This window comes from Myodes glareolus, chromosome 8, assembly GCF_982192425.1.
Source record: "Myodes glareolus chromosome 8, mMyoGla1.1, whole genome shotgun sequence".
NCBI classification, from domain to species: Eukaryota; Metazoa; Chordata; class Mammalia; order Rodentia; family Cricetidae; genus Myodes; species Myodes glareolus.
In genome coordinates, this window is record NC_142033.1 from 21,461,775 (window position 1) to 21,533,863 (window position 72,089).

General features: G+C 37.9%; 1 protein-coding gene across 1 annotated transcript; it reads left to right on the plus strand.

The window, feature by feature from the left end:
- Positions 1 to 7,930: 7,930 nt before the first annotated feature.
- On the plus strand, positions 7,931 to 53,589 carry LOC125408209 (transmembrane protease serine 11E). Its single transcript, XM_085691701.2, has 10 exons — positions 7,931 to 8,014; positions 26,082 to 26,206; positions 32,252 to 32,373; positions 34,680 to 34,747; positions 36,147 to 36,310; positions 38,892 to 38,930; positions 40,484 to 40,664; positions 41,750 to 42,009; positions 45,382 to 45,524; positions 51,616 to 53,589. Exons 1-10 carry the CDS (start codon positions 8,007 to 8,009, stop codon positions 51,775 to 51,777), a joined length of 1,272 nt encoding a protein of 423 aa, XP_085547827.1. The 5' UTR covers positions 7,931 to 8,006; the 3' UTR covers positions 51,778 to 53,589.
- Positions 53,590 to 72,089: the final 18,500 nt, after the last annotated feature.

Genomic DNA, 72,089 nt, shown 5'->3' on the forward strand with positions numbered 1-72,089 from the left:
CCCACACACCTGTCCTGGCTTAGTCTTGGGCACGTGACCACTTGTTCTCAAGTTGATGGTGCTGTTTGGGAGCTTTAGGAGGTCTGGCTAGTTGGGTAAAGGATAGCACTGGGGATGGACTTTGAGAGTTTAAGGACTGGCACCATTTCAAATTCCTCTTTCTCCTTCCTGATTGCAGTAGAAGATGTGAGTTCTCAGCTGTTTCTGGTGTCACAGTTCCCTGTCGTGGTGGATCTTTGTCTTCCTGTTACCATAATCATAAATAAACTCTTCCTTCTTTAAGTTGTCTGGTCATAGTGTTTTATCACAGCAATAGAAAAGTAGCTAATACAGACCCAGAACCTCTAAGTGCCAATAATTCATTCATTTAAGAAATAATTGCTGGCTGCCAACTGTGGTCTTGAGATTTGGAAAAGTCTTGGGGTTACTGTGACTAGAAGGGACACAGTCTCTGAGTTGAAGCAGAGGCAGTATTAAGAAGGACAGATGTTAAATCTAAAAGGCATTACAAGGATGACTGACGAGTGCCACACTGTGTAAAGTCCTACTGCGTTTGATATGTAAAATGGGTTCCCTTTGCAGATTTAGAAAAGTCTTCCAGGAATATGGTGCTCTTACCAGAAGGGAAAAGGAAGGAGTGGCAATTCTCTCTTTGATGAAAACTTTCTCTTGTTCAGTCATGAAATCTGATTTCCCATAAGCAGAGTGATTGCTAAAGTGGCGTTTGAAGTGGGAACTTCTTGCACTTCAGGATTAGATAACTCTGATTTGTGGACTGGAAAATACATCTGTTCTTTTCACAAATCCGTGTTGTTCTGTCAGGCAGAATCAATCTCTTCTTCAAGTCTTAGCCCCTTGCTTATGCAAACAAGTGGAAAATCCCTACCTGTCTTCTTGCTAAATAAAAAAAATTACCTATTCTTTCTCATAGCCTCAGAACCCTGTACAGTAAACACATTGATCATTAAAATTTTTATGGATTAAATTGTTTGAATTTTAATCTATTTTCTTATTTAATTGATTGTTTTGATTACTTTATTATTAAAAGAACACTGTGGTATCAGTATTCAAAAGAAATTGGTTTATTTTTACTGTTCTGATTATCAATATAAAAATGAGGTGGTGATGGCATTTGTCTCGAAAGGCAAAATGTAAGGAGGGACTCATTGCATAATTCAGAAATAGACACACCTAACCACTGAGAAACTCCTCTGAGGTGCTGACAAAGGACACACAGTAAATCAGAGCTGACTAATGGAGAATAATGGGATGTCAGAAGAAGAAAGGCCTGTGCTCACATATGTTATCCCTGTTTATGGCATTCTGATGTGGGATTCCCCTCTGTTTGCTGTGATTAACATTAACGAGTAAAGAAACTGCTTTGGGTCTATAGCAGAACTATAGGGGAACAAAGCTAGGTGGGGAAAACCAAAGTGACTGCTGGGAGAAAAGAGGCAGAGATAGAGAGAAGCCATGGAGCCCCGCTGGAGCCAGACAGAACTTTAGCCGGTAATCCACAGTCACGTGGCGATACACAGATTACTAGAAATGGGTTAAATTGATATGTAAGAGTTAGCCAATAAGAAGCTAGAGCTAATGGGCCAAGTAGTGATTTAATTAATACAGTTTCTGTGTGATTATTTCAGGACTAAGCGACAAGGAACAAGCTAGCGGCCTCCTCCTATAGCATTCAGCTCTGTATTCCAAGTTATTTCATCAAAAGAACTCTGGACCCTAGTCTAGGTTCTTTCCTCTTCTAACTTTAAGTACATATTGGGCATTAGAAACGCTACAAAATACGATTCCTTATATAGGACATTAATCTTTAATAAATTGGCATGTGCCAGAATAAGAATGTAGATCAGTAGAAGAGTGCTTGCTTGGTAAGCTCAAGCTTATTCCCAGAACTGCGAGAAAAACATTTAATAAGACATCTTTTGATCACCCAAGGGGTGTTGGGTATGTGTTCCATTCATGGAGTAGGTCTTAAAGCAAATAAGATATTATTCCCTCATGTTTTATGCCACAAATGCACTAGCATATCTTGCAGGCATGGCCCCACTGTAATTCAAAGGGTTTGTAGCTGGGTTGGTGTTTATGTTTTTCCTTTGGTAGCTTGTAGAGTATCTTCTGGTGCCAAGAACACTAGTCAGCAGTTGTAGAGTTTCTAGGTAGTCAACAGCTTGACTTCCAAGCATTCAATGAGATGTGTAGGTGTTGCCTTCGGCAACAGGGCCTTGCTGTCAGTTTGTGAAGAACAACCTATAGTCTTGGCAAAGAGACTGGATTGTTTGGGGATTCTTGTGGAGTCCCTTTGGCCAAAAGCTTAATAAGATGTAACTCTATCTCCCTTTCTTATGTGATTTCATATTTGTACATATCATATTCATTCTCAGTCCTTCCCTCGAAGTAAATTCCTTCAAGATTTATCCCTATACCTCCCTATACTCCCTAAATTTGTTTTGCTTCCTACTCGTCTTCTTCCTTCTTCCTCCTTGCTTCTTCTCTATCTCCTCTTCCCATTTTTACTTTTCCTCCTCCTTCCTCCCCGTCTTTCTCCTCCCTCTTCCTTCTTCTCCTTCTTGTCTTCCTAGTCTTAATTTTTCTCCTCCCCTCCTTCATTATCATCATCATCTTCTTCTAATTTATGCTCCTATATACTCTAAGATGTGGCCCATTTTTTGGAGTGAGGTCAGCATACTAGGATCTATACCTTTACAGAAAAATCATTATCTTTCTCCCAAGTCATCAACTGTTTGTTGGTTGTTGACAAGGAATGGAGGATCATAATATTAGAAAAATAACTTTCAAACTATGTACTAAATCATTATTATTTTGAAATATATAATTCCTTTTATTCAGAACAAAATTTTATGCAAAAAGATTTTACACAAATAAATTTTAAAAAGAAAGCAAATAAGATTTTGTACCATTGAATCTTGAATAGCTAATGCATCAAATTTAGACAGTAATTTACACATATTTGCTTTCTGGTTAGCCTACATTCAACTCATTGTGGTCTCATATAGGTGAATTTCACTAAAGAAGGCAACTCTTACCCCTTGTGTTGGTTGCATACTAATGTTATTAAATATTAACCTCCTTCTTAATGCTTATGCTTAAACCTGACTGTGTATTTTGTCTTAATAAATCCTGTAATTTCCTTTGCTTAAGAAATCTGAATTTTTCCTCACAGCACTATGTTCTTATGGGTATTTTTAAAATTAAAAGTTCTTTAAAGCTGGAAGACAATTGATTTAGAAGTGATACATTCAGTATTACAATGCAATTGTTAATAGCCTATGCTACAAATAAGAGTTTGACTCTAACCACAGCTAATTCATATACTATTGTGTGACCTAGATTAACTCCTATCTTGATTCTTTTATTAGCAAAGAGATAACAAAGTAATAACACCTAATATGTAAGATTCTTGTAAAGATTAGGCTAACAAATACATGGGAAATGCTAGAAAGAAGACATGACAAGGTAAATGGTCCAAAGGGTTACTTATTCCCACTTTAATAGAATGTGAAGGCTTGTTATTCAATTATACAGGTTGTCTTATAGCACCCCAGGAATAGATTGCATGCAAAGAAACATGTGACAAATAATTGTGTGTGTGTGTGTGTGTGTGTGTGTGTGTGTGTGTGTGTGTGATGCTGAGAACTGAAGTCATTATATTGTATAGGTCAGGCAAGCATTCTATTATTGAGCTACATACTGATCCTCAAAACAAATATTTTCTTAGTGCATTTATGTCCAGTGCTGTCTAAATTCTGAATGTAGACTCAAGGAAAAGTAGATGCAGATTTTAGTTAGAAGGGACTGCATTCCAACGAAGTAAATTATATACATATGTGTGTACTAATAACCTTATAGAAAAGAAGCGGCTGTAGAAATGAAGACTAATTTTCCTCTATATAGAACAACATTAATGTCTCTAAAAGCTCATTGAAAGTTGAAAGCACTGAGAGATAAAGCACCTAAAACACCTGACCTACCAAGCATCACAGCTTAGAAATTCACCACGCTGTTTAGAAAAGGTAATCTGTCTTCATGATTGACTATCGGACTCAAGGGTGTGCCTCACTGTTGCTGCCCAGAATGTTAAGAGAATATGGTAAAAAACAGTGTTAGCTTAGGAAAAGCTAAATGTTTACATCTCAAAACATGGCTTTTACTTAATGCATACAGCCTTCCCATTTCATCATAAGATAAAAAATTAAGTTGCATCACTGTGTATTTTAGGGCAGGCTATTTTTGATGGAGTGTTCAGGACTCTCTGAAGTAGTTGCTATTTGAGCATAGATGTGAGTGAGGCGAGAGATGAATACTAAGGGAATCAGAATAGAAAGAATTCTAGGAAACAGGAACAGAATAAAGATAGGGAGGCAGAGCCAAATTCAGTAGGTCAGGAGCAAACACAGGCCATGTGGTAAAAGCATTTGGAGATGAGATAGGAGTAGGAAAATGATTTGGGGTTTATATAGATAATAGCCATATTCATTGACTCAGTGAGAATGGTGAGCAGGATGTTATATATGAGGGGGAGGATAAATTCACTAATGGCAACATCTTTGCTTACCCAGACAGCTAATTCCCTCACTAGTTTAACAATATTGTTCATGAGTAACACACACCCCAATAAACTTCCCAATAAAAAGCATTGCTTTATTATTAGAGTGATACAACCTTGGGATAATTTTAAGGGCTTCCAGAAATTAATCAGATTATTATAGGCATCTGTGTTTTATCCAGCATTAAAAAACTTGCTACAAGGTAGGGGGTATTTTAGCAGTGATAAAAATCATCCCTGACTAGTCACAGTGGCACTATACCTCTGAATCTTGTGGCACCAGACGGTCACTGTTGTAAAATTGCTAAGTGTATAGAGGACAATGTAGTAATTTGTTGGCTGATAAAAATACCTGTGGTCAAGTTGCTAACTTGTTATGCAATACAATATATCTAGTACAGCCTTACAAGAGACTCTCCTGCACAGATATTCTCTTGACTCTGCTTTCACTGTTCCATAAATTGTGACAACCATAACTGATTCATGCCCAGGGAGAAGGTTTTTTTCTCTCCATGGCTTGGGATGCAGAGACAGAATGATTCCCAAAAAATGACAAAGAAAAGGCATTTGAATAAAAGATGATTTTTTTCTCTAAAAAACTTTTTGTCTCTCTTAGAGATACTTTTGAAATGATTAATGTTGCTTTAATATCCTACAACTCTAAGAGTAACTATAAAAAAGGTCTAAATGTATGAATTCTCCCAGTGGAGACTTCCAGTCTCGTATTTTCATCTCTTTTCTTTTCCTTTCCTTTTTCAAGTTTCTACTAAACTGTTAAATTTGTTGTTATATACTGATACAGCTTTGTATCTGAATGAGATGTGTGCATGTGGAAGTCAGAAGGCAACATCAAATGTTCTCTTCCTCTGTCACTCTCCACCTTACTTTTTGAGGCAGGGTCTCTCAATAAACCTGGAACTTACCAACTTATTAGACTGACCAGCTACTAAACTCTGGGGATTTTCCTGTCTCTATAACCCTACGCCAATCCCCATGGTATTGGGGTTACATGCGCACAACATTATTCAGTTTTTATTGTGGGTATTAAGGTAGAATTCAGGACCCGCTGAAACACTGTCCCAGGCTGTCTAGTGGTTTTTGAGCGAGCTGAATAGAAAGCAGACATATTGTGATTTTCTTTCCAGATCTTTAAACAGGTAAGTCTATTTACATAGCCATTATCCCTGATTTTATAGAAGCCGATCCTCATAGTGTTTACAAAGCTGAAGACTCTTTTTTCATTTTCTGCATATTTATTTCTAGATAGAGATATAACCATGTATATAAAACTTTAGAGACATATAAAAAATTTATTTGTGTTTGAAACATAGTTTTTGTAAAGAACTAAAGGAGTCAGTCTATCTATCTATCTATATCTATTTATTTATATGATTTTTTTGGTTAGCCAAGTTTGGCAAGTCTTGACCCAGAATTAGTTGGGAGAGAAGTACATTTTCTCTTGAAGATAAATGCCTAATGAACATTTTCAAAAGAACTTATGTTCAGTAAGATACAGTGTTAGGTGATACCATTTCATTGTTAGAAGTGTCATTTTTTAAATAACTGTTTAAGAACAATTTAACCTCAAAATCCAGAGGATTTTATTTATTTATCTATCTATCTATCTATCTATTTATTTTTACTATCTTTTGTTGCTTTTTATTTTTGGGTAAATTTTTAAGTAGACAAAAATCTGACACATATATTGAATAACTTTTAGCTTGTAAATATGAATATTGTTCACCTGTATTAAGTGATGTATTTACTTGGGTATAAAGACACATCTCTTGGGCAGGGGATGTAGCTCGGTTGGTGGATTACTTGCCCAGGTATGTACCTGGGTTTGATTCTGAAAACCACATAAAACCAGATGTACTAACTGGTCATCCTAGCGGAGGGGAAGTAGACGCAGGAAGACCAGAAATTCAAATTCTGTTGGCCATCTACTGCTGGGCATACAGCCTATTCTTAAGAGTATTTCGTTTCTCCAGTAATACTCCCTTGAAGAAAACTAAATGTTCCCTTGCAAATGGTTATCAATAGGAGATAGCTTTAAGTTTAGGGATGAAGGCTTGTGTTCACTTTTCCTTCAGTTCTGACCCACATGTGGTGCAGACCCCTGCAGGCCCTGTGCATGCTGCCTCGGTCTCTGTGAGTTCACGTGTGTTTTGGTCTTACTGTACTTAAAAGGCTGTTTCCTTGGTGTCATCCACCCTGCCTCCTGGCTCTTACACTCATTCTACCTCCTTTTCGTCAGTGTTCCTTGGACCCAAATGGGAGAGATGCGAAAAAAAAAACAACAACAAAAACAAAACAAAACACATACACACACACACACACACACACAAAACAAAAAAAAAACAAAAAAAAACAAACCACACCTTGGAAGACACAAGGACAACTTGCCAGGATGGAGGTTCTTTGTAATACTGCCATAGTGGCTTTAATCTCATCCCTCATCAGGAATCCCGGCTTCTTGCCCCGCTCATCTGAGCTCTGGGGTCAAGTAGTACAATCAAGTAGTGTCCTTTCCTTCCCATATATAAATTTAAGAGTCTATGTGTGCAACAAGAGATTTCTTTCTGTTAAAATTTCGTAACTCGTAGAGTGAGATACAAATAAAGAATTCCTTTACATTAGGCAAGAGTTTGAACACCACGAGAGCACGGAGGGGAAAGGCTAACCCACTTCATGGGCATCAGAGAAAGCTATTTGAAGATGATGTCTCAAACAAACATAGAGATACTTACATTTTGTTTACAAGAGCACATCGACACCTAAATAAAATAGTGAGTTAGGCAGTGTGCCAGATTCGAATAAAATAGAAGTGGGGATTAACATTTGTAAATGACCTGACTTTTCTAGAGCAACAATGACACGTAGTTTTAACATGTGAATGTTTTTCTAATCTCTGTTGTGTTTCCAAAACCTGGCTTATAGTTAATTCCAAAGGGAAAATTTCATTTATATGCTTGACTGAGTAGAAAATGTGTCAGCTTAGTTTTTTAAAAGCACCGGTGTTAGTCCTTGTTGGGCAGTTCTCCCAACTTAATTGAACCTGGAAGCTTGAGGAGGCTGAGAAGGGTAACACCTAATCTTGCCTTTTTATACATTTAAATAACGGAACAGCCTAAAAACCCTGTTATGTTGCTATTTTAAAAGTAGCTCAAGATAGTAGCTTTGAAGTTCTTACTCCTCGAAAGTGCTTGTGGATTATTCTTGTTGTTGCTCTCTATAAACAGTCTTTGTCGCGCTAGTCACACAAAGTCTCCGCACTAACCAAGACTCGTCAGACTGGTTCTCTATGGATCATCAGTGACTTCTTTCTTCACCTCACTTTAGCCTACAAAGCCAGGGATGAGCCCAGCGGAGGCATAAGCTTAGTCGCGGACCAGCCACCCCAGGCCTCAGATCTTGCTAGTCAGCGATGTATCGGTGAGTTCCTGGCTCCTTTCTACCCAGCAACTTGTAGTCTGCAGTGGTCTGAGGCACGCAAGGACTTGTGAGTCTCCAGACGACGATATTTTGTATAGTTTTTACATGACATTATGCCAAATAGGTTCTTGTCTTTCCCTTAGGAGTGTTCCCTCTCTCTGTTTGTTCATGCTCAGAAGAGTTTTCCAAAATGTCAAGGAGACAATGATGTACTGCTATGTTTAGTTTGCTTGTTTGGGGGGAAGAATTTTTTTTAATTTAGGCTGTATTGGTATGAATTATGAGAGTATATACTTATTTCATAAAGTATGTACAAGAATGTAAAATTAGATCATGTTGGTTAAAGTTGTTTACTTCCCTAAGTTGTCTAAAATTGAAAAGTATAAAATATTTTGAAAGAATAAGAAGCAACTTAAGATGACTTCTTTGAATCGCTAAATTATCATAACTAGATCTAAAAATCAGCCTAATGAGAGATGTGGTAGTTCAGGGGTAGAGCATTTATCTGACTGATAAAAGACTCTGGGCTCAATACTCAGCACCATACACACATCCAACTGCAGTATACCTTACCACAGCAAACTTCTCTATTGTTTTATTTCAATGTTAGAACCTAAATAGTAACAAAATTTTAGTTTACTAATATGGATTTAAAACATTCTTAATTTAGTATTAAAATTTATTTTCTCAAACATATTTATAAATCTCTTTTGATTTATGCTTGATGAGTAAGTATCTTTAACACTTTGAGAAGAAGATATAAAAATTTCAGTGGAATCTGTGCCTTTGATGCATAAGGAAAAAGCCTGATTTTGTCACTGGTAGAAATTCTATGTGTATTTCATGAGAAGTTGAATATTCCTCTAGTATCTCAAAGAGGCAACTAAGAGCTGCAGATCTTGCAAATATAGTGATGTCTTCCTTTTACAAGCATTTTAGTAACCCATGATGCTTTTTGTACCTTTTCTTCTTTCTCTCAATCACTGTAAGAGCGTTATTATAGAATATAGTACTTCATTGACTATAAGAAAATTGCTATAGAATATAGGGCTGGAGAGATGGCTCAGAGGTTTAAAGCACTGGCTGCTCTTCCAGAGGTTCTGGGTTCAATTCCCAGCACCTACATAGTGGCTTACAGCCATCTGTAATGAGATCTGATGTCCTCTTCTGGTGTATGTATACATAATAGATAATCTTTTTTTAAAAAAAGAATATAGTAACTTCAAGAAAATCTCTATCCAGTTCACCATACTTCCAGATCTTGCTTGTGTTAGGTCTGACTGAATCTGAATTTGATTCTAAATGTGTAGAGATGCTGCAATGAAGCAACCATTATAGTGAATTCTGTTTCTATAATTTATCTCTAATTTAAAACCGAAGATGTGCTAATTTTCAAAAGTCCTATTTCAGGATTGATGAGTTTACCTCTCAAGTAAACAAACAAAAAATCCCAAACCAACTAACAATCAAAAAATCTCCCCAATTTGAAGGTTTAATGACAGATGAAGTAAACTATGTGAGAATGGGGGCTAATATTGGATGAGACAGCAAGGGAATGGGTTGAGATGGGAAGAGATTGGGCTTAGCACACAAACTTTCAGCAGGATTGCTATGAAGAAATAGGAATAAATATGTGTTCATAATTTCTGTTTGAGGACTTTGCCTCATTTCTAGAGCATAGAAGAAAGAGCTGGAGAGTTGTATTTACATTCACCTTTATTGTTAGCCAAATTCTGAGAACCTTCTTCCTATCCCACCTATATGAGAGTCGCCGTTTAAGAAATTTAAGGGGAAGAAAATAATTTAGACTGGGTGAAGATTTTTCCTCTTACCCTTCATTTTCTTCAAATAGTTATGCTATATTATTCTCTGAGAATGAAGAGGTCAACACTTAGATTTTATAAACACACGTGAAAGAAAGTCAAAGAAATCCTCATTGTAAGCTTATAGGAGGAGGCCTGGGAAGAGAGGATATTTCTTAAGTATTTTTATTTTGTTAAATCATTTACCAGTAACTGATGATAATGAAAACTAAAAGTAAGTGGATCAAACTTAAAGGAACTAAAACCTATGCTTTTTAAATAGCTGAAGGTGAAATGATTAATATTCAAATGAAACAAAATAGACAGCTCATTTTCAATTACAAACTACTTTTCAAAGAGTGGCCCATGTACTCCCTCCCATTAGAATCAATAAGCACTTAACAAAAGTAGAGTTATTTAGCTCCACATCACAAAGCCTAATAAATCTGTGGTTGAACTACATGTTAAACATTTTCCTCAATGAAATCTTAACTCTGTCATGTTTGAAAAAACAACAGTGTAGTGTAGACGTAAAGGAAGGAATATGTGAGGCTGATAAGAAAAACAAAGCATAAATGAAACAGTTGTTATTCAAAAGAAGTCACTCTGTGCTCTATTTAAATTAAAATAATTATATCTTAATGAGAGGTGCTGTCTCCCTGCTCACCTTCCCCTTCAAAGGAGATGAGCACTTATTTATGCAGCACAGTGGTGATTACGGAAGAGAGGATAATTTCAGAAGGTACAGAAACTAAGGGAAGGTGCTGCCATATTTGGATAGTTTATGTCAAACAGGGAAACAGGTCTTATTTTCATCTGCAAAATAGGTTTGTTTACAGGAAAAACTTCATGATACAACCACACCACACCCGGAAATTAGTCAGCAGTGATATTGAAAGGAATTTTCGATGACAGGTAGGTTCAGAGTTGCAACATGGCTGTGCTACAAGAGTTTAACATACGCTCATTTCTCTTTCAGCTAAGATCAGTCCAGTTCATGGAAAAAGTTTTGCTAAGTTTTCATTGAGATAAGTCCTGTGTGGATTCATATTGTGTATCTTGTAAAATGTATTCCACTGAGTAATGCTCTCCTAAGTGATTATTGTTACCACTCTTTTTAAAAGATAAGGTGGTGTGGTTCAAGTGGTCCAGGCTCCCTGTGGAATCTAGCACTTGCACTTGTAGTCTGAAGTGTAGGCCCTTTTACCTAGAATAGAGTGTCTGTCACAGGTGGTAAACAAAGGGCCCTTTAGGCATTGGGGAGCCTTACCAAAATGAAAAATAATCCCCCATATATCTACATGGATAAACTATGAATACACAGGTCAAGAGACAGATGGTATTGTAAAGCCAACATGAAATTGTCTATATGTGTGCTGACAATGAGAGACTGGAGGATAATTTTACTTTTATGTATGGATTTCCACACATCTTTTTAGGAATCAACTATCTTACTTGTGTCTAAATTTTATCTTCTATAAAATGAATATGTGACCTAATTTCCCTGCTGTCTTAACGGTGACCAGTGACTGTGAGCATAGCATTTATATTACATCAATGTCTCTACGAATGAGTTCATTGATCATAATTCACTGTATTTGTCTTTTCCTCTGAAATGGGATTAGTTGTTTTAAAGAGGGAACAATTTGAACAGTACTGAGTTTTATACCCAAGTCTGATAGTGTTATAGCATCACTTGTTGTGAAGTAGTTCTCCTAGACAATATGTAAAAAAAAATGGGTTCCATGACTGTTTAACGGCTCTATTAGTGTTAAGGTTCAGAAGAACTATATTAATAGTTACTCAGGTTGGATGAGGTGACATTCAGAAAGCTGAGGCTGTAGGATTGTTTGGGTTCAAAAGTTCACGGACATCCTGGGCAATATAGTGAAACCTCAGCTCAACAAACACAATACGATAGAATTCATTCAAGCATATATTTTTTGAGCTACTTGGTTGAAGATAATGAGCAGGAAATGAAGGGAATAATTTCTCAGGTCTGAGATCAGTAGACTAGGGATCAAGAAGAACTGAAGGCTGAGAATGAAGGTGGGCTGCAACATTAAGACATGGCGTCAGGACCTGCAAGCCCAACCTCTCTCCAACTACACACAAGGCTTGCATGGGAGGGTGAGTTCTCAGGGTTTTCAAATAGTAAGTCTAAGATGATAAACTAGTTTATGAGAAATCCAAAATACCACTGGAGCATCATTAAATTTTGCCTTGCAATGTTTCATCTGAAGATGTCAGATGGCATATGGTATTTTGAATCTGAGTAAGTAAACACAGAGGAATTTTGTGCTTTGTCTAAAGTTAAACCCTGAGTCAGAGCGCAACAAAATAATAATTGCTATCATTTGAGTATACTGTGTAGCAACTATCATTCTAAAACATTACTTGTATTTAATCGTTAAAACAACCTATGGTTATAGTGTACCCATTCTATACATGGGGAAATAGAGGCTTAGAGACATACCATTTTTATTCAATTGGCAATAATGAAAAAACTGAAAATGAACACACGTCTGTGAGTCTCCAAAACCTATGTTTTAATCATAATGCTGACCCATCCTTATTGGGCCTTTCTGTTCATCTATGTGAGCTCTCTATGACCAGTTTTACTGTTTTACCATATTAAGAAATAGGAAAGTTATACTTTGAAAGAATGAATCAGTTATTCAATAAATGTTCTTTGAAATTAGCTCCTGCAACAGGAAGCATGGAAATTCCATTCTGCAAAGGGCATGGAGCGCAGCAAGGTTAGATAATTTGCATATGGCTACAGGAACAGGTGAGTCAGTCAGTACTAGAGATAGAATCTGACCTCCCAGTGCACCTGTGCTGTGCACAGTTTAGGAGGAGAGACAGATTAGTGTGGGCTAACTACACAGCCCAGGCTATTGTTATGACTAATCCTATTAGAATGTGAATAAAAATAGATGACTCTCTTAAAAATTAACATTATTCATTTGTTGCATACATGTTGATTTGAAATACCTACACATTATAAGACAGTTAAATTGGGCAAATGAGCATGTATGGCACTTCATGTAGATTATTATTTTTTAGTGAGACCAGGTAAAATCTAGCCTCAGTATTTACATGTATATAATTAAATTGTTGTTAAGTTGTTATTAAATGTAGTTACCATGTGGTAGCTCTCTTGACCTTATTCCTTCTAGTTAACTGAAAATCTGTTTTAGTTAGACTGAATACTGAAAGTTTGTCAGGCCACATGTCACAAAATGCAGAAGATACATGCAGGAGGAATAAAAACACTCGCTTATAGATAAAGACTCCAACATATGTTTTGTCGTTTGTTGCCTTCTATCAACCCCATGAAGCAGCTGATTTCCATACTAGATGGCAGTACATACAGGGAAACTAGAGATTAGTGGGGCTGAACCTTTCCAGTCTCTGAGACAGTGAGGAGTGGAGCTGAAGGTTTAACATTGCAAGTTCTAACTTCAACTCTGTGTTTTATCACCCTCCCTGCTGTCTCTGTCATGCCATTAGGCTTGGAGTCATAAGGCCTCCCTTGGCTAATCAGAGTTAATTTTCCTTGTCTTTTAAAAGATTTATTCATTTTTGCATCTCAACATTTCTAATCAAGAAAATTCCAAAACAATAAATTTAATAAACATCCACGACTCTGTAAAACCGTCATTCAAAATATGCAGTACAGTCAAGCTGTTGTTAGGTGCTTCTTACCTTGTTGAACACTGGTTCTGGGAATTCAGAGTTCTAACCCTTGCACTAAACTATACACACCTTAGCTAACAGGAAGTAGCTGTATGACTACCGAGACTAGCGCTGTGTTTACCCGAAGATCAGTGCTTTTCTACGATTACTTTTTCAAATTTAATTGTTCTCTGCTTAAAGCTGATCTCCAGTGCAAGAAAAGAATTGCTGTGGATGGATTAGGACCAAGACTTGGAGGGTCCTCTCTTCTCCTTTCATAAACACTCATGCACATGTGAGGCCACTTGAAAAGAAAATTGATTTTGTATTATGGAAGAAATAGAGACATTAATTAATAATTATCGAGTATTTAATATTTGATTAGAAAGGTGCCAGGACATCTATAAAAATTTCCATTTGATGTTGGAAGATTCTTATGAATTGGGTTATGGCATTGGTTCAGTTTGTTGACGGGGAAATGTAGACTCAGGGAAGCCAGCATCTTCCCCAGGGTCACCTAGTTAATGAAGGGCACAGTAAGGGACACATCCAGGCTATTCAGAGCCAAAAAGTCTATGTCTTAATCTACCAGGTGAAGAATGGAAACCATTAGCTTGAAGTTACAGGGCTTATAACAGGAGATTATTTTTATTTTTAATATATAGAATAGATTATTTTTATTTTCTTATATATGTTGCTTGTGAACCTAGCGTTTAATGACTGAGCCCTATGTTTATTTTCTTAAGATCTTTAAAATATGTGTGAGTGTTTAAAGAAAAATTTACAAGAGTATAGGGATTTCAAAGTAAAACGAACTGAGTCTAATGCTTCAATCATCACATTGAATGTACATAGCCGAGATCAGTGGTTCTCAACCATCTTAGTGCCGTGACCCTTTAATAGAGTTCCTCAAGTTGTGGTGACCCCCAGCCATAAAATTAACTTTGTTGCCACTTCATAACTGTAATTTTACTACTGTTATGAATCATAATATAAATATCTGATATGCAGGATGATCTTAGGTGACCCTTGTAAAAGGGTTGTTTGACCTTTAAAGTGGCTGCAACCCACAGGCTGAGAACCACTGGTCTAAATACTGAAAGACTGGGCTGAAGGGGAACTCAGCCGGTAAAGGCATGGTGTCCTGAGTTTGATCCCCAGAGCACACATGATGGAAGGAGAGATTTGACTTCTGGGAGTTGTCCTCTGATTTTCATACACATAGCATGTATGCCCTTCCCTGCAAAAAAAAAAAGTGGATGTAATTTTAAAATGTAAACATGAATACACACTGAAAGAGAATTTTCAGGTGGGATTAAGTAAAAGAAGAGAAAGAAGACCTATTTTCCTTCTAGAAGGAACCCACTCTAAATATAATAATATAGAAAAGTTAAATATATGATAAAAACCCAAATATCAAGCAAACACTAATCAAAGATGTATGTAAATATATATTAAACTTAGAGAAAGTAGACTTTAGAATGAGGAAAATGACTGGGGACAAAAGGCTAAATTGGCCAAAAAGATAGCAGTCCAAAATGTGTTTACTCCATCACAGAACAGAGGTTCAAATAAATAAAACACACAGTGCCGAAGGGTGAAATAAGCAAGTCCAGAGTTCCTCCTGGATGTGTCAACTCTTCCCTATCACTATGTGACAGAGGAAAGGGACAGAAACTCAGGTAAGACACAGAGAACCTGAAAACATAAAACAGTTTGACCTTGCTGACCTGTAGCAAACCCTCTACTCACAACGGGCAGAGTGCAAATTCTTCTCAAATGCACAGGATAAATTTACCATGATAGCCTCTATTCTGGGCATGAAACAAAGGACAGTAAAATGCCCTAGAATCAGCAGTGGGCATGCTGGCTTAGAGAGAAATGTTGGGAAAGTTGGCCCATGGCTGCAGTTATAGGAAAGGGGTTATCAGATTGAAGCCCTGACAGCTGTTAGACCGTGACCAAGCAAGATAAGAGCAAGGGGGATTAATATTCAAAACCCTTACCTCTGACCATCTGCTGTAATGAGAAGACTCTAATTGGAACTTCAGTGTCTTGAAATGTTACTACTAAATTTATTATTTGTATTTCAGAAATTACAGAAACTTCCAGAAAGTTACTAACCATCTATCCTGAGGTTCTTTTCTCGTAAATGTGACATAAAATGATAAATATTGTAAGTGATCCACTCTGTGAATCACAGTCGTATCAGATTTAACTAGGAACAGCAGGGTGAGAATAACTATAGAGTATGTGAGAAATTTCATTATGTTTAGTGTAAGACAAGTCTGGAGGCCAGCAGCTGTGTGAGGGGAAGGAGGGAATTAGATATCTAGGCTCTTTTTACCATGCTGCTCTATCCAAATTAGCATATATTTTCTAAGGCATGAACTAATAAGGATACTTTATCTTCAATTAACTAATTAATATGTATTTTAGTTATGAAATATAAATCAAGATTCTAGCCACCACAGTAGATTCCATTGGTATCTACTTATTCATATGGTGAGTCTCTCTCTCTCTCTCTCTTTCTCTCTCTCTCTCCACCTCCCTCCCTCTCCTCTCTTTTTGTGGTTCTCAAGATTGAATCTAGGGCCTCAAACATTCTAAGCAAGAATTTGATCACTGAGATATCTCCCTGGCCTTCATTTTAGTTTTTAAGGTTTGAGAAATGGTATCATTAAGCTTTCCAAGCTAGCTTTTGAGTATTTGGAATTACAGGCACATGCAACCAGACTTGGCTTCAAATGGTGGCTCATATCAATAAAGAACACATTTATTCTTCAGGTTGCCACGTTCCCTACTTAATTATCCGGATTTACTTATTAAAGAAAAAGACAAATCCTTGAGATCGGTGTTTCGGAGTCTCTACCTATGACATAGAGGTGGAATCATTGTGGTAAAGAGGAAGCAGGGGGATACCTAGCTCTGAACTTGGGAAGTTGATTCACAGCTGTAAATTCGGTAGCTATGAGTTGTAGATAAAAATTAAAGTCATGGATGTGGTTAAATATAACTATTGAGTTCTTCTGATTAGAACACTTCTCTTGTAATCTCAGGGCACTGATGTACTTGGAAAAACTATCTTATTTTAATAAGAATTTGAGACTATTAATGTGTTATTACTAAAATGCTCATACTTTGAAGTATGACTGAGTGTGTAGTGATCTATTTCAGAAATCTTTCAATCTCTTTGGAATTTTAGTTCACATAATGTTACAGGTCACTGTTTGTGGCAAGACATTTATTTCTTAGGTAAACATACTTCATTTGAACAATCATATAAAGATAAATAGGGCCCAAAATTTTCCAATTACATGCTACTGCTAAGGTAGTTTAAATAAGGTTTCAGAATGCACCAGAGTTTGTACATCGTCTGGGGGATCTTTGGTGATGTGTTTTTCTGCTACCCTGGGAAATGGTGCCTAGAGCACAGAGTGTGGTTTGTGTTCCACCTGGCAATCCCAGGGTTAAGCTTTATTCAGAGCATAGAAAATTCTAAAACTAACTTGGAAAGCAAGTATTGAAAACTACAAGAATTTCTCAGATTTGATGCTTAATTGAAATTTATCCATGTAATATTTTTAGGGACCTTTTATTTCAAATTAATGTAAAATTCAATTTATGGTAGCTTAAAAATATTGACTAGTAGAGAATTGTTAAAAATGAAATGTAAAAGTTTCTTAACTTCCTTCTTATACCTGTTTCCTAGAAATAAAACTATTGATAAAATTAAGAAAAAATAACTTGTAGTCTCTTAACTTGCTGGAAATTATGTCAAATTATCTGATATCAGAGTCAACAGGAGAACAGTACATTTGAAACATATGAAGAAACATATGAAACATATAATTAATACACTGAATATGTGAGATATTGATCATTAATTTTTATGGATCATAAAAAGCAACTAAGGTAAATATTTATTTATTACTATCGATTCTTAAGACATTAAAGCATATGACATCATACTGCAAAAGGCTAGGATGCTTGAACTACTGTGATTTTGAATATTAACTCAGATTTTTGTTCCAAGTCAGACTAAAACCCAGGTCACTTGCCTTCATGTTCACGGCCAGTTCACCTTGTCAGTCAAGCTCCCACAGGGGAACTAAAATCAAAAGTCTAAATGCAGATTTTGCAGGAGTATAGAAACATCACAGAAAGTGTTTGAATGTTTGAAGCTTTGTGGTAGCGGTGATAGGGAGGTCTCCAGCTCAGATTCCTCAGCCTTCCCTCTATATACCCGTCCACATGCAGTGTCATAGGCAAGCTTGGTAATTCTTACATCGCCCCATTTTCTGGGGTTCAGTTTCCCAGCTCTGGCTGCCATGGCATGCTTTGTTTGTCCTGCTGTAGCAAACTGTGCCTTTTAAAATTCCTCCATGGCAGTTTATTATCCTGAACAGAAGTTTATGAGGAAAGTAAACATTAGTATTAAACCTTACAATAGATCAACATATGTGCAATCCTATACCTAACTACTTAATGATATATTTTTAAATATTTGCGCCCCTTTTATCCATAACTATAAATTTCTAGAGGTTAGGCAAAGTGTCAACCTGCATACCAATTTGTGTTAATCTAAGTTGTAGCCTATAGGGCTGGGAAGTTTATAATTACATTGATGGTAGGGTCATATCGATCAGATCAAGTCCCCATTGTGGAGCCACTTTTGGTATTTGCATAAAACATCTATCAAAGTCTGATGCTATGACATGCAGTCTTGCCAGCATTACCATAAAGAAATATCACCTGAGTTTTGGGATTGGTTAAATACAAAAATGATTATACTCTAGGGTTTGTCTAAGTTAATAGTTAATATATTGCAGGATTTTCTGTTAAAATATCTACTTAGAATTTATTTATCAAACAATATAATATTTTAAAGTCTACTGTTGTGTCTACTATTCCAATATCTTTAGCTATTTTATAATATAACATTTCTAAAGCCATTCCAATAATAACTATGAAAGCCTGGTCAGATTTTTTTAATTTAAATTTTTATTCTTTACATACATCTTGACTGCAGTTTCCCCTATGTTCACTTCTCCCAGTGCTCCCTACTCCCCCAAACCTCCCCTCTTCCTCAGATCTGCACCTACTCTAGTCCCTTTTAAAAAAATGAGCAGGCCTCCTAGGGATATCAGTCAAACACGGCACAACAAATCCCAAAAAGACTAGGCACAAAGCCTCATCAAGACTGGACAAGGCAACACAGTAGGAGGAAAAGGGTCCCGAGAGCAGGCAAAAGAGTAAGAGATAGTCCCCACTCCTGCTGTTAGGAGTCCCACAAGAGCACCAAGCTATGCAGTCATAACATATGCAGAGGACCTAGTTTAGACCCATGCAGGATTCCTGTTGTTGCTTCATTCTTTGTGAGTCCCTATGAGCCCTGTTAAGTTGGTTCTGTGGGTCATGTTCTTGTGGTGTCCTTGCTGGTTGGATATTTTTAAAACTTATTGTAATGCTTTGTATCTGATTGATTTCATAAAGCCAACTTCCTATCAAATTACTTTTAATGAACTATTACTGACACTGCCAGTACTAAGGAACATAATAAGAGTGTTATGTAGCTATTTTTGTTTAGATGTTAATAATAGAGAATGAAGATAATTATACTGCACAGCATGCTTTTTATGAAGGCCTAATAATGGTGTTGCTGAATAACTGGTGCTTTTTCCTTTTGAACGCCAAAAAGAAGATATCAGATCAGGATTTGATTTTTTTTCCCGCTGTTGTATGTTTTGTTTGGGGGGGATATATTCTAGAAACTTACCAGTGTTGTAGCATGACTCAAGGAAATGTCTATATGCAGATATTTTTAGACCTATTTCCATTTATATTTTACTTATATTTTCTTTCTTCTTCCATCCACACATTTAATTTAGTAGCAACAGCAACACCAGCACCACACATTCTCACATCTCAGACACACACACAAACACACACACACAGACACACAGACACACACATACACATACACATATACACTTTTATAAGTCATCTTAAATCAGTTTGGTACAACATGGGAGACAAAAGCATCTATGATCAGAACACTTATAGAACAAATTACCCAACATAGGTCCTAAATTAATTCCCAAAGCTGGAAATAAAAACAGTTTTCCTTTATTTGTATTGATACTGTAAATATAAAATAGAAATAGCTGTTTGTCAACAAGTGACATTCTTGCTTTTTAAATTTTTTAAATCTATTTTTTAAACAAAGTATCTTTTCTCACTTTACATACCAAACCCAGTTCCTCCACTTTCCCCCAACCCCACCCCTGACATTTTTGCTTTAATTGCAGCTTCTTTATGTGAATTATGAATAAGTATCATTGTAGGGATTAAACATATAAATCAGTCCACAGAATACGATGTTGATGTGTTCTGTACATCAATGAATAGAATAGAAATATGTTTTTTTGCAATTTTATAAGAGTAATTTGCTTGAATTTCTTCTTAAGATATTAGGAATCACAGCTAGAAAGACAACTCAACAGTTTAGAGCATTTGTTGCTCTTGTAGAGAACTCAGGATCAGTTTTACAGCTTACTCTATAGCTCAAAACTAGCTGAATCTCTAGGGATCTGATGCTCTGTCTGACCTCCATAGGCACCAGGCAAGCAAGTGGTACCCATGTATGCATGCAATACACTAATATATTAAAAGACAGCAATAAAAACATACTACCTGTCTTTGTTATGGTTACTATTGCTGTGATGACCAAAGGCAACTTGGGAAGGAGAAGGTTTATTTCACTCACATTCTCTGTAACAGTTCATCATCAAAACAGTGAGGAAGGGAACTCAAGCAGGGCAGGAACTCAAGCAGGGCAGGAACCTGGAGGCAGGAGCTGATGCAGAGCCCATGGAGGGGTCTGATTGCTGGCTTGCTCCCCATGGTTTGTTCTGACTCATTTCTTATAGATCCCAGGACCACCAGCCCAGGGATGGCACCACCCACAATATCTGGACCCTACCCCACCAATCACTAATTAAGAAAATGTATTAGAGACAGTACTTATTGGAGGCATTTTATCGGTCCAGGTTCCCTCCTTTCACATAATTCTAGTCTGTGTAAAGTTGATATAAAATTCATAAGCACACTATCTATGCCTACATATACTTTTTATTTTATTTCTTTCTTGGGTGCTTATGTAATTTTGCTTCATAAATATTAGAGAGAGTAAAAATCACAGTGTCCTGACAATACATGGTTTACTCAAAATAAAATGCAGCTGAAGTATTTACATGGGTGGGAAACGCAGGCACAAACCTGTAACCCAGTGACTCTCAACCTTCCTCAAGCTGAGACTCTTTAATACAATTTCTCATTTTGTGGTCAACCCCAACCATAAAATTATTTTGTTACTGTTTCATAACTATAATTTTGTTACTGTTATGAATCATAGTGGGAATATTCAATATGCAGGATATCTGATATGTGACATGCAAAGAGATCTCAACCTACATGTTGAGAATCACCATTGTAAGCTAAGCTAGTGCCAAACATGTAGTAAATACGCTGTAAATGTTAATTGATGTGCTGTGATTTTATTTTATTTTATTTTTGGTCTTTTGAGGTAGGGTTTCTCTGTATGTGCCCAGTTCTATTGTACAGGCAAGTCTAAAACTCAGAGATCTGCCTATCTTTGTTTCCTGTGTGCTGAAATTAAAGGCATGCACCACTATGACAAGCCTGCTTTTTATTTATTTTTTAATTAAAAATTTAATGTGTGCACTCATGGGTGTGCTCATTGCACTCATGTACACTCATGGCCATGAGTGTGCGCCTATGGGGGCCAGATGTCTACATCAATTGTCTTCCTGTTGCACAATATTAGTTAAAGATGCGTTACATTTGTTTATGCTGGAGAAAATTTGATTAATGGTGTAAATATATGTTACATTCTTTTTGTTGTATGTTTTGTTTTGGATTTTTTTGAGGAAATTTGTAATGCCTTAGATACATGATGTATTTTTTTCTTCTATTTTTTCTGATTTAACATGGATGCTGTACTATGTCTTATTTGTATTTCTCACTGTGTACTTTGGTAACAGTTTTATAGTAGAAAGAGTATATAGTTGGAAAATCATGTTTTAAATACAAGGAGCAACATTAGCCATAAATCTTGATCACCATATGAAGTATTTTATGAAAATGAGACTTTCTGGAATAGCAGTTTCTCTCAGCAAAGTCTGACTTGCCTTTCCTTGTCTTCAGTATCTCAAGTTGTTTCCTGGAACTAAGGCGGTCTATGAGTTCATTGAGAAAGATCAAACACCATAGTGTGGTACCAAAGAATGACTTTTTTTGCAAGTTCGTTTAGTCAACTTTTCTTTGGTTCCTGAAGGATGAACAACTCTTGAGCATGGGGTAGGAGTACATACAGAGAGGTGAGGTTCAGGCTTATCCCCATGAAGGTACAAAAACAAACAAACAAACAAACCAAAAAGCTGTAAATATGATGTTTAGGGTGAAAAGGTCAACCAGAGCAGATAGTTTTAAAATCATCTTCTAAACACACGAAAACATTTTGTGGGATGAGCAAAGAATAGACCTTGGATGCTTTACAGAGGAGGCAATAGGAAGAGCTTGCTAAGGGAAGCAGTATGGGGTGTATGCGGGCTAAGTCATTGTTCACGGCACTTGTAGAAAGAGAGTCTACTAGAACTGGGAGTGCTTCAGGGCCTAGGGAACTGGGAGAGAAAACTGTTACCAAGATGTGGGTCAGATACTAGGAATTTCTGGAACATCTTCATTGGCAGAAGAATGGGAGACAGATTTGGCAGGACTACAGCAGGAACAGATCATTAGTGTTGACTTGTAGGCTATCCATTGAACAGCCATTGCAAACTCTAATTTGGGGTCCCAACCTGATACATGACTTCCGTTTATGTGGTGTTTGAACTAAGAACAGTTTTCATACTTTTAAGTGATTGAAAAATCATCTCGTAAAATATTTTGGCAATTAGAACACATTTAAAGATCGGTCTCTAGATATGAAAATGTACAAGGATACAGCTGAGCTCTGCTTTGATTCTCTACTGTCTGTGGCTGCTTGACAGTACAGTGTCAGCACTGAGTAGCTGTAGCAGAGAACCCACAGCCTAGAAAACAGCAAAAGGAGCTATGCCTTTAACAAAAGCTGGCCAGACTCTGGCGGAAGAGGCTGATGATCACTCATTAGGACCATCCAGTTATGGGCATCATAATCATGCTTGTTAGAAGAGTGGGGCTGGACTGAGCTGCTGAGACGTGGGAACTGACAACATCAGCACTACTTACTGTCAGAGAGAAGGAACAAGAAATTGGAGAGCCACTGTTGTTCTGAACTCGGTGCTGACCGCGCTAAGTGGGGGCTTGTTCTGACAGGCTCTCCTCAGAAGCATTGCACTCCTGCCTTACGTAATCGCCCACAGCCTGCCAGCAGGCTTGCTTGCTGCTCTGCCTCTCTCTCTCCCTCACATTTCGCTGTCACTGCCTTTCCTTTTTTAGTTCTGTTCTGAACATGACAAGGTGTTGATAACACAATGTTGGGTCTATTACTTGACTCCTAACAATTTAAGGCTAGTCAAATACATCTGTCCCCTCACTCCTATACTTTTTCAATTCTCACTAATTATACATTTCCCCAAATGAAAAAGAAAAAACCAGGAAACAATTTGGCAATTTGAAATTAATGAAGGAATTAGAATTCAAAAAGTCTTCCCAAGAGTAAATTGAGGCGAATTAAGCTAACTTTTGGAGTGGCAAAGAAGTGTTTGGACATGGTACCTGATACAGGACATGCACATGGTACATGAGCATCCACTGATGTGAGAAATACATTTGTTCCTCCATTTTATTGACGCTTTTAGAATGCTTTCTAACCATGTCTACTTTGGAGCAGTTTAGTACTGAATGACTTTCTGAGAAAAAAAGGTAACTAAGAAATAATAAGTCGTACCAGCGAATGACTTATTAATAGAGGGAAAAAGAAGTCAAGTTAATTGGCATGAAAGCAATGCTATAGATTGGGAAAGGAAAATATAAGGTTTCAAAATATCTTGGTAATGTGGGCATCAATATTATTATCAATAGTTAAAATAAGTATGATAAATGCTACTGATATTTGTATACCTTTTTCACATGCACATTCAATATGATAAAATTACAACATTTTTCCCTCCCCAGAGCTCATCTGGTTAGGAGTGGATGTAATAATTCTTGTCTTTCATACAGAGAAAACTTGAGAGAGTAGTACATCTACCTGGATAAAGAAGCTGGTGGTAGCATGCAGAAATACACTCTTATAACTGTTTGTCTAAATTGTCTCAACTGGATTCTCTCCATCTTTGTCCCATGATATCCCTCTTGCCTCCTAACACCAAAGAAAGAATGCCACTCAGATATTGAAGGGATCAAGAAAGGAAGCCAGAGTGGTACCTTGGCACGGTAGTGAAATGAAGTACACACACACACACACACACACACACACACACACACACACACACCAGACCTGATCTTCTTCAGTCATTTTTAAATTCTCTATAAGTTCTCTTTATCATTTCTTCTTTCTCTCTCTTCTCCATTTAATTCAAAAGCATAATTTATTATTTAAGGCACCTATCATAAAACCAAAATATGCATGGATCCAAATGAAAGTTTTGTTCATTTCTTATTCTATTTCTGCTAATAATTCAGCACCTCTTGTGTTTTTATTATTCATACACCATATAATTACCTTAAAATTAGAATGCAAAATACCTCTTATTCATATTCATCTTCATTATTTTTATTAAGTGGATAATTGATACCTCTCTTGTTAATACAAGCAGATTTGCACTCATTAACTTAGTGATTGCTTTGCATGGATTTTTTTCTGGATTAAAGAAGTCACTGTCAAACAAATACAACTTATACTACACATCTCAGCATAGTAATCATGTAGTTTTTGCCATTCTATCCTGAGTTCTGTACATATAAGTTTATATTCTTCATCTGGCATGCACGACATTTTTTGAAAAACCTTCCTTCCCCGTATCAACCCCAAAGTCTTGCTTACGTCTGCTATATGCATCTCCTGTCTTCTGCAACAGATGAATAGCAAGCATTCAGAGATAGACGGGGCAGGAATAAAGCCGAAGAGCTTCTTGTACACAAGTACACATGAAAAAAAAATAAACACCTGATGAAGAAGTATTTTTATACTATAGTAATTACCTTCCTAGGAACAGGTGTTTGGAACTCTGCTCAAGGGAGAACTGACGATCAAAGAGGTCAGGGAGGGAACGCTGAAGTTTCCATGGTTACCATCCCATGGGAAAACCATAACAAGAAGGGCAGGAAACAACTAAGGTCCCTTGGGCCTAGACATTATACCTTATAACTGGCAGTTGGGACAGGCAGGATTCTGTGAAGATGGTAACACAAATATTCCCTGCTCTATGAACGAGGCACGAAGATGCAATCAATGATAGTGCTACAGGATCAATGTGACATTTCCTGGTAGTCCTACATCCCAAGCAATGAGTCCTCTTTACTGCTATAAATAAAAACTATTTTTTTTGCAAAGTACTTTTCACATTACGAGAAGCTTCCTGCTCGCACTGGGGTGCCTTATTGATAGGTGGAGAGTCTTAGCATTTGAATGGTTTGAGCCTGAGTCAGAGCTGGTAATGAAAAGACTGGAAGTACAATCCTCTTTAATGGGATTTGGTACCCAGAACTTCTCCACCAGGTCATGACATTCTCTCCATCTTTCATGTATTGGATGAGTAGAATTTTAGAAAGAAAGAAACCCATTCCACTCAATTTATACATACGAGAAATAGCTAATTAAAAAAAATAGCAGCATTATAGCCAAACACCTTATCAAGCAGTGACTATTTTTTTTTTTTTTTTTTTTAGTATTTGAATTCTCTTACCAACTGGAATATATAATCTGAAAGATTGGCAGTTGAATCAATCAAGCAAAAGTCTGGTTTACCTTCAGGTGTTAGGACTGAGCTTCAAGGGAAAGATGAAGTCACACAAAAAGGGCCCCCAAAACATCATGGAATGGTTTTTAGGAGGACTTCCATAATCCCTTCTGTGCCCCCTCAAGGTTAGGTTTGGAACTAGATCATGAAAATAAAAGGCAAGTCGAATTAGATCTGCAGCGTATTATGCAGTTTAAGCTTTACCACATTTCATAAGCCATTGAAATTCTACTGTCTAGAAACAAGCTTTAAATGTATAGCTCTACAGCACCTACCTACTCTGTAGCTTGTATGCTGCTTGTGGGACATAGGACAGCTAACTAGTCCAGAAGCCCCATGTACAAGCCAGGCACTCTTGTTATAATTTTACATATAGAACTATTGTTTAATCCTTACAAATAATCCTCTGATATAGGGACCATTTCTATCATCTTTGTGCTATAAATAAAGAAAAGAAACAAATTACTTGCCCGAGGTCAGGCAGTCAGAACCAGGGTTTGTCTCAGCAGCTGGGAACCAAGGCAGCACCTGGGCATCTGAAAGCCCAGTGTTGCTAATTTGCCTAGAGTGTAGAATGTACTGTCGTATAATCCATCTGTTTACTCCCTTCCTCAGGCCGCCTGTGGTGAGGGCCAGGAAGAGAACTTGTGTGGAGCCCTGGGTTATTGGCCTCATCTCTTTTTTATCCCTGATTGTCCTGGCTGTGTGCATTGGGCTCACCGTTCACTATGTCAGATACAGTAAGTATGAAATGCCATGGTATCATGTGACTTACTCCAGCTGTTTCCTCATGGGATTTCCTGTTTTGGCTTGCCTCGGGGTTGTTTCTTCATTACTATGATTTATTTGTATAAGAACTCTTTGACTGCCTTGTTTTTCATTTTAATCTCCACAAACCAAGGAGGCTCCATCCTTCCCTCTTTAAGGGAACGACGCTTCCTACCAAGAACAGAATGCTGCTTTCCTTAATAACTAGGAAGTGATGAAGGGGTCTCAAGCAGGGGAAGACCACAGCTTAGCTAGAATATGATGTCTTGAGTTAGCTGAGATCACAGAACAGTAACCTTGATTTAAAAATAAAAAAATCTAGTTCATCAAAATTTTAATATTACAATAAATGAATTAGACACTGAACTATGATGTAAAGCTAAACTCTGTTGTGCACTCAGTAAGGTGGAAAGATGTTCACAATGATGTGTTATTAAATAAGTGCCTATGTTACTTAAAATCTTATTTCGGAATGTAATGATGACAGAGAACAAGATATGGTGAGCTTAATTATGAGGGGGTTCACTTTGTGGTAATCAGGTCTCTCACTGCCAGATGAACTGCTAGTTGCTGTTATGAAGAAGGTACCTAGGGGACTACAGAGTTATTCTTCCAGGATGTAAGAACCCTTCTGAATTTTCCCTGTACTGTGCCTTGCGTTTTAATTAGTTGACTCAACTATGACCTCTTAGCTTAATATCTCCCTGAGTGACTAGATTATGTGTTGATATCGAAGGCTTTGAAACTATAGAAGCTAATCACTTGATTCTAATTTAATTGGGAATCTGAGGCAGGTGTTTTCGCCTACAGAGAAAGAGTGATCTGTGATCTGTTTATTTTTCTGCACTATCTACAAAGCACAATCTCAATTTCCAGACCACAGATACATCTCTTTTGGGTGGTTAAAAAAAATGCTTAAAACAGATTTTCTTTGAGGTGCTGTTTATACACATGTAGGTCTTTAAAGCTGGGGTATCTTTATTTTGGTAATAGAAATTTCTCTGGAACATTTTTAATACAAAAGAGTTGCTAAAATAACATTGCAACACAAATCTGTTATGATGAATATACTGAGCTTCATTATGTTGTAAGTATTAGTATTTCTCTATGCATGTGTAAGATTATGGCTTACTCAGTTTTATATTTCAGAAAGTTTGAATATTCCTGGCATATATTAGGTCCCTTATAAATATTTATTTAATACTGAGTGACAAAAAACAAATGATGTGGTTTTAGGATTATCTGGTTTCATAAGAAACCCCTTGCAACATTAGAGGCTTGATCACTTTTGTGAGAGAAAAGCACTTCTTCCTTCATCCCCTTTGCCTCTTCCTAAACCAAGTTGTGTAAGGTGATGGATCTTACTCACATGTGTACACTGAAAACCAGGTCATGTTTTCCAGTAACTTGTTCCTGTGTCATATTGTCTGGATGATCAGCCCAGAAACTGTAACACAGGACTTCCCACACACCACACCTGAATAAATAGTAATTCTTGTATGTTACTGTTCTGTATATGATGTGTGATTTACCATCTGGGGGTGGAAACCAACAATGGAGTAACTAAAACAATGAGCATTCTGGAACTCACATGCCAAACTAAATAGATGGGTTACAGAGTAAAGACATGTGACTAGATTTGGAAAAACATCATTTTGATCCTCACTTTATGAAACCAGGACAGCTTAGCATTGTTTGTACAATTTCTGTCCTGTGCCTTTGGGACTCTATTTACAGTTTTCTGTACTGTGGATGTGAGGTGGGTCTGTTAGTGTGCAACATCACTGTTAACTGTAGAATTATAAAACTGTTTGAAAATTATCAACAAACTCATGTTCATCCATACTTTTAATATATTCAATATTCACTTAAATTAAAAGAGATAGCATATGATGCTAGAAGTTGGAAGCATTACTAAAGTTTAGTAGCCTGTTTAAGTCTACAGAGCAAAGTACAGTATTGATTATATAAATTGTTCCTGTGGTCGATCTATATGGAAGTGCCGATAGGTGACCATGTTTGCCTCTTCAAATGATTTAATCTATAATTTTTAAAAAAGATATGCTTAAGCAAAAAAGGGGGCCTCTTATCCTTTTGTTGATAACATTACTATTTAATGTTTAATTGAGTACTGGCTACATCAGCATCGGCTTGGAACATTTAGAAATTCAAAATCTGCATTTGCAATTATTTTATTTTGACAGAATTCCCAGGTGGCCCGTTTATTTATACATTGTAGCTTCAGAAGACACATTGCAAGCTAAAGAATGCAGCTATATAGAATATATATATATATATATATATATATATATATATATATATATAGTTAACCATGAGACAGATGTTTCAAAAGCAAACCTGAGCTGGAGAGATGTTTTAGTGGGTAAGAGGGTTTGCTGTGCAATCATGAGTGCATGAGTTCCATTTCCTAGCAGGAGTGGTTACATGTCTGCAACTTTGGTGTTGGGAAATGGAGATGGACCGGTCCTAGGAGCTTGCTGATTGGTCAGTTCAACAGAAAGAGAGCTTCAGGTTCGGAGAGAGATCTTATTCTATTCTGTATTTAATTTTACTCTATTGGGTAGTGTGGTATGTTTATGGTGTATGTGTGTCTGTGTCTGTATGTGTCTGTGTTTTTTTGTCTCTGTGCGCGCGCGCGCACACACACACACACACACACACACACGTGTGTGGAAGCCAGGGAAGATGGGATGAATGTATCCCTCTAAATACACACACACACACACACACACACACACACACACACACCATAAACATACCATACTGCCTAATAAGGTAAAACAAAATGCAGAATAGGATAGCAGTAGTTTATAAAGATAATTATGTGACTTTTCAATATTTCAGTAGCTTGAAAACTTTTCTTTCAAACGTGTATATTTCAGGGACTTGCCTGTTATTTATGGCATCTTGGCCATCAAAGCAAGGTTTGTGTAGAAGGAGAAGTCACAAAACCACTCAGTCTCTCTTGTCCCTCACTTAAGTTGAGGTTACTCAGAAATTCCTGAACTTTTATTGTCTCCAGCCTTTGCTTTCTCTTCATACATCAATTGCTGCTTGGGCCTGTTAAAGTGATCATCAGTTTCTTTTTCCGTCCTGCCAAATCCTCTAGATTTGGCCAAGGTATTAAGTTTGCCAGGGTTTTTTTGAATTAATGTTATATTAAAACTTCATAATTTTAAGGACCTGCAAGAAGGTTCGTTACGCAAAAGTGCTGGCCATGTACGACTGACCATTTGATTTTGATCCTTGGAAGCCATGTAAAGGCGTAAGGAAATAGCTGACTCCACAAGTTGTCCTCTGACCCTCAGATGCTTCCCAAGGCACTTATGCCACACACACATGTACCATGCACATGTGTTTTTTGTTTTATTTTTAAAGATAGGGTTTCTTTGTGTATCAGTCCTGGGTGTCCTGGAACTTACTTTTAGACCAGGCTGGCCTTGAATTCACAGAGATCCACCTGCCTCTGCCTCCCTAGTGATGGGATTAAAGCTTAAAGTTGTGCACCATCACCACCTGGCACATATCTATATATCTCTATCTCTATCTATCTATCTATCTATCTATCTATCTATCTATCTATCTATCTATCTATCCCCATAGTTTTAATGAGTGGGTATTTGTTTTGTTTTGCTTTTTTCATTCTAGGAAGCTACTTATCAAAGGAGTCTGTGCTTTAGTTAGGCCTTGTCTTGAAAATCTGTCTTGAAATTCTGTCATGTATTTTCTGGCTTTGCCACATTATTTTTGTCAAGTTATTTACATTGCTGATACTGGAAACCCCTAAATAAAGATAGCATTGCCTTCTAAAGGGGTTATTGTAAGTTAAATGAGGTGTATGAATAGCCCGAGATGCTAGTGTTTGGTGTTAGTTCCCTTTTCTGCTGGGCTTTAAGGGAAGAATGAAAAGAAAGAAGGGAAGAAGAAAGAATCTTGCTGTGGGATAATGGTCTTGTACCCTGTAAAGATTTGCAACTTTTATTGGTTTAATAAAATGCTGACTGGCCAGTAGCCAAACAGGAATATAGCTGGGATGACCAGAATAGAATTCTTTGAAGAGGAAAGGCTCAGTCTGCAGTCATCACCCAGACCCAGAGGAAGCAAGATGAGAATGCCTCACTGATAAAAGGTACCAAGCCATGTGGCTAACACAGACAAGAATTATGGGCTAATTTAAGATGTAAGAATTAGTTAATAAGAAGCCCCACCTAATAGGCCAATCAATTTATAATTAATGTAGGCTTCTATATGTTTCTTTATAACTGAACAGCTATGGGACTGGGTGGGACAGAAACCTCTGTCAACAGAGCCTGAGTGAAGCACTGTACATTTTCTTACAATAACCATTTTCAATGATCTTAGGCTACTGGTATGGTTGTAATGTTTGGTACAACATTTCTCACAGAAATGTGGCAGGCATTAATATGCATGGAAGGTAGACACAAGTCTCCAACTTACTGTTGTGTGGAAGCTGAAATCTGACTACATTGACCCTGCATAGGTCAACAAACCAGGTTGTATGAATTGGCAGTAGAGATTGGACACAGTGGCTAAGGAACAGACAAAACATCCCCTAAACCTACAGGTAGAAAACAAGTTCTCTGGCAGAGGAGTCCAGTGCACCTATATAGTGTCTATGGAAGGTTACAGCAGGTGGGAATTCTAGCTCCCTAAATTTCTGTTTTCTGGAGCTGGGTACTGGTAGCACATACCTTTAATCCCAGCACTTGGAAGACAGAGGCAGGCCGATCTCTGCGAGTTCAAGGCCAGCCTGGTCTACAGGAGCTAGTTTCAAGGATAGTCTCCAAAGCTACAAAGATTCTCTGTCCTTACCCTCATTTCCATTTCCAGCAAAAATACATTTTCTCACACTATAGTCCAGAATTGATGAGTAGTTAATGTATGGAGGGGTCTACTTCTTTTTTTTTTAAATTAATTAATTAATTTGTTTGTTTGTTTATAAAAATTTCCACTTCCTTCCCTCCTCCCCATACCCTCCTATTCCCCCCACTTCCTCTCCCCCCCTCCTTCTCCTCTTCCCTCTCCAGTCCAAAGAGCAGTCAGGGTTTCCAGCCCTGTGGGAAGTTCAAGTTCCTCCCCCTCCCTCCAGGTCTAGGAAGGTGAGCATCCAAACAGACTAGGATCCCAAACAGCCAGTACATGCAGACGAAACAAGACCCAGTGCCATTGTAAATGGCTTCTCAGTCAGCCCCCATGTCAGCCACATTCAGGGAATCCGGTTTGATCACATGCTCGTTCAGTCCCAGTCCAGCTGGCCTTGGTGAGCTCTCATTTGATCAGTTCCCTTGTATCAGAGGGTGAATGCACCCCTCGCGGTCCTGATTTCCTTCTTCATGTTCTCCCTCCTTCTGCTCCTCATTTGGACCTTGGGGGGCTCAGTCCAGTGCTCCAATGTGGGTCTCCATCTCTATCGCCATCCATGGTCGGATGAAGGTTCCCTCTGGTCCTGCCTATCTTGCTCATGTTTTCCCTCCTTCTGCTTCTCATTTGGATCTAGGGAGTTAAGTCCAGTGTTCCAATTTGTGTCTCTGTCTCTATCTCCATCCATTGCCAGATGAAGGTTCTATGGTGATATGCAAAATATTCATCAGTATGGTCTACTTCTTTAATATAAAATAATTCAACCCTTCGAAGCTTCTAAACACAACCTGATGTGCTCATTCAAACAGCATGACTGCATATCCTTTGGGCTAGCTAGGGAGTGGATAACATATGAGTAATTAGTTTGCAGTTTCCATGTGGTGTTTGCATGGCACTCTGGGGCACCAGGCATTTCTCACAACTTTTACACTCTATATAATACAGTGTGATAAGTATCTTCCTTTATTCTGAGATCACTCAGGAGCCTGGAACAGGATGAATGACCATCAGCATTCCTTCTTGTCTTAGTGTTTCAAGTAAGCACCAAATGGAGTAATAATCACGCTTTATACATCTGATAAAGATTATGATGGGTTTTGCCTCTTCCCTTGTAGATCAAAGAAGGACCTACAATTACTACAGCACATTGCCATTCACAAGTGATAAGCTTTATGCTGAGTTTGGAAAAGAGGCTTCTAAAAATTTCACAGAAATGAGCCAGAGAATTGAAACTATGGTAAGTGACATCTTCTCCATGCTTACGACACTGAGTATATCCTTCTAAAATATCTAATCAACTGAGTCCCTGCATATCTTTGAAAACGGATAGGACATTATGCATAAGAGATCCGAAACAAAACTCACAATAGCTGATTTAGAAGACTCCATCAGCAAGGCCAAACAGAGCACCTAGTCATTCATGAACGCCCTTCCCACTCTACACTTTTACACTTATGTATTACTTTTGGTAAACACAGTGCAGAAATCCTGGAGATGTAGGGCTGACTCAGAATAAGGATCTTTCTTAAGACATCTATTCTAGGGAAGAGTCTCCGAGCAAAAGAATGAAGAGTCTAAAACCTCCCGACCCACATAGAATCACTATGCTTTACTTGCAGACATCAAATGCATCCATTTGGTGTATATAAGACATTAGTATTCTGGAGGAGGATTCAATAGTTAAGAAAACAGAAAACCGGTAGCATAGAACAAAAGAACAAAGGCTTGAGCGATGAATTCCCACCACTATATTACCTAGACAACAATCTGGAAGTTTCTTGGCTAGTGAGATAATTTATGTATGATGTGATGGAAAAAGGATTGAAGAGAAACTCCCACCAGCTGATGTTAGTCAGTGGCATGTCAATGTGTGGCAGATCACCTTTCGCTCCAGACAAAAATCCATGTATGTTAATTTAGGTATTAGGTTAATGTAATTTGCATACATGTCTTTTAGTTTTAATATTCTGAATAGGAACAGAATAGAAATAACTTGCATTGGCCTGTTTTTGTTGCTACCGTGAAATACTTCAATAGTCTATTTTCTAGTGAATGGAGGTTTATTTTGGTTCACGGGTTGAAAAGTGCTGGGTCAAGGGTTGCATTGATGATGACCTTCCCTTTTTGGCAGATTCATCAGGGGACTTTACCACACCACTAGACAAAAGACAGAGAGCGCTTGAGTAGTGAGTCTCCTCTGCTCTCTCTCTCTTCTTCAGAGCCACCAGGATTCAGTCATGGGCTCTGCCCTAATAACCTATCTAGTCTGACTCACCTCCCGAATGCCCCACCTTTAAGCACTATAGTTTTTCACTCTCTTACTACATTACAATAGGTATTAAATTTCAGTTGCGTGACGCCCTGGGAGGCATTCCAACCATGTCTAAACCTTAGAACAGCTGACACCCTTTCACAGAAACTGTGCAGTCTCTGAGATCCTGGTGACCTGTGTAAAACATGTGTTCCATAATGTTAACACACATGTAAAGAAAGAAAGGGTACGAAGCTCAGAAAGTCAACATGCTACTATATCTCTTGGGTTTGTTTGTTTGTTCGCCTGTTTTTGCCATTTGTCAGAATAAATTTTCTAAGATCCAAATGGATTTCAATTTAAAGTAATATGGATATTTAGTAGCCTCCAAATCAATAATTTTGAAATTACTTGATAAAAATAAACACTTAAGTAAAAAGTAGCATCAGTGGAGGAAAGATTCTGGAATCAAAAAATATAAGACTAGAAGAAAAAAGCTAACTTTTTCTGCAGCTCACCCTTCTGTGCTCACTGTGTCCCAAGACTCCTTACACACTGAAAAGAAGGAACTGAAAGCTTTACTTGCTCAAGTTCTGAATTTTAGACTTTAAATTTATTTGAACTACTTACAGCAAGAAATAGTTTCACAAAAATGCTGTCATCTTACTAGAGAAACTTTGTAGCTGTGTTTGTTCAGAGCTCCAATTCATGGGGCTTTCTCAGAGCATTTCCAGTGTCGAAATGGGCACTCAGTATGTGAGCGCACCTAGTTACCATCTCATACAACACGGACACACATTCATTCTTACGTGCGGCTCTCACTTAGGGATACTACTCCCTTCCTTCTCCAAAACCACCAGACCAGATGATTTTTTTTTCTCCTTTATAAGTTGTTTCACTCAGGCATTTTGTCACAGTGATAGACATCTGAAAAACTAAAATAAAGGTTCTATTGTCCTTGTCTATTTGCTGTAAAAGTTCTTAACTCAGGAAGTGGAGGGCCAACTGTTTCAAAGAAACAGCAGGCTCACTGTCTTTGATGTCTGTCTGAGCAGAAGGTGTAGGTCTGTGCTGGCCTCAATGTGGCTGTCATTCTGAATGCAGAGTTCAGCTCCCAACGGTGGGTAGGATGCCATAGAGGATTCTTGGAGTTCAGTACATTATGAATGGTCTGTGTTTTGTTTGCTTGCTTGCTTTGTCTTGTATTTTAATTTGCTCCAGAGCATTGGATTAACTAGAAGAATTTCAAAGGAACTGCTTTTGTTGACGAGTTTCAAATGTCTTTTAAACAGGTGAAAAATGCATTTTATAGATCTCCACTGAGGGGACAACTTGTCAAGGCTCACATTATCAAGTTCACGTATGTAGACCTAAGATGTTATTCTGGATTTAACTTAATGTGGAAACAATCTTTTAATGCTAAAAATTTTAACTTGGTCAGTAATAAATATATTTTAAAATACTAATGATGTTATGTGATTCAGCTTAACAAGCATTTATTTACCTGCTGTATGAAATCTGTGGACTAAAGGATATTTTATTTAGTTTGTAATTTAAAAATGAAGATGTGCAAGATGCCTGCTGAGGGCAGAGGTATAATTGGTGCCAATGATTGTGTGTGTGTGTAAACTAATCATCAGAATTGGGGAATAACTAAGTAGCTAGCAATACCCTGGCAAATGAGATCCTTGTCTTCATGTCCTGTATTACCCACCCACTATCCTAGTTAATTTAGCCTATTTTCTTCTATTCTACACTTTTATGCTCCAAACATTTAACTAAGGGGATTTTGCAACTCTTACCAATTATTACTGAATAGCAAGGATGGAACATAATTTCCTGCTGTTGTTCTTTTGTGTTGGAGACAAGGTCTTGTTTTGAAGGCCAATCTTTTTGCCTTAGTCTTCAGATTATAGGTGTGTAATTACCTGGCAAAACACAATATTTGAAGTAAAACGCTACTATGGATCTTAAATTCTAACACATATTATTCATATTCTTCAAAACGGGGTAAGAACTGTTTATTGTATTATTCAAATGATACCACTATAAATTAATTCCCAGTCTGTGGTTAGCTAATATATCTGAGGCATTACTTTAACGACTTTCTCCTGGAAAAGTGTACACCTGAGATAGTGTGCTTTTGGCTCACTACTTCATAAGTTTCCATTCTTGTAAGGGGCACATCATCCACGTGGCATCTTATGCTATTGGGATCTAAGTTTCTATGTCCATTCTAAGTGGTTTTCTTGATTTCTGTAACAATTTGCCTGTTCCTTCACACATGGCAAAAGGTTGCATGGTGAATTTCCTAACTCAAGTAGAATTTAATCACACCACCGAGAAACCGCCATACAAGTCTCTTTCACCTGGGCCCCTTAGCTCATAAAATAACTAAGTACCACCAGCTTAACTCTCTAGCCCTTTCCAGCTTGCCAACTTCATCTTAGTGATCCTCCTGTCGCATGTTCTTCCTTCCTTTGGGGCTCTAACATGAAGAAGCACAAGTTTAGGGGAAGTATGAACACTTAGAGAACCATAGAGTTAAGACACTAGAAGAACACAGGAGCAGAGAAGGCGAATCTGATTGATGGAAGGACAGGAAGCTGAGCTCAACATTTAAGTTTTAAGAAAACAAAAGTGTTATATAAAAAAAGAAAATCAAAGAACCCACTCACAAACTTGCTCCCTCCCTCAATTATTTCTTTTTTCCACCCCCTCTTTCCTTCTTTATCTTTTTTTTTCTTTTTGGACAATAGTAAAGAATATGATGGAGTGTTGGCTCACATGCTGCTGATTTTTCGAATTCGCTCTACTGAGGATCCTGAAATTGTGCACCAAATTGTTGAACATGTTCTACATGAAAAGCTGAAATATGCTACAGGACCCCCCAGTGTTGATCCTGAATCAGTTGAAATTAAAAGTAGGTTGGTGTGCTGTGCTTATTTCTCTTACATAATATAATTTTAAAATAGCTTTAAACATTCAGTTAAATTTCTTTTCTTTAATTGTTGAGGTTCTTAACAATTGTTGAGTTCTTACAATCCTGACACTTGTAAGTTGTTTTGGAACTAAACAGTATTAATGAACCATTTTTATTTATGAAAGTTTTCTAAACATAAACCTCCCATGCAGGCTTTTGTTATCTCCCAAGAAATGTCTTTATTGTGCCTTGTGTGTTGGATTCAGAATCTAATTGTACAAGGGAAAAACCGGCATTGGATATTCTGCTGTTGTTGCTTCCGTCGCGTCTTCTGAGAGTATGATGCAGGGAAAGCTTTAACATACTTTCTCATAACTACTTCTTAAGATCGTTACCAGTGAACAACTGTAATTCACATATATTAATTTTTGTGTTTTACAACTGTAATAGGAGAGAATAAAGTAAATATTTTTATTTGTTTATATTTTCTGAGACTACAAATGACTATGCAATAATATTTTATAGTTCATGTAAGTACAGTTGCCCTCTTGGTTCATGACTCCATATCCATGGAGTTAGAAAAGCACATTATTTTTGGAAAACCAAAAATATTAAAAATTATTGTCATTGAATATACACATTTTTCTTGTTGTCATTTATGTAAACAACAGTCATCTGCATAGAATTTGTATTATCAGGTACTCTAGGTAATCTAGATATTTAAAGTGTTGAGGAAGATGTATATGTGTTATATGCAAACACTGAATCATTTCCGAGCTTGGTTGGTGTTTTGATATCTTTGGGAATCCTTACACTAATTCTCTATAGATGCGGAAGGACAGTGCATTTCATTATTGTTGCAACACAATGCGAATAGTACACAAAGCTAAGCTGGCTAGTTCTAGTTCCCTTTTTAAACATATCACATCCTTTCAAAGCTTTCTGTCTTTGGCTCATTGATAAGAAAAGAAAGACTGGGTGGAAAAAGGTCAATAGATTTCCCTATCTTTCTTTCATTATGATTATTTTCAGCTACAACAATGAGTTAATAGACACAAAAAATTGATAGGGTGTCATGTACATTTGTGCTTATCAGAATGCCATTGCGTTCTTCCTGGCTTTTACAAATTTCTTGTTCAGACACAAACATGCCCTTCTTTGCCGTCATTGCTCCCTCCATTCTTGGCGCTGAGATGAACACACTCGTCTACTTGTCTTGCTGTGTTCCCATGTGTTGTGTGTTCACCAGGATTCTGATTTCACAGAACACCATGACTGATACTTGTAAGTGGCATGGTAAGACATCACAGGTACACAAATTCCATACTCTTTCTCTGTTCATACTGTACTTGAATAACACACTGAGCTTCCCTTTCAAAACACATGTCACAAGACAAAATAACTAAAGATTTCAGGGTAGTAACAGAATGACATGAAAGCAAGCACAAAGCTATTCTTAGGATGGGAACAGATAAAACCTGCACTTTTAGAAAGGAGTTGGGGTAGAGAATAGATGATATGAAACAGATTATTAAATTAGCTGAATTGCAACTGAGATTCAATAATCAGTCTTCCTTATGCCTCCCATTTCCCCATGATGGCATGATGGAGAAGGTGAAAAGGAAGAATACTGGGGCCGGAGAGATGGCTCAGAGGACCCGGGTTCAATTCCCAGAACCCACATGGCATCTCACAACTGCCTGTAACTTCAATTTCAGGGGCTCTGATACTACATACATGCAGGCAAAACAGAAGTGCAAATAAAATAAAAATAAATAAATTTTTAAAAAAAGAATGTAATACAAACCTCAGTATGTCAACAGATAAAAAGCTAATAGATTAATATGATTTTTCCTTTAAAACACTTGTCTATGTGTTTAAAGAGAATCGTTTAAGTCAGGAAATGTGAGCATTTAGGCTATTCTGTACCCTTTACTTAAGCAAGTGTTTATATGACTAGGTCCTGACTGCTGAGTTTGCTGAGGTAAGGATCTAGCTGAACTGAGTGGGAAGTTTTGGATTGTCTTGTATATCTAAAACCCTAGCAGAAAGGAAATTTAGAGAGGAGGGACATTATTTTTAATTGTACTCATGGAGCTGAGGATTTGCTACATGTGTATAACTATTTACTCTTTACTATGCTATTACATAGTAAAATGTTCTGAAATGATGTTTAGTAAAACTATCATTGCACTTAAGGAATCAATATTAAAGTTTAATTTAATATTTTTCAAAGAGGGGTCATGTTTTTCTGTTATAAAACTCACATTCTTCAGTTTCAACACAAAACTCATGAATCAGCATTATTGAGAAATGCAATAGTAATCTACATTATAAACAGTTTATCTGTATGCTTCATTTTCACACTAGAGTTCCAGGGTCATTGTTCATGCCTCCTCTCATTTTTGAAAGAGTTTTTTTTTTTAAAAAGGCAAGTCTGTGATAACCTAGCTATCTTTCCTTATAACCCAAGAATACTGTCTTAGAAATACCAGCTGTCTAGTGCTGAAAATCTCAGATAGTTATTATATAAATTCTGTTATGCTTACCCCATCCTGTTCTCTATTTGTGTGTATTTCAGAAATCAACAAGACAGAAACCGACAACTTTCTCAACCATTGTAAGTTTAATGTATTCATTAAGACTGCATTCTCTGATTGCAGAAAGGTAGCATCCTGGAACATTTACACAGGCTTTGTGCTGATACTGTAGACACAGGATGCATGGTTTGTACTTAGTTCATGGCTCTTTATTTTGGCTCTGAGATATAGTAAGGAATAACGAAACTGGGAGAACTTCAGATTGGATATACAGGTGCCTGTGTCCATGGGAACAGAAGAGAGTTGGACAACTGTTAAAGAAGAAGCAAAAATACTCTCCTTGCATGTGATTAAATTCATAGTTTTCAACATACAACGTTGAGCCACATGCTGTTATTTTTCATCTAGAGACAAACTTAATGTCAAACTACTTTAAATAAAATCATCTTGATTCTTGACATTGCTTGTTTACAATAGTAATCATGGACTTGTGGAATATTTGACAAAATAAAATATGATGAAATTTTAAAGGTCTTGATTCTAGACCTAATCCTTCATGCTCTTATAGTAGACTAGCCACTGTGGCTCAAAGAATATATTTAAAAGTTACCCAACTGGTAAGAGGATATTTACCATTCTTCTTTTTTTTTTTAATGGAAGGAGGGATGGTGAGATGGCCTGGCAGATAAAGGTACTTGCTGCTGAGCCTGACAACCTAAATTCAATCCCTGGGACTCACATGGCAGAAGTAGGAGACCAAATGCTTCAGGCTGCCCTCTGACCAACACACACGATAGTAGATACATGCATGCATAAACACGAATTAAATAAATGTAATTAAAAATTAAAATAAAATCTTGGAATGCTGATTAGTTTATAAAGTTTGCTCAGCCTAGAACCCAAATATAATCCCATTTATTGTCTAAATGACATATATTCTTGCCATCAGTAATGATTAGGAATCTAGGATGTGTTGGCTCTTGGTTAGCCAAAAGTGATGCAAAATGGGTGACATATGCCTGCCCAAAGCAGCTTACACTCTGATATTACCAGGTGCTTGATTCATGACCACATAATTCTACAGCAGTTTTCACCCAAGGGCTTTGATATTGCACAAGATATCATGCCCCACTCTGGCCTTTCCAACATTTAAGAGAATGTTACTGACCTCTAATTTGTCTCAATCAGGAGCCCTACCAGGGATAGTCACTCATAACTAAAACTTTTATGACCCTAAGCATCTGTGGAACCCAGGCTGAGAAAAAAAACTCCATTGTGAGCAATGCAGAGGAATAATAAGAACAAATAAAAAAATAACAACAACAACAAAGAGAGTAATAATAACAATAAAACCACTTGTATACACATATGGAATGATATCATTAGTCTTGTCATGAAGGAAGCATGAAAGAAGTCACAATTAATTGAGTTTGAAAGCAGAGAAATTGTCACTTTAAAACAAATAATGTAGGAAGGATTTAGATCTCACAAAACGGATAGGAGTTGACTAAATAAAATGTTATTTACCTATTGTTAAAAACTTGAGAAAATGTTTGATCTATGGGCTCACACAGTAAAAGAAAATTGGGATGCTTAAACAACTGCTAATTACTGTCTCCTGTCTACTCTGCAGGTTGTGGGACACGGCGGAATAAATCGACAGCACATACTAGCCTCAGGATCATTGGTGGGACACAAGCAGAAGAGGGAGAATGGCCATGGCAAAGTAGCCTGCAGTTGGATGGGTCCCATCGCTGTGGAGCAACTTTGATCAACAACACATGGCTCGTGAGTGCCGCTCACTGCTTTCGAACGTAAGTCCTGAGCTTAGAGGATGGAGCAGAAGGGGAGGACATGTGCCTTTACATTATATATTCACGAAATAAGTCATGAATCTTTGGAAAAGTTGGTTTGGCACAAATCAAAAATAACACTGTTTATCACAAAACAGTGGGAATCTCAGAATACTTAGTAGCAGATTTTACGGTCTCTGGAAATGAAAATGATGCCAGTTGTGGTTGTGGTGTAATTACTTATTGAGAAATTTATGATAGTTTGTCAAAGAGCATAGGACCTTGAAGTCACATTTGAATTTTGAGCTTGTTATCAAAGAAAAGAACTGATGGTCACTAAGTATCTTAATAAGTACCAGAGTTGGGCAGATGAGAGTTTTTATCTCTATGACGAAGTTCCAGGAAGAAAGATAAGGAAGTGTGACACAAGTTGGAAGTAGCAAATTTTAAAATTGAAGCCGGGCTTGTGGTGGGACGTGACTTTAATTCCAGTACTCAGGGAGGAAGAGGCAGGAGGATCTCTGGTCTACAGAGTAAGTTCCAGGACAAGCAAAGACACACAGAGAAATCCTGTCTCTAAAACAAAAAAATAAAAACAAAAAATAACCGAAAACAACAACAAAAAACAAAAACCCAAATTTTTGTAATTAAACAGTTAATTTATTTTAGAAGAATGTTGACTTTTCAAAATTACATCAAAATATTGACAATACCCACAGCAGTAATGCTTTTTAAAGTTATATGTGACTTCTGAGGACTTCAGGAAAACATATATCCTTGCAGGAAGAGGATGTAAGGCATGTAGAACGCATTTCCTTTCATGTGTTGCTTTTAACCACTTACGGCAAGGGCACATGGGTCTGCAGTGGGCACCGTGGATGCTTGGTGTGACCTGTAACCCAGGAGAAGCACTCTTGTGGCTTTTGTACCTGGCTTGAACACAGAGCTCAGTTTTATGATGGGACAGAATTTATTCCTTTTGATATAAACTGTAACTTAAAAAAATAAAATTTTATACTGATACCTGTAGATAAAAAATGCCTTACAAAGTATTGCACTGATATCAAGGTAAGCTAGAATTTATTATTGCTACTATTTTTCTGTAGGTACAAGGATCCGTCGAGTTGGACTGCTTCCTTTGGGGCAACAATACAACCTCCAAAACTGAGGACTGGCCTGCGGAGGATAATTGTCCACGAAAAATACAAATACCCATCTCATGACTACGACATTGCGGTCGCTGAGCTTTCTAGGCCGGTCCCCTGCACAAATGCAGTGCACAAGGTTTGTCTCCCCGATGCAAACCATGAGTTCCAGCCTGGACAGCAGATGTTTGTGACAGGATTTGGAGCAGTGCAAAACGATGGTGAGCATCTGGAGGAAAAAAAAAATCAAGTCACAGTGACCTAATTTGGAGTTGCAAGGCATTTAAAAAAATGAGAGTTATGACAAAGGGTGTCGGTTGTTCATTGGATTCAGGTGAAAGCAGGCTTTAAGTCACTTAGAAGATGCATGCATTCTTTCTGGCCTTCAGCTTCTATTTACTGCTCTTACTGTGAAGGTGTTGCAAGGTCTGAAAAGGAGCAAACGTGCCTGTTGGACACCAAATTTCTTTTTCTTTAATGAATGTGTGTACCTGTAGGGTGTGTGCCTGTGTGGAGGGGACTGAATGTTTGTACGCTTGGTGTGTTCTCTGATGTGAGTGTGTGTATAGGTCAGAGGATGATATCAGAATGTTTTACCCATCCTTATCCACCTTATTAAATTAGTGACAACTTTTTGTTTTTTGTTTTTTTGGTTTTTCGAGACAGGGTTTCTCTGTAGCTTTGGAACTTATCCTGGAACTAGCTCTTGTAGACCAGGCTTTCCTCGAACTCACAGAGATCCACTTGGCTCTGCCTCTCAAGTGCTGAGATTAAAAGTGTGCGCCACCACTGCCCAGAGACAATATATCTTTTTTAAAAAATTCTTCTCTTGTACATTACATCCTGATGGGCTTCCCTTCCCTTCACTCCTTTCTGTCCCCACCTACCTTGCCTCTCCCTCAGATTCACTTCTCCATTTTCCTCAAAAAAAAAAAAAAAAAAGACCAGATTTCTCAGGGATAGAAACTGAACATGAAATCATAAATTACATTAGGACTAGGCATAAGTCCTCATATAAAGGCTGGATGAGGTGACAGTTGGAGGAAAACGGTTTCAAAGAGCAGCTAAGAGAGCCAGAGACAGCCCCGCTCCCACTGTTGGGAGTCCCACAAGAACACCATGCTATGCAACTGTAACACATATGCAGAAGACAGACTCCCTGATTGTCACTTCAGTCTGTGAGCTCCTATGAGCCCTGCGCAGTCGATTCTGTGCGTTGTGTTATTTTCTCATGGTGTTCTCAATTCCTCTGGCTCCTACAATCCTTCCTCCCCCTCTTCTGCAGGGTCCCTGAGCTCCTCCTAGTGTTTGGCTGTGGGTCTCTGCATCCACTCCCATCAGTTGCTGTATGATGCCTGTTTGATGAAAACTGGGCTAGGCATCAAGCCATGATTATAGCCGAATATCATTAGAAATTATTTCATTGCCTTTTCTTTGACAGTTGTGTTTGGTTCTATTCTTGATCTCTGAGTTGTCCAGCCTCTTGTTCCTGGCCATTAAGGGAATGGTAGTGTGGGTTTCCTCTTGTGACATGGGCCTCAAGTTGGAACAGTCATTGGTTGGCCACTCCCCGAGTTCCGTGCCACTATTACCCCTACACATCTTTCAGGACACATTGTACTGTGAGCATTTTGTGGATGGGTCGATGTCCTAGTCCCCCTGCTGGAAGTCTTGCCTGATTATAGAAGATGAGGAGTTCAGGCTCTGTAACCCTGATTACTAGGAGTTTTTGCTAGGGTCACTCTCATAGATTACAGGGAGTTTTCACAGCACTGGGTTTCCACATTGCCTCCCAAACGTCCTCCCAGTACTCTCCCTCCACTCCCTGCCCCCTCCTGATCCTGCGTGTTCCCATCTCCACCTGCTCCCTGTCCACCTGAAAAATCTGTTCTACTTCCCCTTCCCAGGACGATCTGTGCATTTCCCTCTTGAGTCCTTCTTGTTACTTAGTCTCTGAGTCTGTGGACTATAGCACGATTACCCTTTATGTAACAGCTAATATCCACTTACAAGTGAGTACATGACATGTTGGTATTTCTGGGTCTGGATTACCTAACTCAGGATTCTTTTCCCCCCTAGTTTTATCCATTTGCCTTCAAATTCACATCATTGTTTTTTAACAGCTGAGCAATACTCCATTGTGTGAAATGTACCACATTATCATTTCTTCTTCTTTTGGCTTCTGGTATTTTGAGACAGGGTTCCTCTGTGTAGCCTTTGCTGTCCCAGAACTCTCTTTGTAGACCAGGCTGGCCTTGAATTTTCAGAGATCCATCTACTTCTGTCTCCGGAGTGCACATTTTCTTTATCCATTCTTAAGATGAAAGACATCTAGGTTGTTTTCCATTTCTGGCTACTATGCATAAAGCTGCTATGGGCATAGTTGAGCAAATGTCCTTGTGGTAGCATGGAGCATCTTTTAGGTATATGCCTAAGAGTCGTATAGGTAGGTGTAGGCTTTTTGTTTCGTTTTGTTTTGTTTTTACTCTTTGGGAGTCCATCACCCAGGTCCCAAATAAATACATGGAGACTTATTCTTACTTATGAATGCCCAGTCTTAGCTTGACTTGTTTCTAGCCAATTTTTCTAACTTAAATTATCCCATTTCTCTTTAACTACCCTTTGCCTCTTGGCCTTTTACCTCTCTTTATTCTATATATCTCTCTTTCTTTCTTACTCTGTGACTGGCTGTGTGGCTGGACCCTGGTGTCCTCTTCTCCTTTTCTCTCTTCTTGCTCCTCTGTCGTGCCTAGATTTTTCCTCCTGTTTATTCTCTCTACCTGGCAGCCCCATCTATCTCTCTCCTGCCTACCCTATTGGATGTTCAGCTGTTTATTAGACCAATCAAGTGTTTTAGGCAGGAACAGTAACACAACTTTATAGAATTAAACAAATGCAATATAAAGGAATGGAATACATCTTTGCATCGTTAAGCAAATATACTACAGCATAAACAAAAGCAACTCATCTTAGACTAATATTCCTCAACAACTAGATCTTGAGGTATATTGATCCCCATTTTCTGAGGAACCAACTGCTATATTGATTTCCATAGCAGCTGTACAAGTTTGCACTACTACCAGCAATGTAGACATGTTCCACTTGCTCCACATTCTTGCCAGCATGAGCTGTCACTTGTGTTTTTGATAGGATGTCTTACTGAACCTAGAGCTAGCTGTTTCAACTATACTGGCAGCCAGTAAACTTCCAGATTCCACCTGTCCCTGCCTCCCCAGCACTGGGGTTCCAGGCATATGATACCACAGTAGGATTTTGCTACTCAATTTCTGACTAGACAGTTAGCCCTGTGAGAATTTAGGGATTGTTGATATACTTAATTGTGAAGATTAAGAAATCATACAGTTCTTCTCCCCAGCCAAAATCTTATGGTGCTTCAACAACTGAAAGCTTTTCTTTGGCACTGAAAATTTTATTTAAACTAGGTAGAAAGAATTCCTTAAAATATTACTGTTCTTAACACAACTCCTCACCCCACTTGCATATTGCCATCTTATTTAATAATTAAAGCAGAGTTTTTTTTAAGGTTTAGAAAATACTTGTATCTATAAAGATGACTGTCTTTTCTCACTCAGGATTTTCACAGAATCGTCTTCGGCAAGTTCAGGTGGATTACATAGATACCCAAACCTGCAATCAACCTCAATCTTACAATGGTGCCATCACGCCTAGGATGTTGTGTGCTGGCTTCTTAAAAGGAGAGAAAGATGCATGCCAGGTATGGACTTGCCTACTAGTGTACTGGACAGTGATTTGTGCACCTTCCATTTTGACGTAACTATGGATTCACAGGGAGCTGCAGAGATTTTACAGAAGAAGGTCACATGTTCTCTTTCAAAAAGGTTGTGCTACATGCTATTTTATTTTGCGTGTGTATGGTGTGTGAGAATGCATTTAGCACAATGTACATATGGAGGCCAGAGGACAACTATAATGGACAGATCCTTTCCTTGCATGTTTCAGGATTGCATGGAGGGAGCCAGACTTGGTGATGAATACTTTCATCCTCTGAGCCTTCTTGCCTCAAGTGTACTCACTACCCAGTTTCCTTCAGTGGTTACAGACACATAACTGTAATAAAACTGTAGGTAGATACAGTTATACAAAATCTGGAGAACAGACAGTGGCACAAATATATGTGTCTAGGTATATGATATATATGATTGCCTAAGATAGACTTACGGAATTGCCATTGCAGTCAAGATGGAGTCTATTCCATTACTCTAAAGATCTATATTGAGTCATAAACTCTTGCCCTCTCCCGCTGTCTCTAATACAATTGTTATTTTTATCTATCTCTATAATCCTATTATTTTCAGAATGTTAAATAAGATTACACAGTGACTTGTTTTGGAATTCCATTTGTTTTATCTGCTACTATTCTTCACTATTTATAGAAAAGCAGCCATAGTTACTCTAACGTGTTTGTGTAAATACATTTATGTGATATATACCTTACTACAGTCCACTGCTATTAACAGTTTATTCATATCAGTGGGGTATATAATAGAAAACATACCTTCTTTTAAATCTCTACCATTCTTTTTAAATTAACTGTTGGTAAGTATTAACATTTAAATTTCTTCTCCATGAAAAGCTACATTAGGAACTGTTATCCCTCATTTCAAAGCACAAGTTAGGTATTCAAGTAGAGAAGAAAAATCTGTTTACTCTAAGATTTTCATGTCTCTTTCCTTCCTAAGATTCCCTTTCTGTTTGAGGAACTTTCTGTAACCATATTTTCTATGAAGGTCTATTGCTGACAGTGTTATTATTATTATTATTATTATTATTATTATTATTATCTGTCAGACCCTTTACTTTCCCATCATATCTGCAGCATAATTTTGCCAGATATAGAGTTTGAGACTGATAGTTCTTTCTGGGCCCTGGAATCATGGCCCCCTTGAGAGATGAACAGAATCTACAGCCAGCAGGTTTGCTGTTCATGACTCTGTCTATGATGTCTCTCTTGTCTTCAAGGATTTTCCTTTGTCTTTACAGAAGTTTGATTTTCTGTCTTAGCATGTATTTCCTTGGCTTTATTCATCTTGGAGTTTTCTCAGTTCTTCTCAATCTACAGGTTTATGTCCTTTGCTAGCCTAGAAATTTTCAGCTGTGATTTCTTCTAATTCATTTTTGAGTTCCATTTTTTCCTTTTCCTTCATCTGGGATTTTAATGTTACGTTTCTGATTACAGTCTCAGAGGTTCATGAGTTGTTGTTCTTTATGGTTGTTTCCACTTTACTTTTCTCTGTTATTTGCAGGGGTGAATTCTTTAATTCTGATTCTAGTCACTCTCTCCTTACTATCCTTCTTCCACAAAGCTCCTCCACTGAATTGTATTTTAAATTTTGGTTATTGGATTACTAAATTCTAGGGTCTTCATTTTATTCTCATTTGTGTCTAGGCATTCTTTGCTGAAATTTCCTTTATTTATTTACTTATTTATTTATAAATCATTCACCTCAAACACTGAGGTATTGCGACTTTTCAAAAAGGGCTGCTTTAAGATCTTTGTATCACCTCAGAGCTGGTGTGTGCATATGATCTTTTATTTTCCAAGTGGAGAATTCAGAATGAGTAACTTACAAATGGATTCTGAATGCTTGACTTCATATGACTGCTGTTATATTTTCAGTCTTAGTAGCTTCTGCTGAGGCCACACTGCCAGGAGAAGGTCATTGCCTTGTTCCTCACTCAAGGAGAGTACCCCATTGTGTCTGCTTTTCAGTGGAAATTCAGCATCCTTCTCTGCAATCACTTTGTCAGGAACACCTTGTCACTGTGCTCTCATAGCCACTGCTGACACCACAACATAGCGGTTTCGTTCCTACTTGACAGTGAAAACTAATGACCATCAGCTGTGTGTTCTCTGACCTCATCATGGTGGAAAGAGACTCATGACTCATTATCTCCTGATTGTGACCATAGAAGTTTGGGGGTGAGGTCTTTGCTGTCCCTTAGCTGGGAAGAAAGACTGGGTATCATTTAGCCTGCTTTCAAACCAGTGTAGAGAGGAATGGTCCTGTTTGTATAGACTGATGAGCCCTGAGACCTATATCTTAGTTAGAGTTTCTATTGTTGTTATGAAACACTATGACCAAAAAGCAAGTTGGAAAAAAATGTTTTATTTGGCTTACACTTTCACATAACTGTTCGTCATGGGAGGAAGTCAGGATAGGAACCCAAACAGGACAAGAACCTGAAGACAAGAGCTCCTGTTGATGCCAGAGAGAGGTGCTGCTTGCTGGTTTGCTCAGCCTGCTTCGTTATATAACCCAGAACCACCTCCCTAGGGATCACATAACTCATAAGGGGCTGAGTCCACCCCATCAATCATTAACTAAGAATACTGCCCTACAGGCTTGTGTACAACCAGGTCTATGGGGGCATTTTCTAAATTGAGATTTTTCTCCTTTCAGATGACTTTTGCTTTCTCAAGTTGACATAAAACTACCCAGAACAGTCTACTTACTTGACTTTGACTGATTGCCTTGTATTTCTATCTTCTATGCCTACCCTGCTTCTGACTCTTTTACTACAGAGATTTTGGGTTGATTTGAATTTATTTATTTTATGTGTTTGAGTGTTTTGCCTGCATTTATATGCACTACATGGGTGCCTGGTGCTTATGGGTTCAGAAAGAGGTTTTGGACCTCTTGGAACCAGAGTTATGAATGGCTGTGAACAAGCATTTAGGTGCTGAAATTCATATCAGGTCCTCTGAAAGAGCAGAAAGTGCTGAACTATCTGTTAGCCTGGAAAAAAAGAGTTTTTTTCTTGAGATCTTTAAATTTAAAATTTTAATTGCAACTGTTCAGAGGTTGATAACTTGGTGGCTTTTCCAGCTTCAAACAATCAGACGATGAAAAGCAATTTGTTGCTGTACTACTCCTCAGGCCTGGACTTAGTCTACTTGCTTTCTTCACCTTACATTTCACCGTATTTTTATATTTGTTTTATTCCTAGAATACGTGGTTGATTGTTTGCTTTAGGCAAATTTAGCCTAAGCTAGGATACTTGAATGCTATCCTAGTTTGAATTGCAAGCATCTCTGAGTTTGCACCCCAGTATAAAAACTGTCTAGTGTTGCCAATTCAGTGTCTTGGTCAGTATGAAAATGAATCTTTTTATAAGGTGCACGAATGGTTTCTTCAAAATTACCAGCAACAATGTATTGGAGAGGGCTAAATGGTTCACCGGGTACGTACTTCCTACAAATTTCTTCTGTAATTTTAAAAGAATAAGTTTAGCATGTTTCCTAAATTCCATATTTGAATTTTATCTTATTCTCCATGTTTCAATCTAGAGTTATACAAAGATATATGTATGATTTCAAGATCTTATTTTTCATATTTTTTCTGTTGACTTCGTGGGAACACTACTAGGTTCCACCTCCATCACTCCCACCCCTTTTGATCACCAATGGTACCAGAGAGACCTTTACTGCCTTTATTCTTGGGTCAGTCACTTAGCCAGGTTCAATGAACTGAACTGAGTTCTCTCATACAGCTGACCTTTCTGCATGCCTGTGGCCAGACCTCAAGAATGGACTCATTTTATCGCATTTAGTTTTCTCCTTTCTAATCGCCATGGCTTCTGGGGTAATAGATTAAACAAACAAGGGTTATTCTGTATCAGCTTCCTAAGGTGAAATCAAATAATGAAAGAGTTTCCAGTTTTGTATTTGCAAATATTTCCATTCACTAAAGCATTTGTAGCTTGAATCCACTACTCAAGACACTTTTTATGATCATTCAGAATCAGAGCAGGAAGACACTTGATTGCCAAATGTGCACACTTCAATCTGGACAGAATTCTCTCTCAGTTTTCTCCACCTGTATAGCCTTAATATCACAAAATCATTAATAACCTAAAACAATGCTCTTACTGGGTCTTGTTTTTCTCATCTCAGTGTTATTTGACAAATTCCTTTTTTATAAAACATGGTCTTTCTTCAGGTTCCATGATCCTGAATCATGACCTGGATCCATGATTATGCTCCGTGCTGATTCCTGCCTCCCTTTTCATCTACTCATTTTTGGCTTCCCTGTCTAGTTACCTTTCTGATGTGGGATTCCCCTCTGTATGCTGTGAATACCATTGTCTAATAAAGAAACGGTCTTAGGCCTGTGCAGGGCAGAATAGAGGTAGGCAGGGAAAACTAAACTGAATTCTGGGAGAAAGAAGGGGAAGTCAGAGACACACCACGTAGCTGCGAGAGCGGAAGATGCGAGCTGCCAGCTGGTAGGTCACAAGCCTCATGGTAAAATATAAAATAATGGGAATGGGTTAAATTAAGATGTAAGAACTACTAGCAATACACTTAAGTGATTGACAAAGCAGTGTCTTTAATAATATAGTTTTCTGTGTGATTATTTTGGGAGTCTGGGTGGCCGGGAAAGGCATAAGCAGCCTCCCTACATCTTTTTTATGAGCAATTGCTATACATGAGATTTGAAGATTTAGGTCTCATATGAAAATTTCTGTTATGTCTCTAAACCTGTTCAAACAAACCATCTTTAAAAAATTAGTTGTCATTGCTTTAATGACTTCCCCAAAGACACATCTTCCAAATTAACTCTTGTTCAAATTTAATCTCAAATGTCCGCAGACTTCAAAGCCATTTCCATTCACACTGTTAGTTTTCTAGTTAGATTTAATTTCCATCTCAGACTCAGTAGGACTGTGAAAGCTATTTTTAAATACTTATTTTTATTATTTTTATTCTGTATATATGTGTGTCGGTCTGTCTGTGCAGGTGAGTGTACTACCTGTGGAGGCTAGAAGGGTTGAATCCCCCCTGGAGCTGGAGTTATGGGCATTTGTGATCAGGGTGTTGTGAGTAACAGAAACCAAACTTGGGTCCTCTGAAGAGCAATACATTCTCTTAGTAGCTGAACTACTTCTTCAGTCTCAAATGTTAAGGGCTTTGTGGATTTCCAAAGCTCATGTCTGTGCTCCTTATCAGTAATAGACTATCCAACACTTTCTGGTGAGTTAGGCCATATTAACAAGGAGGCAGCCTGAAGAAGGAGTGATCTGGCCAGATGCATCAGCTAAGTCCACAGAACTAGCTCTTCAGCTAAACAAACTTTTCTGTTTGTGTTTGGAAACTCGAGGCCAAATCAGCTCTCTGGGCAGCAGAATGCCTGTCTGTGGGTAGCTGCACTGCTCTGTATTTCAACACCCTGAGGTGTAGGATTTTTTTCCTCTTTGAGAACCCATCACCCAGCTCCCAAGTAAACACACAGTGACTTATTCTCACTTATGAATACTCAGCCTTCGCTTGGCTTTTTTCTAGACAGCTTTTCTAGCTTAAATTACTCTGTTTCTCCTTAACTGTGTTTATTCTCTATATTTCTCTTTTTCCTTCTTACTCCATGGCTGTGTGGCTTTGTGGCTGGCTCTGGAATCCTCCTCTACTTATTCTTTTCTCAGTCCTCTTTTCCTTTTTTTAGACTTCTCCTCATTTTTATTTTCTCTGCCTGGCACCCCATTATTCTTTTTCTGTCTAGTTATTGACCTTTCAGTCAATAGCTGTTTTAACCAATCAGATGTTTAAGGCACGCAAATTAACAGCTTTATAGAGTTAAACAAACACAACATTAAAAAAATGCAATACATCTTTTCACCATTAAGGAACTATTGCACAACATAAACAGATGTTACATATCTTAAACTAATATTCCACAACACTGAGGAATTGAAAACTACTATGTTTGTTATAGTTTATCTTGGGTCAATAACAAATTCTGCCTTTGTGATCTGAATTATAAATAAACAATTTCTCCTTTTTTCCTTAGGGTGACTCTGGAGGACCACTGGTTGCTCCAGATGCTAGAGATATCTGGTACCTTGCTGGAATAGTGAGCTGGGGAGATGAATGTGGCCAACCCAATAAGCCTGGTGTTTATACTAGAGTGACTGCTTTCCGGGACTGGATTGCTTCCAACACTGGTATCTAAAGCAGAAAGACCCAGTGGGATGAAATGAATGTTTGAGATAGACGTTCTGTAGGCTGTTCTTAGAGTCACACAAGCGCAGAAGCAGCTTACAACCAGGAGGCCCCGAACCATCATCACACTGAGCAATCTGAAGTGTCTATTTCCTCCCCAGCTCTGCTTCTTACATGCTGCCAGATGGACTGCAACCTGCACCCATTTATTTTCTACAAGTTTTTTGTTGCCAAAATTTTGATTTCCTCTGGAAAGTACTCAGGCATATCTACAACTTGAAGCGGCCCTTACTTCATTTCACCAGCTTCTCTCATATTAGGAAATTTCTACTTTTCAAATGCAAGCTAAGGAATGAAATATTGCGGAAAAAGGAAAAAATACATTTTAATGTGCAGAAAATCATTAGGAATTTATAAAATAGAGTGTGGGACATGATTACATTCATAGTGAAAGACCAGCAAGCAGTTGTAGAAACAGACTGCCCAAAATTCCATGTTGGAGAAGAAGAGGAAACAGAGAACCTAATGTATAGTTTAACTTTTTTCCTAAACACCTAGCAAGAGCAACATGAGAACGATTGTTGCCTGTGACTACAATAGTCATACAAGCTCTTTGTAATGTACTTGCTATGAACAAACCAAAGAAAACAATATTCATTTGCAATTGACATGCAGAGGCTGTCAATACACAATCAGCAATGAAATAAACAAGTCAATTGCTTGACATTATAGCATAAAAATTAATGAAGAAATGAAGGATGTGTAGACTCTTACTAATAAATTTACTGAACATTCTTTTAAGGTTTGAAGGTAAATGAAAAGTTTATTTCAAAATAATAAGGCATACCTTATGTGGCAAAATAACCATATAGTTGAGTAGAACTAAAAAGACTCAGTCTAAACTAACAACTGTGGTGGGATTATCCCTAACCCTTTCCAAAATACAGATCTTGACTGGAATATGGTTCAGATATTGGTATATAATAGCAGCTGTATGATTGTAGCTAAGAATTGGTCTTCCACTTTAAGATGATGGCAGATATACTTCCTCTGCTGTCGGTTTCAGCCTGGGCACGAAAAGTGGGCTTGTAACATCTATTGGTGTGAGATGCCACTCATCTGAGATGACACCACAGGGAAGGACTCCTAGAAGCTACCTCCACATTGTGCTGAGTTAGTACCTGCTTCAACACAAGACAGAAGAGAAGAAGCTGGATGCTGGCCTCCTTTGTGATTTCAGCTTGACGGATTATTACTGAGCCATTAGATATTCTAGATCCGAATAATCCAGACCATAATGAAATTAGGAGAGATGCCATGGTCTATGACATGTTCATGGTAAGCGTTCACCAAGGCATTCAGCAACCATCTCCTCATTCTATGCAGACTATTAAAAAATATACAATAGGTCACATAGTGTCATAGCAAAGCCATTGTAAAACCCAATATTACCAGGAAAAATGTTTACTTTTCTTAACTCAAACGATATTCAAATTATCAACTGATAAAATTTAGGTACTTGTCCTTTTTTGTTTGTTTGTTTTGTTTTGTTTTGAGATATGCTTTCTCTGTAGTTTTGAATACTGTCCTGGAACTAGCTCTTGTAGACCAGGCTGGCCTTGAACTCACAGAGATTCGAATGTCTCTGCCTCCTGAGTGTTGGGATTAAAGGCTTGCATCACCACAGGTGGTGGTACTTGTCTAAAATAAGGTATAAAAACTGATATGAATTGTCAGTGTTAATATTCTGAATTATTGTTGTTCTATTTAATAAACTTTTGTGGGGAAAGTTGAGAAAATAATAAACTTTAGAGCTATTTAAGACTATTAAAGTTATATTGATTTCAAAGACCTGTTAAAAAGAGATGCATGTGGCTGGAGAGATGCTCAGAAGTTAAGGACTCATACTGTTCTTACAGAGGACAAACATTTGGCTCCCAGCACTCTTATTGGACAGCTCTCAATAGATGTAACTCCAGCTCCTAGGGCATCCATGGGCACCTTCCCTCATCACCAACACAGACATATACACATAGAGAGAGCAGGAGAAACAGGCCTTAGAGAGGAGAGTGCCAACTGGTTATCTAATAATGAAATGGTCGGTCATTAAAATATACACAAGAGTAGCATTATACAGGCTGAGCAGGTTGCACTGATGTATGTAGAAATACATACATATACATATATACATATAAATTTTTGATAAAAAGACAATGAACTTTAAAAGAGAGCAAGCAAGTTTAAATGGAAGGAAATGGAAGACATAATTAAAAAATTAAATTAAATTAAATATCTTTTTAAAGAAGTTTCCCAAATATACTATTTGTATGAGCCTCTAGGTGGCACCCTACAGCTGTGGGAATGCCATCTGTAAAAGACACTTGTGTCTTCAAGCCACAGTCAAAACAGAAGTCAAAATTCTGTAGCTTGGTTTCAAAAACCACAAAATAAAGTTTATGTTTGAAAACATTTATAGTTGAGTTCATGTTGATTTAAATCATCTGTTAGTATTTTGCAGATTTTTGGAGTTTGGTTCCCAAACTAAAAGTTAATCTTGTATGATTTGAGAATCTATCTCCATGAACAAACTTTTAAAGATTTACATTAAAGATAAATTTTGGAGGTTTAAGTTTTATGATAGTGTTATGTTCCTCAGATAAATATATATAGAATTTCCTTATACAAAGCATTTTAAGGGAGAGATTTGTGTCACAAGAAGAACATAACAGTCATTCAAATGTTATATGAGGTCGCCAGTACAATTTTATATTCTTAAAATAGTAACTTTTTTAAAAATTGATTTTATTGAGCTATACATTTTTCTCTGCTCCCCTCCCCGCCTCCCCTTCAACCCATTGAAAAATAATATGAGGTTGATTTTATTGTTCCTCAGGATATCAGTGTTATCCATAATTGAGGAGGTTAAGGAGTAGTGCTTGCAATATTTATTAATTATACAGAACTCTTTCATACCCTTTATCCCATACTACTGTCAAGTTGACTCTATGAAATACTCTATCAATAAGTGTTTTTAATGGCTATTCTATTTATTTCATTATGCAGAAAACATGGCTTTATTATACAGTCGTGTGCCACATAGCAATGCTTTCATTAGTGACACACCGTGTATAGGATGGTGCTTTCATGAGATTATAATGGTGCTATGAAGTTTCTCTCTCCTTCTGCTGTTGTAGCCGTCATGATGCTGCAGTGCACTGCATTCTGGATGCATTTGCAGTTCTGTGGGTGTGTACAGACCCACTACACTGTGTCATATGAAAGTATGAGTTAACACTTAATCACCATAATAAATGACCATAATAATAGCCATTTACTAGTATGTAATTCTGTTGTTAATTTACGATGTACTTCTACATTTAAAAAGTTTACTGTGAAACCTTGTGTCATGTTATGCCACCATCAGCACTGCACATCTTACGTTGAACAATTGACCTCTCTTGTCTTGTTTTGCATAGGTGATGTGATGTTCATTGATATTGACGAAACAGTCTGATGATCCTTTTCTCAGAATGTAACCCATCAGAAAACAACACACGCCTGTATTTACATTTGGATTTTTAAAACTGATCATAAAATTTATACTAGCTATACAGCTGAAGCCAGTTATTTAAGTAATTTGAGCCTACATAACTCATCTATAAGGAAAAGAATATTCACATAGTTTCTTTTTTTTAACTCTTAAAATTGATTCTTTGTGGATTTCACATCATGCATCCTGACCCCACTCATCTCCCATCCCTTCCACCTTCTGCCCTTGCAACCTCCTCCCCAAACCAAACCAAATTTAGAATTAAAACCAGAATGAAAGGAAACAAAACATAAGAACAACAAAAATCTTGGTGTGGAAGCTGTAGTGTGGCCCAGTGAGTTATACCATATACCCTTTAGTCCACACATCTTTACTCGTTAAGTGTTCATTGCAATGTCTGATCCAAGGCCTCTGTCTTCTGCTACACTATTGATACTGGGCCCTCACGGGGACTCCTCTTGGATACCCTGTTGTTGCCTTGTGTCATGGAGATCCTGTAGCTTTGGATTTGCAGGTCTGGTTCCTTCATGTGCTCCAGATGTTCATAGATGTGGTGGATGTCGGAGTGGGCTAACTCATAGGCCTAGTTCTGAGTTTGGGTGGTAGGTGGGTTGATCAGCCCACCAATTTTCTGTCATTGTAACCACCTGGGCAAACTCTCCAGCACGGGCCCAGCTAGCTCACACAGTGCAGCAGACAGCAAGATGTGGGGCCAGGTCTGTTCCCATGCCCTCAGGCCTGGCTCACCTGCACCCACACCACCAGGGCCAGCTCTACTCTTTTGTCCAGGTGAGGCACAGGGCTCTCTCTCCAGAATGCTGCAGTTGGTGAGGAGCAGGGTCCGTTCTCCCTCTCTCTGGAACCCAGGGCCAGCTCTCCTGTCAGATGCAGGTGGCAAGGGGTGGAGAGAGGAGGGCATCTTTTCCATGCCAGCATATGGTATTTGAGGGTTGGTGAGGGGCAGATCTCTGCTCTCACATCTACAGGAGTAGCTCGCCTACACCCCGCAGCCAGAGTCAACTCTGCTGTGCTGTTGAGGTGAGGTAAGGGCTTGCTCTCCCAAGTACTGCTGCTGGAGAAGGGTAGTGCCATTTTCCCTGTATCATGACCCCAGGGCCAGTTCTCCCACCCGTCCCAGGTAGTGAGGAGTAGAAGAGGGTCAGCTCTACTGTGCAACAATTCATGCAGCTGAAGTCACACCTGTAAATATACAATCATGTGGGAGGTCCCGTTTTTGTGTTGCTTTTATTGGTTAATGAATAAAGAAACTGCCTTGGCCTATTGATAGGCAGAACTTAGGCAGAGAAAACTAAACTGAATGCTAAGAGGAAGAAGGGTAGAGTCAGAGAGACATGATGGAGCCTTCAGAGATAGATGTGATGGAACTTTGCTGGCAGGCCATGATGATGCACAGTGCTGCAGAGATTAATGAAGATGGGTTAAATTAAGATGTAAGAGTTAGCCAATAAAAAGCTAGAGCTAATGGGCAAAACAGTGTTTTAATTAATGCAATTTCTGTGGGACTATTTTGGTTTTGGGCAGCCAGGACAAACAAGCGGCTCCTTGCAATGTAATAGGTTTCCTGTAACATGATAATAGGTTTTCTGTAATGTGATAATAGGTTTCTCAGCAGACGCAATAAGCCAGATCAAGCCGAATTAAAAAAATAAAAGAATAGCAACTCCCAGGTGAGTTCTCCAGACTCAGGATCGAGGCAGAACTCACATGCCTGAACTAAAGCAGGGCCTTATATAGGTTGTAGGCAATAGGTGATGATGTGTCTGCCGCAAGCTGGGTTCGTGCCCAAGTATGGTTAAAGCCGAATGCTTTAGGCAGGGACTTGGGCTGCTGGCAGCTTCAGGGGAGGAGCTGTTATAGCTGTCAAGAATGTGGAACTGGACTTTTGGTGTCTTTCCTTTTTTGGAGATTCCCTGAGTGGGTGTGGTTTGGAGAGAGAGAGAGAGAGAGAGAGAGAGAGAGAGAGAGAGAGAGAGACAGAGACAGAGAGAGACAGAGAGAGAGACAGAGAGAGAGACAGAGAGACAGAGAGAGAGACAGAGAGAGACAGAGAGAGAGAGACAGACAGACAGATACACACAAAAAACACAGAGAGATACATACATACAGAGACAGAGACAGAGACAGAGACAGAGACAGAGACAGAGACAGAGAGAGGGCTTTCTGGATCAAGCTGGAGTGAGCTGGAGGTTCCAACCAATCTTTTTGCTGGGTGAGTTGCCCCAGGCCTCTCTTCATAACATCTAGGCTCAACTGGGAGCTGTACCTGTTTTTGTCATCTCTTGATGAGTCAACCAAGACTCTGGTGCTGCAGCACCCTCCATGGCCAGACCTAGCTGGGATTCACACTCACATACTTTTGCTGTTAGTGACCTTGCCACTCATACTTTGTCCCCTGCTGTCTTTCCACCACCAACCTTTAATCAATAAGAAATCAACATCTTAAGCAGATTCATAACAAATAAGAAAATTGAAACAGTAATAAAAGCCTTCCAATGTAAAAATTCCAATATAAATCCAGATGCATTTACAGCAGGATTCAACCAAATTTTCATAGAACTATATCAAATATACTTGTCAAATTATTCCAAGAAATAGAAACAAAGAGGTTACTTCCAAACTCATTCTATGAAGCCATTATTACTCCCTTGCGAAATTCAGGTAAATATGTAACAAATAGAGCAATGTTGTAGGGTGGCACTATGAACAAAAGCAACTTGGAGTGGAAAGAGTTAATTTGGCTTAGAAATTAGTCTATCATCAAGGAAAGCTACAATAGGAGCTTGAGCAGAAATCTGGAGACAGGAACTGAAGCAGAGACCATGGAGGAGTACTGCTTACTGGTCTGCTATCAGGTTCATATTAAATTACTTTACCAGTATACCCAGACTTATTTGCTCAGAGATGGCAGAGTTCATAGTAAGCTAGGCCCTCTTTTCTCAATTAGAAATCCAGAAGATGCCACACAGACATATCCACAGGCCAAGCTGATGGAGGCAATTCCTCACCTGAGGTCTCTTCTTCTCAGGTGTGTCAAAGTGACAGCCAGTGTTAGCCATCACAAGAACTATAGGTCAATATCCCTGATGAACATGGATGCAAAAATTCTCAATAAAACACATTCAAACTGTATACAAACTAATACCCAAAGATCCATCCATCACTTTCAAGTTGACTTTATTCAAAAATGAAGGGCTGTTCAATATTTGTAAGTCAATAAGGGAAATAAATCATATAAATAGACCTAAAGACACAAATTACATGATTACATCAATAGACTCAGAAAGGAACTTTAATAAAATCCAACATGTATTCATGATAAAAGTTCTAAAGAGGATATGCCTGGAAGAAACATACACATTCAAGTCTATATTTGGAAAACCCATAGCCATTGTCATCTTAAATGGAGAAAACTTGAAGAAATCTCATTAAAATCAATAATGAGACAGGACTGTCCATTATCCCTAGTTGTTTTCAATATAGTACCTGAAATACTAGCTGCAGCAATTAGGCATGAAAAGGAAATTAAAGCAATACAAGGAGCAAAAGAAGAAGTCAATTATCCCTATCTTCAGATGATATAATATTACACATGAGTTCCCAAAGCTTTCACAAAAAACTTCCAGAAATAATCAACATTTACATCTAAGTGGCAGAGCACAAAATTGAGTTACAAAAATTAGTAGCTTTTCTTTACATCAATAACAGACTCCTGAGAAAGAGATCATGGAAACACTTCCATTCACAATGCACGGAAAATATATCTAAGAATAAACCTAACCAAGGATGTGAAAGAACTTTACAATGCAAACATCAAATCTCTAGAGAAAGATAATGAGGAAGATACTAAAAGATATAAAGACCTACCATGACTGTGGACTGGTAAAGTTAATATTCTGAAAATGGACATCATGTCAAAAGCAAACTATAGATTCAATTAAATTCCAATCAAGAACCTCATAACATTCTTCACAGAAATAGAAAAAAAAAATTATAAAGTTCTTATGGAAGTGTAAAAGACTTCAGAAGGCCAAAGCAACCCCAAACAAAAAGAATAATGCCAGAATGATTACAATACTGTACCTCAAAGTGATGTTACAGGTGAATGAAACAAACCCCTATCTATTAACTGGAACAAAAATGAACTCCAAATAGACTTTCTGAATAGGACTCCAATTGCTCAGGAAGGAGTTTAACAGTGGACAAATGGGACCTCATAAAGCCAAAATACTTTTGTACAGCAAGGGAAACAATCAGTTGAGTAAGGAAGAAGACCACAAGGTGGGAAAACATTTATTTTGCAAACTATACATCTAATAAAAGATTAGTATTCAGAATACATGAAGAAATCAAAGTGGCCTCTAAAGTAAATGGCCCAACTAAATATTTTGTTATGGTTCTTTTGAGAATAGAATTCTCATTAATAAATAAAAATAGTTAAGAAATACCTTTTAAAAGAGTATTCAGCATACTTTGCAACCAGAGCAATGCAAATTAAAACTACTTTGAGATTTCATCTTACTGTAGTTAGAAAGGCCAAGATAAAAAACAAAACAAAACAGACTCTCACAACAAAGTGTAGTGAGGAAGTAGGCAAAAGGAAACCCTTATTCAGTGTTAGCATCACTGCAAATTGATACAGTCACTGTTGAAATCAGGATAGAGAATTTCTGAAAAGCTAAAAAATAGGTGTAGCACCAAACCTAGTTCTACCACTCCTAGACATATACCCAAAAGAACCTATATGGAAAGTCCTATATGGAAACAACCTATATGTCTATCAGTTGATGAATGGATAGTGAAAAGGTGATACACATACACAGTGTACAGTGTTGTAAGGGCCCACTTGTTTGTTCCTGGCTGTTCAGCCCAGAAATAACCACACAGAAACCATATTATTTGCAATACTGTTTGGTCAATAGCTTAAGTGTATTTATGGATAGTCCATATCCTAAACTAATCCATCTCAATTAATCTGTGTATTGCCATGAAGCTGTGGCTTACTAGGTAAAGTTCCAGCATTTGTCTCCAGTGGGACTACATGGCTTCTCTCTGACTCTGCCTTCTTTCCCATAGCATTCAGTTTAGTTTTCCCTGCCTAGCTAAGTTCTGCCTTGCTATAGGCCAAAGCAGTTTCTTTATTCATTAACCAATAAAAGCAACACATAGACAGAAGGACCTCACTCACCGTTTCCCCCTTTCTGTTTAAATAAAAAAGGAAGGTTTTAACTTCAACATAGTAAAATTACATATAACAAAACAGGTATCAAGAAAGAATTATAGTTACAGTATTTATATCTACTTTATCTTTTATCACAACTAAGAGAAACTATAACTATAACTGTATTCTTCAATTCCATCAAAGACTCCAGAAGGATATAATATTACCTAAGTAAAAAGGAAGTGCTTTGTAAGCAACTTCCAAAACTCTAGAATTGACAGAGACCTCTTGCTGCCTAGATAGTCACCCAAAGTTCTTCTGTATCACTGGGGCATCCATCTTCAGCCTACAGGCCCATAGTATCTGACAGACTTTTCCAGGAAGCAGGAAATTTTAAAGACAGTTCCACCTATCTGTACTGGCAGTTTGTCCATCACATTTTTCTGTGTCGTACAGAATGCCTAGCAGACTCTTTCATGAAGCAGGAACCCCAAATGACCATCTCACCTTTAGGCAAGTTCAGCAGTCATTTCTCTGTGGGTCCTGTATGTCCAGTAAAGCAGTCCAGGCAATAGCAGTTTCTTGCCCAAATGGCTAATCAACTTTTTAAGCCTGTAGTGTCTTTGAGTTGTGATGTGGATGCTGGACCCATGCAAGACCTTCATAATGGTTGTAAAAGTCGATGTTCCACGTAGATGGGGAAGTTCACAAAGCTGCATCCCTCTATGAAGTGCTTCAGACTGTCAATGATTGCTGAGGTTGGGAAAAGCAGTTTTCTTCAAGGACAAATGGCATTACGCTATCCAGTACCAAATGGTCAGCCTTTAACACGTTTACTTGCAAGCAATACTAAATGGATTCAGTAGGTTGTGTATGTATATGTGTATAAATAATGTTTCACACACATATATATATATATATGTGTGTGTGTGTGTGTGTGTGTGTGTGTGTGTGTGTATAACAACAATAACCATGAATTTGAGAAGGGGCATAAGACTTATTGATGTGGGTTAATGGGTGTTAAGATTTGAATGTTCCCACTGTAATTCATGTTATAATTTAATTCTAATCATGAGATAATGTTGAGGGTGAAAATTCAGTCCACAACCATTGTAATCAGAGGTAAGAGCCATTGAACTTTTGTTTTGGGGATGGGCAGTGTACTCCTTCAACATATGACATGAAGTTGGACTATAGCAGCTTCATGAGGAACAGAAATGAAAGAGCTGAGGTAGCTGTCCTCAACAATCATGCCTATATCGTGTGACTATGTGGGAGACAGCGCTTGAAAATAAAGCCTCGGTCAGTCAGGAGTCACTCTTTGCTCCTCGGCCAAGCATCTTGCACCTGTCCGCTTTTCCAAATTGCCACACTGGAAATTCAGGTCTCAATGAGAGTTCTGTGGGCACAAAGTGTTCTCAGATAATAGTGATGTAGAACTGTGTTCATCAAACTGAGCACCTCATCATACTGTTTTCACAACCGGTTCTGTTAGAATTGTAGTCAGTGAGGATGAGTCTGCTAAATCACCCATTGATTCTTAGACCAGGGAAACCACTCTGAGTGATGCCGTGATGGTACATTTGTGCTGTTATTTGTCACAAGCCACGGAATGGACACCACCAAGGCTGCACCTTCACACATGGACTCTGAGAGTCAAGACTAGGCTACAGAATATTATAGTCCAGACCTGGGCTTCATAGTGAGACTTTGTCTCAAGAAAACCCAACCCAACCCAAACCAAACCAAACTAAAACAAAAACCCTAAAGTTAATGGATAATAAACTCTAAATATCATTTTTATTACTTAAAGATAATATTAGTGTGGTCTATATCTACATACATATTCACAGATTTTTTTTCTTTGTTTGTTTTGTCTTTATTTTTGTTTGCCAAGACAACGTTTCTCTTTGTAGCCCTTGCTATTCCAGAACTTGCTTTGCAGACCAGGCTGTCCTTGCACTTACAGAGATTCACTTGCCTCTGCCTCCTAAATGTTAGAATTAAAGGCACGCACCACCACTGGCCAGCTATATTCCCAAATCTCAATGACTAATGAGATAAAATTTTGCTTACAGTTAATTTAGCCCAAAATATGTATGCCTGAATGGGTGGTAGCCTTTTATATAGTCATGGTTGTGTTAGCTTTAACAACTGTATTTACTGTCCCAATGTGTGTTCACTTCAAATATAGTTTCCTGCATACATTACTTGCAATAAAATAGCTACTGCCAAACTTATTTTATGAGAACAAAATATCCTCAATTGTAAAATATAACAACAACGAGACAGAAGAAATATGTTGTTCTCTCTCAGATGCATGCAAAAAGTGCTAAGCACATGAAACCCTTTATCAAATGATCGATGAAGTAAGTTTCCATCAGGTTGGGGTTATTCTAGAAATACAAGATTATTTTCACATTTAAATGCTACCTAAATTTGCATAGTAGTGTTGAAACTAAAGGTAGAAAAATGTCAGGATTATTTTAATAAATACGAAAAGAATCAAAATTGAATTTTTATAATAAACTACATTTATTCCAAAAAAGTCATTGGATGAAAAAGGGAAAATAATTTCTTTAATTTGATAAAGCATCTTACTTTGTGAGAAATAACATCTATATTGAAATTGCAGGTTTAAAAAGGATACCATTACCATTATTCTACTCAGTGCAATAGTGATCCAGACATGATGTAAGTATAATCCATCAAATGAAACAAAATGAGGAATAGAAGTAGATAAAAGAAAATAATAACACTGCTCTTATTTGAAAATGATAATCTTTGTTGAAAGTGATACTCTTGTGCTCTAAAATTCAAAAGAATATTATGGCAAGTGTGGTAACATAGAGCTTATATATATTCCTAGCACTGGGGAGCCTGAGACACGAGAATTACAAATTCAAGGTCAATAACATGGTAAAAACATTACAAAAAGAAACCTCACACATGAACATGTGTGTAAGCACACATACACACATTCATGATGATTTAAATAGAAATGAAAATTAATGTTGTTTAATAAAACAATTATGCTATTTTATGGTTATATGGTCAACATACAAATAGAATATATTCCTAAATAATAATCATAAAACAACATGGAATTTAACTAATAATAAAATTTACTTACAATAAAAAATTAAAGATATGACTAAATTTGAGAGAACAAATGAATTACCAACATAGGTACCTAAACTAAAACACTATTGAGGAAAAAAATAGAGACTAGACCAAATTTCTAGGTTGGATCTTCATTTTGTGAAGTCAATTATTCTCTAATTTATCTGTAGATTAATTAATACAAACATAATTCTGGCAATTTCCTTTTGGAAAGTGATCAAATGGCACTAAAATCTTAACTAAGCAGTAAAAGAAATTTATTTAAGTAATTTCAAAAGTTATTAAAGATCTGAAAGTAGAAGAATTGAAACTTTTTATTAGAAAGAAATTTTTATCCCATAAATGATCAAACAGAAAAAAGAGCCCAAGAAAAGGCACAAGCAACACATTTAGATGCTGACACACACATGTACACACACACAGAAAACACATAAAAACAAAAGTTGAAACCGTAGTATATATGTAAGAGATCTGTAACACTGAAAAATCATACGCCCTAACAGAGCACGATGAGACAAAAAAACCTCCAAAAGTGTCATTGAGCTCATTCGTGTTGGTCATCTTCTACTGGACCTGGCCTTAACTGTGGTTTGTATGTCCAACAAGACTCTATAGGAGAAAATTAATTTTTCCTTGGTGGAAAATTACCAATTGAAGATGTGGATCTGTGTTCACTTCCCGTCTCAGCCCTCATCTGGCTTCGACTTGTGCCAACCCTATGTATGCTGCCAGTCTCTGTGAGTTCATGTGTGTTGATCCTGCTGTGCCCAGAAAACCCTGTTTTCTTCATGTTCTCCATCCCCTGTGGGTTTCTACTTCCTCCTCTGCCATGTTCCCTGAGTTCTGAGAGGAGGGATTTGATGGAGACATCCCATTTAGAACTGAGCGTTTCAAGGTCCCCCACTCTTCATATTTCCCAGTTGTGGGTCTCTGTATTTATTTGTTCTCAGCTACTGCAGGAGGCAGCTTCACTGATGGTGGCTGAGCAAGACACTGATCAGTGCCTGTACCAGACATTACAGAAGTCATTTTATTGCTATGTTCCTTTAGCAGAACAGTATTATTTTGTTTTCCTCTAGGTCCATGGCCTATCTAGTCTCAGGTTCTTTGCCACTTGGTCAATGACAGGCACAGGTTCCATTTCATGGAGTGGCACTTAGATAGAATCAGACAGTGATTGGTTACCCCCATAACTTTGGTGCCACTACTTCACCACTTTATCTTGCAGGCAAATCACTATTGTAGATTACAGGGTATGTAGCAGGCTTAGTGTTTACCGTTCTCTTCCCACAGTGTGCACAGCACCTCCCAATACCATGAACAATAGTTTGGTAGTTTCACACCAGCTCAACTTCTCTCTGTTCAGTGAGTTATGTAGGCATTGTCTACAGCAATAAGGCCTTACTATTAGCTTGTGAAGAGCAATCAGTTGCTTTGACAATAGCTGGGTGGTTTGGGGATTTCTATGGGGTCCCTTTGGCTAAGAAATTGCTTAGTTGGGACTATATGCACACATATGTACAGGTACATATACCTGTGAGTGTATGAAAACTTTCCTTAAGATAAAATCTCGCATTGAACTTGGAGCCAGGCTTGCCCAGCAAGGCCTAGTGATCTTCCTATCTCCACACTCCACAGCGAGGTCACATTTGGCTCTTTAAGCAGGTGCTGGCGATTTGAGTTCAGATTCTCATATTTGCATAATAAATTTCTTACTCACTGAATCATTTCCAGCTCCCAGAGAATTCTGAATATCCTATGTCTCATATTACACATTACAAAGTAAACATAGTGATATTATTAAGAATTAAAAAATCAGCTGGATATGGTGTATACACCTGTAATCTCAGCCCTCAGGAGGCTGAGACAGGAGAACCATTGGTTCCATGCATAGGTCTTTATTGACAACATTCGGAATTTAGCAATTATTCAAAAGTCAGTTTCTAGAGTATGTGTATCACAGTTACTAGAGGAAAAGCTGAACTAATCATTAATCATTGTAAAAAGGATTTCCTTTGTTGCTTTTGACTGAAGAGAGCCATCTGAAAGGAAATCACTCTTAGATGAGCTGCATTTGATTCCTCAGAATTTCCAAAGTATTCAAAAGTTGCTACCAGAAAACAGTCTCCCATAAGCTGTAAAGTAGTAGTTATTTTTATAGAAACAATTTTACCATGTCAGTCAGCATCATCTTCTAGGCTGTAAGACATCCGAGTCCTTCAGACTAATTACCGAGCCCTAGTATCGACTACGCTACACACTACATTAGTAGGTTAATTCTATGTGAGGTCTTACATTATAGTCACTAGGAAAGCCATGTTATGAAGTGTTGATAGAGTTGGAACACTCTAAGGAAATATTGGCTGGGGTAGTCATTTCCCTTCTGAGGATGAGACTAAACAGCAGAGCTCCACGTGAGAGCATCCACGGGGTGTGTCTGAAATAGGGAATTTCTTTGAAGAGAGTTAACAAATAAGGCTGTGTCTGGGAAATGTCAATTAGCAAGCCATCAAAAGAGACAGGTAGAAGGAAGAAGGATTAGGCACAGAAAATATGTAAAGAGGAAATAAAACTAGGTGGAGCTGTACAGCTATGGGTAAGGTGGTGTTGAAAAAGCAAAGCAAAGCAAACGAAAAGCCTACCTCGTAAAATAGTACCTGCCTGTAGTTAATTGTAATGAGAACAAACATCCACATATTCATAGGGAAGAGTTAATCTGTCAGGTATGTGCCAGCTACAGCTGAGATGGAGAACACACACTAAACAAATAATTGCAGTTTTAAGTTTGACGTGACATTTTGTGTGTGTGTGTTTTGCGTATCTTCCTTCAAACAGTTGATCACATGGCAATATACGTTTTTGAAATTTGAAAGATAATGTTCAAGCTTCATATAGTTTAGGTTAAGCATGGCTGTGAAAACCTAGCTACAACTAGCTGTTCTGTCTTCATGATGTTAAGCCAGTATATTTTGTGTTTCTTTTTCCCCTGATTGCTTTATTTTTATGCAAAAAACCACTAAATAGTCATCATCTTATACAAGATAGATACTTGACATTTGTTGGAAAAATTTAACATCATCCAGTGGTGGAAAGATAAACAGAGAAGAGAGCCAACAATCATAGTTTCATAGCATCAGGATTACTAAAGCTGACAGCACAATGCTTTCTTCTGCATTTATTAAATCTGTAAATGATGTAACACGATAAATTTAATTATATGCATACCTGTGTCCAAAATGTACTCATTATTTACAAAAATATAGTAAAGCACATCTAATATTTTATAATGTGCTTTTTATTTTTAAAATGGTGTCCTTCTTTCCTTTGGTCTCAGGAACCTGAGAACAGAAACCAGGCTTAATTTTTAATTTTTCCTCAGTGATAGCCTCTTTAGCTGACAGCAAGCATTGAGTATTTCTTCTTTGAAACATTTAAATCCTGTGTTCTAAAATAACAGGCTATTAATACATAAATTATAAATCATGTCCGAACTGAATCAAAGCTGGGTGGATTTAGAATATCCAACGTCTAATCTGAACTGTCTTCCCTCTTAAGGACCTGGTGCATCCTCCCAGTGACCTTGGCCTCCACGGACGGTGGTCATATTGTCCTTGCAGTGATGACAATCTTAGAAATAACACTGGGCTCCTGGTTACTTTCCTGGCCATCGGTTAGGAAGCTATTTAAAATTTCACTCTATATTACTCATTCCTTTAATTCACAAAACTGAGAAGAAACACAAATACTGAATTTCTTCTAGGGAGTTTTCTTATCTACTTATCATTTTATTCCACAATCATGGTTTTCTGTCAGTTGGCACCAAAGTCTACAAAAAACTTGAGTCTGAAGCCTCTTGAGAGGCTGTGTTACCAAGTATAGCACTGTGAGCAAGAATGCAGGGCTTGGTGCCAACACTCAGTGGCGGAGTTTGTCTGGAGAGTTTTGAGTTGGCTGGTTGTATTGCCGAGTAAACAAGTCCAAGCTTTGGGGGCCACTATTCTCCTTAGCAGACACCTGCTACTGATGATGAAGGTAGTACTGGTAAGTAGCAAGGGAAAAACCACAAATGACTCTTATGACACACTCTTTGTGTGGGATCTGGGATTCAAACTCAGGTCTTCATGTTTGTAAGGCAGGCACTCTTGCCTACTGAGCCATCTACCCATCTCCTTTCCTAAGAGTTTTCTGGGTTGATAGGACAAGGACAGGACCAGTCAGTCTGTGCCTTTAGAAGCTTTCGGGTGTTTCTGAAGTTTAGATAGTGTTGCTGCCGCTGAGTTTAACATACTGCTTTACAGATATAAACAAGCATCCATTCTATGTTAAAGTAGGACACTCTATTACAAACATTGGAATTGAGCTGGTTGTCATGCAGACTGACTGGTGCTGTTGGGTCTGTAAATTTGAATAACCTTAGCCACCCTGTAAGACATAGAGGAAATTCCTATTCGTCTTTTCTGAACAATTGTTGCAGTCAGCTCAAGCTTCCACAACAAAGGACTATAGACAGGACTTTGAAGTTCAGTATCGAGGAACTATTCGAATTGCTTTCTGATGAATTCCCCTGGGTCACAGAGAGTGATTCATTGATTAATAATATAATTAATATGGTCTATTTTAAAAAATTATTGTTTTACCTTAATGATCAATTTATTTATTTTATATATGGTATATATATTTAAATTAAATAATTTAATTTATTATATTATTCTATTATTTTATTATATATTACACTATATTATAATTATAAATGTATAATTTACAATATATCACAAAGTATTACATAATTTATTAATAATAAATGATATAAATTAAATATATTATATGTAAATTATATATAATATATATCATATATATGTGTTACAGTATATATGTAACAGTCAGAGGACAATTTCCTTTTGTTATGTGGGTTCTGGGGACATAATTCAGGTCCTCAGGTAGCTACAAGTGTTTTAAATTACTGAGCCATTTCTCTGGCTCATTGGTTCTAATTTCAATTATCTTAACCATAATTTCTTTCTACAAGACTCTCTTTTCAAATACAATCACCCTCCCACCTAGAGTTTCAAAATAAAGTTTGGAAGATGATGGAATTTATACTAATAATTAAGTTAAAAGCAATATGGTTTTTCAGAAATATAACCAGAGCAATAAATCCAAACACAATGGTTTCTCTGAATCTGGGCATGGTATATTGTACTATTGACACATTTATCTGCCTCCGTGTAAATATGCAGGTTTAGTATTCTGTAACACCACGTTAGTAGATTCTAGTCACTTTCTCTAAGTTATTTAAACTAAACAGACTAAAGCTATAGGACACTATGAAAAGCTCTTCAGTTTTCTGTTTTGCAATGTAATATTCATAATTAATAAAGATATTCTAGAGGGCTACAGTGAAATACAGAGGCAGCACAGCCCGCTTCTGTCACAGTTGACTTTAGTTCCTTTGACATCATACTCACGCTCTTTAGATGACTTAACACAGTATCGTAGGCAGAACACAGCTTTTGACTTTCATATGCACAGGTTGGTGTTAGAAAAAAATATAGAAAATAATAAAAATACTTGGAACTGATTTATACCTGAGATAAAAGTATTTGATTTTCATCTCAGTTTGTTTCCTATTGCTGTGATAAAGACCATGAGCAAAAACAACCTGGTGTGGGGTTTATTTGACTTATATTTTCATATCACAATGAATCATCAAAGCAAGTCCAGAGCAGAACTCAAGAGAGGAACCTGGAGCAGGAACTGGAGCAGAATCCATGAAGGACACCTAAGAATAAAACATTGCTTTGTTTTGCTTTGTTGTTGTTGTTGCTTTGTAATCCACACATAGGATGTGGCTTTCAGAAGTTATTTTCCAAAATAAACCCATGCTCATTCTGTCTATTGACATCTTAAAACTGCATGGAACTAAACTAGGTCCTCTGCATGTGGGTGTTAGTTGTGTCGCTGGTCTGTTTGAGGGGCCTCTGACAGGGGGAGTAGGATTTATCCCTGGGGCCCATTTCCTATGGAGGGATGTCTTGCTCAGCCTAGATACAGGAGAAAGGGGCTTGCTTGGTCCTGCCTCAACTTGATGTGGCAGGCTTTGTTGATTCCCCATGGGAAGCCTTACCCTTTCTGAGGAGTGAATAGGGGGGTTGTGTAGGGGGAAGGTGGGAGAGAGTTGGAGGAGGGGAGGGAAGGGGAAATGTGGTTGGTATGTAAAATGAATAAAAAATTTAAGGAAAAAATATGTCAGAGTAATCCACCATATAAACAAACTGGAAGAAAAAAAAGCATAGATCCTTAAACACCTTGACAGGCCATTTAAATAGAAATCTTCAATGGTAGAACCAAGTTTTCATTCTTAAAAAAAAATAAAAACTTAAAAAGCTTTGTTGCTGAGTAGCAGGAGCCACTGGTGATTTGAGAATAGGAGACAGAACTAGAACCCTTCCTTCTTCCACTGTCCTCATATAGGCTTCCAGCAGAAGGTGTGGCCCATATTAAACGTGTGCCTTCCAGTCTCAAGGTCTAGATTAAAGTTGTGTGTCTTCCAACCCCAAATTGGGATCAGAGGCATGTTGTCTTCTTGCCTCAAGATCCTGATCACAAGTGTGCCCTCCATTTTTGGATTATGGTTCATTCCAGATATCGTCAAGTTGACAATAATAGCCATTATGGGGAATTACATTTGCTGGGCAGCGGGAGTGCAAGATTTAATCCCAGCATTCAGGAGGGAGGCAGAGGCACATTATGGTATGGGTAGGTCAGAAGACAATTTGCAAGGACAGTTCTCTCCTCCCATGGGGTCATGGGAACTGAAGAATCTAATTAGGTTTGGTGGAAGACTCCTTTGCCCCTGAGGCCTCTCACGGACTCTTATTAAATTTAAAATTATAAAAGATACCGCAAGCCATAACAATAATTGCTCAGCCATCTTTTCAAGAGAGATTTATCAGAACCAAGGGATCTGGTAAAGGATAAACCAAAAGGCAAGAGTTTTGGACGTTATTGCTTTGTGAATAAAGTGGCTCTCCTTTGCTGTAGATTTTTTGCTGTAGCTGACTCCCTTCCTGTTACATGTTTGAGATTAATTCCCACAGTTCAGAACTGCTTAGTGAAAACAGTTTACCACTGACCAGGCCTTGCTGCTCTCTTCTAGGTGAAACTCAGAGATCTGCCTTCCTGCAATTATCTTTATCAGCAGGCATTTGGTCAGAGTTTAGGGTCCAGGCAAAGAGCATCCCATCTAAGATATTCACAGATCTCCAAGGACAGAATTACTACCTGCCCAAGCTGCTTTTCTGGTTTTACCCCACAACCAGAGTAACTGATAAGAGCAAAGGACAGAGCTAACAATTTAGAGGCCTGAGTCGCTTCTTTGTTTCCATGGCCTAGAGCAGTCAGTAAGTCTAACTCCAGACATAGGTCTGTAGAAACTACAGCATCTGGTGTATGTGCTATCTGATCAAGAGCCATCGGCTTCTGCCTGGTTATCTGGTTCTCCCATGCATACTGGGAGAAAAGAAACGGCACACTGATTTAAACAATCTCTGCTCTATTCATAACTTTACTGAAAACAAACTCCTTAGCTCTTTACTAACCACCTAAAAGTGTAGTGTAGCAAGCTAACCTTTTTCTCTAAAATTCCTTGATGATTTAATTCCTTTCTTAACTAATTTTCTCTGTTAAGGAGTTCACCAGATGTGTACTAGCCACTCTCATGAGTCTGTGTGTGTATGTAAAAATCTTTATCTGATTTTCTATGGGTAAAGGAATTCCAGTCCTGGAACCTGTTAGGGCTGGGGAATTACTGGTTTTAAGGGTGTACATGACTTGGAACATTTGCAATGAGGAGGGCAAGGAGGAACGATGTAGAATTAAGGAACTAAGAACAATGCAGAACAAGGAGAACTAGTAGTGGGTGGAACAATGAGAGATGATGGACTGAAGAGAGAAGCCTGAGGAGACATGGACAGACGATTCCTGTTGTGAGAAGATTTTTCACCCCTCAAATCTTTACCCTCAGATTTCTAGCCCCCGCCCCAGCTATCAGTGACATCTTTAATTGAACCCTGAAAGTGAGTCTTAAAGGCAAAAACCTTTAAAGCTTCCTATAAAAAGACATGCAGATGGAATGTTAATAACAGAGATATAAATAACAACAAATAAAAATAACCAGAAAAAGCTTGGTGTCGTGACTCACATCTTTAATCCCAGCACTAGTGAGGCAGAGACAGGAGGATTTCTATGAGTTTGAGGCCAGCCTGGTCTACAGAGAGGGTTCTAGGACAGCCAGGGCTACATAGAGAAACCCTGTCTCAAAACAGGCAGAGAACCCTCAAAAACCACCGACAACAACAAAAAGATATGTTGACTAGGAAAGCTTAGTAGGAGAGCGGCTGTAAGACAATTGCAGTATTTGATATCTATACATGCAGAAGCCAGAGTGCATGGCAATAATGCCAAGCTGAAG

Excerpts from the sequence above, each read along its gene's own strand:
- LOC125408209 (XM_085691701.2), top strand. Across the intron at positions 26,207-32,251 it reads CGTTCACTATGTCAGATACA|ATCAAAGAAGGACCTACAAT; the intron begins GTAAGTATGAAA and ends CTTCCCTTGTAG. Across the intron at positions 40,665-41,749 it reads GCCGCTCACTGCTTTCGAAC|GTACAAGGATCCGTCGAGTT; the intron begins GTAAGTCCTGAG and ends ATTTTTCTGTAG.